This window comes from Bidens hawaiensis, unplaced genomic scaffold (genome assembly GCF_021521415.1).
Source record: "Bidens hawaiensis isolate Kalapana, Puna unplaced genomic scaffold, B.hawaiensis_p1.1 tig00012186_1, whole genome shotgun sequence".
Taxonomy (NCBI): domain Eukaryota; kingdom Viridiplantae; phylum Streptophyta; class Magnoliopsida; order Asterales; family Asteraceae; genus Bidens; species Bidens hawaiensis.
The window spans coordinates 510,038-581,043 of record NW_027491983.1 but is presented as its reverse complement, the minus strand read 5'-3'; the positions used below and the strand labels follow the sequence as shown (position 1 = coordinate 581,043).

The 71,006-nt window shown below is 37.5% G+C and overlaps 5 protein-coding genes, 1 non-coding gene and 3 pseudogenes across 9 annotated transcripts; 2 read left to right on the top strand and 7 right to left on the bottom strand.

Annotated features, from left to right (window-relative positions):
- Positions 1–3,118: 3,118 nt before the first annotated feature.
- LOC143540301 (aconitate hydratase 1-like) lies at positions 3,119–8,167 on the top strand. Its single transcript, XM_077033404.1, has 20 exons — positions 3,119–3,122; positions 3,210–3,314; positions 3,843–4,003; positions 4,150–4,242; positions 4,394–4,579; positions 4,792–4,953; positions 5,041–5,185; positions 5,273–5,415; positions 5,481–5,537; positions 5,638–5,717; positions 5,752–5,857; positions 5,919–6,108; positions 6,178–6,244; positions 6,316–6,434; positions 6,519–6,637; positions 6,769–6,867; positions 6,967–7,443; positions 7,566–7,664; positions 7,731–7,973; positions 8,057–8,167. The coding sequence occupies exons 1-20, from the start codon at positions 3,119–3,121 to the stop codon at positions 8,165–8,167; spliced, it is 2,766 nt and encodes a 921-aa protein (XP_076889519.1).
- Positions 8,168–8,948: 781 nt separating this feature from the next.
- LOC143540280 (putative prolyl 4-hydroxylase 10) lies at positions 8,949–10,971 on the bottom strand (annotated as a pseudogene). Its single transcript, XR_013136570.1, has 6 exons — positions 10,603–10,971; positions 10,138–10,235; positions 9,807–9,904; positions 9,602–9,731; positions 9,346–9,533; positions 8,949–9,230 (listed from the first exon to the last, which is right to left on the bottom strand). The product of XR_013136570.1 is annotated as a putative prolyl 4-hydroxylase 10 (transcript).
- A 2,196-nt stretch (positions 10,972–13,167) lies between these two features.
- On the bottom strand, positions 13,168–13,532 carry LOC143540278 (uncharacterized protein At4g08330, chloroplastic-like; annotated as a pseudogene).
- A 3,119-nt stretch (positions 13,533–16,651) lies between these two features.
- Positions 16,652–19,941, bottom strand: LOC143540277 (uncharacterized). Of its 2 annotated transcripts, XM_077033386.1 has the most exons (6): positions 19,910–19,941; positions 18,173–18,331; positions 17,943–18,045; positions 17,664–17,813; positions 17,035–17,104; positions 16,652–16,948 (listed from the first exon to the last, which is right to left on the bottom strand). In XM_077033386.1, the coding sequence occupies exons 1-6, from the start codon at positions 19,933–19,935 to the stop codon at positions 16,668–16,670; spliced, it is 789 nt and encodes a 262-aa protein (XP_076889501.1). In that variant the 5' UTR covers positions 19,936–19,941; the 3' UTR covers positions 16,652–16,667. The 2 variants fall into 2 exon arrangements, with proteins under 2 accessions (XP_076889501.1, XP_076889500.1); XM_077033385.1 differs by lacking the exon at positions 19,910–19,941 and having other exon boundaries at positions 18,173–18,685.
- An 8,558-nt stretch (positions 19,942–28,499) lies between these two features.
- Positions 28,500–30,252, bottom strand: LOC143540300 (uncharacterized). Its single transcript, XM_077033403.1, has 3 exons — positions 29,784–30,252; positions 29,548–29,683; positions 28,500–29,466 (listed from the first exon to the last, which is right to left on the bottom strand). The coding sequence occupies exons 1-3, from the start codon at positions 30,250–30,252 to the stop codon at positions 28,500–28,502; spliced, it is 1,572 nt and encodes a 523-aa protein (XP_076889518.1).
- A 10,977-nt stretch (positions 30,253–41,229) lies between these two features.
- LOC143540299 (thiol-disulfide oxidoreductase LTO1-like) lies at positions 41,230–44,029 on the top strand. The gene is made up of 6 exons (XM_077033401.1): positions 41,230–41,364; positions 41,446–41,686; positions 41,996–42,252; positions 42,333–42,448; positions 42,585–42,732; positions 43,691–44,029. The coding sequence occupies exons 1-6, from the start codon at positions 41,230–41,232 to the stop codon at positions 43,952–43,954; spliced, it is 1,161 nt and encodes a 386-aa protein (XP_076889516.1). The 3' UTR covers positions 43,955–44,029.
- Positions 44,030–44,397: 368 nt separating this feature from the next.
- LOC143540312 (U4 spliceosomal RNA) lies at positions 44,398–44,550 on the bottom strand. Its single transcript, XR_013136577.1, has one exon. It is a non-coding gene; the product is annotated as a U4 spliceosomal RNA (small nuclear RNA).
- A 570-nt stretch (positions 44,551–45,120) lies between these two features.
- Positions 45,121–49,355, bottom strand: LOC143540276 (cation/H(+) antiporter 1-like; annotated as a pseudogene). The gene is made up of 4 exons (XR_013136569.1): positions 49,200–49,355; positions 46,766–47,763; positions 45,455–46,374; positions 45,121–45,376 (listed from the first exon to the last, which is right to left on the bottom strand). The product of XR_013136569.1 is annotated as a cation/H(+) antiporter 1-like (transcript).
- A 5,302-nt stretch (positions 49,356–54,657) lies between these two features.
- On the bottom strand, positions 54,658–58,579 carry LOC143540298 (uncharacterized). The gene is made up of 5 exons (XM_077033400.1): positions 58,036–58,579; positions 57,392–57,503; positions 56,977–57,302; positions 55,407–56,305; positions 54,658–55,290 (listed from the first exon to the last, which is right to left on the bottom strand). Exons 1-5 carry the CDS (start codon positions 58,577–58,579, stop codon positions 54,658–54,660), a joined length of 2,514 nt encoding a protein of 837 aa, XP_076889515.1.
- Positions 58,580–71,006: the final 12,427 nt, after the last annotated feature.

Here is a 71,006-nt window from a genome sequence, read left to right as displayed (position 1 = left end):
ATTAACGACTCATGAACACAAGTACAAACACACAAGTCCAAGGCTTAGGCCTAAAACAAGTTTTCTCAAAAGCAATTTCAGGCAATTTTCAAATTCGGCGTTCCGATAGTTCATATCCTTCGTTACAAGTATTACATCATTCATGATTCATTCATAATATAATATTATTTAATTAGGATTCTTGTCAGTAATTCTCGAAGAGCATGATTTCCGCTTTCTTGTCATAATCATTCCCATTTGGCTTATTCGATCAGGTGAGTTTATCATTCCCCTATTTTACTCAAATTTCAAACGTTTTGGGGACATATGCGTACGTATTCGTATTTTATACTACATATATATTCAAACAAATGCATACGTGTTATTGTGAGTGATTTAATCAATCATACGTGCTACTTGCTTACCTGTGTTACCATTCAATCATTCGTATGTTGGAATTACTATTCAATCAATCAATCAATGCCCGATTCGCTTGGCAACGGTCCACATACTTGTTTACGGTTTGATTTCATTATTCGCACTTATCACGTTATGCTTATTTTATTGTTGTGTCAAACTAGTGATATTCTCACTCAACTTTATGTTGACAAAAACTCCATTTTATACGCATATGCAGGTTACTTGTATGGAAGATTGAAGCTTGGACACGTAGACAAGACTTTAGGATGAAATCAAGTTAAACTTTATTTGAATTCATATTTGTTTATTTAAATTGGTTACTGTATTTGTAAACGTGTGTGTATATTGGAATTAAAATAATTAATTAGATATTATCACTTTTATACTATGATAGTATCTTCGAGCTGTGAGCAATCGGATCACACCTCGGTCATTTTCGCCTTAGGTTGGGGTGCGACAAAAGTGGTGTTTGGTTGCTCAAGGGAATGGAATCATCCATTACACATGGAATCCCATTCCATCAAAACCATTCCATTCCTCCTTCGCCCTACTTTCTTAACAACACCACCACCGCCACCGCCGCCATCACCTTACCACCAGCATTACCACCGTCAAAGTCACTGCCAACAACGTCGTCGTAACCATCGCAACCATTGTCACTGCCGCTGCCTGACATCACCACCACCACCAATGTCGTTGCCTGACCCCCACCATACCATACTACCATTGCCATTACTACCAATTCTACCACCGCCATCCCTTCCGCCTGACCACCACCACCACCGTGTTCGTTGCCGGAGCTACCACCATCGCCAGTGTAGGGTTTTTTTTATTTTTATTTTTATTTTTTTTTGTAAAAAGTATTTTTAGATAAAAGTGTTTTTATTATTTCTATTTCATTCCTACAAAAAAAAATTTATACCAAACAACATAAAGTAATAATTCATTTCATTCTCATAGGTTAACCAAACAAGACAAAGGAATAGTAATGATCCATTTCATTTCATAGTTCATTCCATTTCTTCTCCCATTCCATTCCCCCCTTCATTTCATTACCTCCAACCAAACATACCCTAAGGGTAAAATAGACATTTTTTAAGTTAATTTTAATGAATGGGAAAATATGTAATATATGTGGTTTAATGAAAGAAAATATGTAATTGATTTTTAAGGGTTGAATTAATATGTAATAATGGAACTTAGGAAGAGGATATATGTAATACCCCTAGAAACTAAACCCTTACCCTCAAATCCAAACTTTGCAACCAAACTCCCCCCCCCCCCCCCCTCCCTTTTTTTCAATTTTTTAAAATAATTAAGGCCATAAGAATCCCATAACTCTGTAAGTATATTTGGGCCTTCTTTGGAGGCCGCTACCGTAACCATAAGTAGTGTGAAAGGACTTATATATCATAAGTTGTAAGAACATAATGTTCGTAACTATAAGCGGTGTGAAAGGCTTTTATAAGTCATAAGTTATAAGAACATAATGCTTACGAAATTTTAATGACCGAGGGCGTGATAGTGTATAGATTGTATTAATTGGTATATTTATAAGAGTAAGGTGATATTAGTCTATTACACAGTATCAACGTCAAACTCAAAACGTTACTAATATATAAAGGCCGAAGCCCATTAACTATTGATTCAAATTGAGATTTCATATTGGGCCACAGACGCCCACAGTTATTGAAACTTTCTCAGTTTTTCATAAATCTACTTTAACTTAATTATAAAAGAAGAAACAGGCAATGTTAACTTAGAAGAATTGTCAAAGCTTACAATGAGCACAAACATAAAAGTTTTATTGAAAATGAAAAGAGAAAAATAATTCTAACATGGATTGAATGAATTAGGCTAGGTGGTATATTCAAATAATGGGAGAGAATGATTCTCTGTGGCATGCGAATGGTGAAAAAGAGTAACGCCCCTTTATTCCATTCCACGCATCACCAATATCTTCCATAAGATAGGTGTCATATTTCTATTGATTTAAGTTATTTTATTTTTTAGGTATTGCAAATATAATTAAAAAAATGTGAATGACATAGGGTGAGTGATAGGATAATGGTGAGGCCACGAGTGGAGAATGCCGTGTACTCATGTATAAGACGAGACATGTGTAACCATCCTGCTTTATCGACCGAAGCAGTGACGGATTTAGAATTTTTTTTTATCTGGTTCGCTATTTTAAGATGCTCTAAATATATAAGAACGCGTATAAAAAAATTGGGTCGGGTTGACAATTCGGATTGGTTTAACGGTTCGGGTCAAGTAAATGCTCCACTACGGTTCGAAAAACACCTGGTTCGCTAAAAAAGTCGCTATTAAATGCTCCACTACGGTTCGAAAAACACCTGGTTCGCTTGACCCGGTACTCAATTAAATAAATCCGTCCCTGGACCGAAGGCACGAGAGATAGAGGCCTGCCTGACCACACTTTCTCGTTTGGACTGATAGGATTTTACTCGGAAATTTTATGATAACGAAATTTGATTTCCATTAACATTAAAAAAAAAAAAAATGAAGTTTGTGGATTTTGAAAAAGAGAGAAAAATATTTCAAATAAGGGCCACCGCTATGCTATGTTGGTAACATATAAAAAAAAAAGAGAGGTTCTGAAGTGGCGCCATATTCATGCGCCGGGTATCAAACACATATAACTCAACACACACACACACTAGCAAGCAGATGTAGTTGAGTTCTAAATTGGTGGTTGATGGGTACGTATGAGTCTCGTAATTGTTTCTTTGTTTCGTAACTGAAGATTATATATAATTGTGAATGTTTGATTGAGATTGAATTTGTAGCGAGTCGGAATCCATTTTCGAGAATATTGAAGACGCTAGAGAAGCCCAGCGGCGGTGAATTCGGCAAATATTACAGCTTACCTTCTCTTACCGATTCCAGAATCGGTAATTATAATATCATAATTAGCTGATTATATAGGTGCAAACGAGTTGTTTTTTCAACCTCAACCTCGGCTTATTTATTATTTATTAATTAATTTATAAATGTTTTTAATTATTTTTATATATTTTAAGAAAAATGAGCCTAAGTTCGGCTCGGGCTCGTGTAGTATCTTAAACGAGCGCAGGCTGGTCTCGAGCTTGACTATGTAGTGTGAAATTAATGCATTGAAGTCCAAAAGTGGTCAAACTCAAAAATACACAAGGCTCCAGCTGGTGTTCGATAACTAAACAAACTTTATTTGAGGCTCGGGCTTGGCTCATTTCGAGCTTTTTATCGAGCTCAAATAACTCGCCAGCGGCTTGCCTCGTTTGCACCCTACTTAGATGTACTCTTGTAGCATGAGTTTCTAATTCTGTTTCTTATGTTCAGTGAACCAAACACCCCTAATATTTAATGCAAACTTTTTTTTATTAAACTTGTATATGAAGTTGTTAATCATGTTTGTGTATGCACATATGTTGGTGTGGCAGATAGGCTGCCACTTTCGATTAGAATACTTTTGGAGTCGGCAATTCGTAACTGTGATGAGTTCCAAGTGACGAGTAAGGATGTTGAGAAAATTCTTGACTGGCAGAAGACTTCTCCTAAAAAGGTCGAGATTCCGTTTAAACCTGCTAGAGTGCTTCTTCAGGTATTTGTATGCAATTAGCATCTGATCTCTGTGCTATGTTTGAGTTCTGCAATTTTTGTTACATAAGTAGGTATGATCATGTACCATGTCATATGGACGTGCGAATTATCCGTTTGGTCCAATGTAACATGTTTCATGGGTTGCAGGATTTTACAGGTGTTCCTACAATTGTTGATCTCGCAGGCATGCGTAATGCTATGCACAAACTCGGTGGTGATCCTGGTAAAATTAATCCAATGGTAAGATTTTCAACACCATTACTTTGATCTTTGAGACACTATTTTCAGAGAAAGCGAGTTGTGTTCTTATCAATTTAGATTATGCTCTTGAGTACGCAAGACTACTTAACTAGTAATTACCAATCTCATCAATCAATTTTTACATATACAGGTTCCAGTGGACCTTGTAATTGATCACTCGGTCCAGGTTGATGTATCAAGATCAGAAAACGCTCTACAAGCCAATATGGAGCTCGAGTTGGAACGAAATAAAGAACGCTACTCTTTCTTGAAATGGGGAGCTAATGCTTTTGATAACATGCTTGTTGTTCCTCCTGGAGCTGGTATTGTTCACCAGGTACAATGTTACCTTAATATGACAATTTTCAGTTTCAACCCCTTGATTTGAGTAGGGGAAATATGTAAAATGGAAACCAGCTCAAAGTAAAACTAGTTGAGCGTGTCTAAAGTCGCTCAACTGTGTGTTCTATTCATAAAGTATTCTAAATTATTTTTTTTCAAAAAGTTAGATTATTACTATAATAATATAAGTTGTAACATTATTTCCAGGTGAACCTCGAGTACCTTGCGAGAGTCGTCTTTAACACGGACGGCATTCTCTACTCTGATACTGTTTTTGGAACGGATTCCCATACAGCCATGATAAACGGGTTAGGTGTTGCCGGGTGGGGAGTAGGTGGGATAGAAGCAGAAGCTGCAATGCTTGGTCAGGTGAGATACAACTTTCAACAATAGTTATAATGCACTCTGGCTAACTTAGTTCTGAATCCTGATCCAGAAACTGTTGTTTGAATACAGGCCATGAGCATGGTTCTTCCAGGTGTGGTTGGATTTGAGCTGTTTGGAAGCTTGAAAGATGGAGTCATGGCTACAGATTTGGTCTTGACAGTGGCTAAAATGCTTAGACAACATGGCGTTGTTGGCAATTTTGTTGAGTTCTATGGTATATAATCTCATGCTTGTAACATAAATACATAATCATCCATTTAAGTATGAATATGGTTTCCATTGATATGACATGATCTTGTAGGAAAAGGTATAAGTGAAATATCATTACCGGATCGTGCAACGATCGCAAACATGTCTCCGGAATATGGTGCAACCATGGGTTTCTTTCCTGTGGATCATGTTACTCTTCAGTATCTAAAGCTGACTGGAAGAAGTGATGATACGGTAAATAATTCATATGCTTAAAGTGCCCTTATAGTACACTGACAATGAGTTATAATAACATGTAGATATCCATGATAGAGTCATATCTCAGGGCAAACAAGTTGTTCATGGATTACAGTCAGGTATAGATCTGATTTAGCATAACAAGTATAGTAATATTATCAATGTTAATAACGGCTTGAACGAGTTACAAGCTTACTGACTTTGGTCTTCTTGTACCAGCCTGAGGGAGAGATGACTTTTAGTTCTCACTTAAAGTTGAATTTACAAGATGTCGACCCCTGTGTATCTGGACCAAAGCGGTAAGATATCATTGTAATAGACTACTGCTGCTAGTATTCTCATTTTGTTTTCTGGGGTTTGCAGGCCACATGATCAGGTTCTTTTGAAAGACATGAAAGCTGATTGGCATGCATGCTTGGACAATAAAGTTGGATTCAAGGTGGGATTAGTTACAAATTCTATTAAATATTTGTATGTATCATGAAAGGGCTTTAATGCAGGGATATGGTATACCAAAAGAGGACCAAAACAAGATTGTGAAGTTTGAATTTGCGGACATCCCAGCACGACTGAAACATGGAGATATAGTTATAGCAGCCATCACAAGCTGCACAAATACATCTAATCCTAGTGTCATGCTTCACTCTGGTCTGTTAGCAAAGAAAGCTTGTGATTTGGGGCTTCAGGTTAGTTACATATTCCAGATCCACTAATTTGCAGTAAAGAATCTAATCTTTCTAACTCAAGATTATGATTAAGTGAAACCATGGATTAAGACGAGCCTAGGCCCAGGTTCTAGAGTAGTGACCAAATATCTGGAGAAAAGGTAAGATAACTCTTCAGAAGTTACATGTTTTAGTTCACGAGGTACAAATGAGGCTGCTATTACATGCACAGTGGATTGCTGAGATATTTGCAGCAGTTGGGATTTCATATTGTTGGTTATGGATGCACCACTTGTATTGGGAACTCTGGTGATCTTGATGAACCAGTGGCATCTGCTATTGCTGATAACGGTATTATGGAGTTATAGTTAACAAATTCTCCACCCTCTTCATATTTCCTTTTAAACGAGTTTGGTTTCTTGCATGTATCTTCAGACATAGTGGCTGCAGCCGTGTTGTCTGAAAACCGCAACTTTGAAGGCCGTATACATCCGCTTACACGAGCCAATTATCTTGCTTCTCCCATTGTGGTTGCATATGCTCTTGCTGGCACAGTATGTATTGTCCACCTTCTTGATACGCCTTTATTCATGTCACATGTTTGACTAGAGGTCATTCCGGCCCATTTTACAAATGGGTCAACTGGTTTGAGCCCATATTTTGATAATTCTTCTTTGGCAATCAGGTTGATATTGACTTTGAGACCGAACCTATTGGACTAACTAAAAACGGGATGGAAATCTTTTTGAGGGACATTTGGCCATCTAGTGAAGAAGTAGCAGATGTAAGCTGCTCAGATCTTTCAATGGTTATATTCTAGACGTCTAATAATAAATGATTATAAATTTACATAACTTTTGTTGCTCTTTGAACTGTGATCCAGATTGTGCAATCTAACGTGTTACTTGACATGTTCAAATCTGCATACGAGACTATAACCGAAGGCCACCCAACATGGAACAATTTACATGTACCTTCAAGTAGATTATACGAGTGGGACCCAAAATCGACGTACATACACGAGCCACCAAACTTGAAAGATATAAGCATGTCTCCTCCAGGTCCACACACGGTCAAAGAGGCATATTATTTGGTCTTAGGAGACAGTATTACAACAGACCATATTTCACCAGGCGGAAATATCCATAAAGATAGCCCTGCTGCCAAATACCTAATGAAACTCGGGGTTGATAGGAGAGATTTTAATTCATACGGTAGTCGACGTGGTAACGATGAGGTCATGGTTAGAGGCACTTTTGCTAATATAAGACTGGTCAACAAGTTATTGGATGGAGAAGTTGGACCTAAAACTATTCATATTCCAAGTGGAGAAAAGATTTCTGTATTTGATGCTGCCATGGTATCACTCAACTCTTTTGACTTTTTTGGTCAATTTTAGAACTGAGAGAAGATGGTTTGACTTTATAAAGTCAAAGCTGTACCTATATGTGCATGTAAATAGGTTTTTCTTCGTGTAATTAGAGGTACAAGAGAGAGGGGCAAGACACTATAGTTTTGGCGGGTGCGGAGTATGGAACTGGAAGTGCAAGAGATTGGGCTGCAAAAGGTCCAAAATTGATGGTAAACTTGCTATTGACCTTGATTTTGACTTTGACATTTGGTTTGACCTTTTTTGTATTTGTTCAGGGTGTTAAGGCAGTAATAGCGAAGAGCTTTGAAAGGATTCATCGGAGTAATTTAGTGGGTATGGGTATCATTCCGCTTTGTTTCCAGCCCGGGGAGGATGCTGAGACTCTAGAGTTGACTGGACGTGAACGATACACAATCGACCTCCCAAATGATATTAGAGAGATAAAACCAGGGCAAGGTATAATGGTCAAAACAGACAACAGGAAGTCATTCAAATGTACATTAAGGTTTGACACAGAGGTAATAAGATCCACATTAACTTTTTTGCATATATGGTAGTGGAGAAACAAGTGATGCATGCTAATGATGAGTTTGAATTGCAGGTGGAATTGGCTTACTTTGATCATGGGGACATTTTGCAGTATGTTATTAGGAGCTTTATTGGTTCAAAACAGGGAAATGCGCCTGCGAGTCCGACTGAGGTTTCTGGTTAACAGGTATGAGTTTACTGGTTAACTAAAGGTGGTCGCCTTACTGGTTTAGTTCAATGTTATTGTATAGGGAGGTATGCTTGTAATAACTGATAGATGTTATGTAAGATGGAACCAAAGGCATTCAGCTTTTATAATATGAAAAATAAAAGATGTCAAATATAGAAACTAATAGAACTGGCATTTTTCACAGTTTGGCCTCAGTTTGATTTTACGGGCATGTTGAGCTTAACAATAAAAATGCATAAAGTATGGCAAAGGTAAAAATTCGATAATATTCGAGCAGATAACTTAAAAGACCAGCTTCAAGTATTGTTTGTCAAACAAAGCTTAAGTATCTTATAGTCCAACTTAAAACAATTTAAGAACCAAGTAAAATACAAAAGATACACAATCCAAGTAAAATATAAAAATCATAACTAAAAATGTTATGGCTTTGTTCAGTTTTTTCCAACCGGTTTCAAGTATTAATTGTAAACTAAACCGTTCAGTACGGCTTGAAGATTTCAAAATGACCAATCTAAAATTATCACGAAACGATCACGAGACCAAACCGATAAATTAAGAACCGGGCCATTTTCTTTAATTTCTCATATATTAAATGTGCCGCCCTTGAAGAATCTTTTGTCTTACCTATTAGGTGTTTTGTTAACTTACATAAATTAGCTTCAATAAATTAATACCATTGAAGGTTTTGACAGAATTTAACAAATTGTTTTTTATTCATTACACGACCATAGTTTAAAGTACCAGTTGCTTGTGATATTTAGAAATTACTCAATAAGGTTTCAGGGATTTTGAATGCATAAACAGGAACTCTTTTAATAACATATCTCAATATCCAAAAACTCAGTTAAATTAATCAATGCCTCGTAGACAAGCAAACAGTAGTATAAAGGGGTGATAAAAGGACATCAAAATTGGTGGATGTGAAGAAAAGATTATATGGTTGTAAATGATGAGTGTTAACAGATTTGAACCAAAATCAAGCCTTAATCCTTATACTCATTCACACGGATCCATTTTGTAGAAGACCACTTGTCCCCTTTAATAACCGGACACCCACCTACACAGTAACAAAAAAAAGTACATATTTATTGTCATACAATTGGTCTCTTCAAGCTTACAAAAGGATATTCAACATACGAACCATGCAAATACAGGAAATGCGTTATACTAACCGTGCAAACTTGAAGGATCTGGAGTTGCATCTGGTGTCAAGCTCCAAAAAAGCAACGCATCCCCCATTTTCGGTTTAACAGATAACCCTTTTTTACCGCATTCAGATAGTTCATCATACCAAGGTACTGCACTAATGTTACCCTTTGCAGACGGGAACACTGTCTCGCCCCCTTCTTCAACATCTGATCTGTAATAGTTACACATTATTAAATATATTAAAAAAATAACAAAAATGAAAGAAAATATACCACTTACAGATACATAAGAACTGTCGCCATTCGTTGACCACCGTGTCGGGTGTTATATTCATCAAGAAAGTAGTCGAAGTGAGGTTCATACTTCTGACCTACTTTATAGTGTAGAACTTGAAGCCCTTCACCATGTTCTAAAACAAAAGTTGAATTCAATTTAGTGTTTATGTACGATTGAAAATTTGTGTAAAATATCAAAAGGTGCATACCTATAGGCAAGAAAGTGAACTCTGAAATCCTTTTCTCAATAGCCCGGACTATTTCATCTTGTCCTCGTTGAAGAAATGTTCCGGAACTTGTTCGCACCCTGAATACAGGATGAGTTTTAGAATATATTAGTTAAAAGTCTATTGTAATTATCACTACCATAATTTGGAAATATATTTAATCAGGTTCCCTTTGTAATTATCCTTATTGTATCCATACATATAGTTGGTTGATAACGCATAATACCTCACGAGGCTTTTATTATTCTATATAGTAAATACTAAACGGTAACAACATTAACATGACCTAACAAAAGAAGAAATTAGTGCATACCTGCTATCTTTGCTTTGGCCAGTAACGCTATCAACAACGGTAGACTTTGCCATATGAGGTTTAGCAGTGTTAATTAGATGATCACACTCTTCTTGTGACTGCCATGAAAAAAGAAACATGAAGCAAGCTTATTGTTTTCTTTACTTGGATCATCCTAAAACTCCTATCAACCAAAATTCAACCACTTGATATTAGAAAGAATATATTAGTTTGAGCTTATTGTTATAATTTGATTAGTAATAACCTTATTGTAACCCTGTATATAGTTGATCAATAATCATAATACGTTACGATGTTTTCATTATTTTATACTTGATGCATGTCATTTTAAACACAAACACAATGGATGTTATGTCTAAAAAATCTACCAAAGATTTACGATATATATGTATACACGAATGCATTGGTTCGTTAATTACATGTATAATCACATCTACAATGACGTCATGTAATAATAATACTGACCAGGAAATTATGATAGATGACAGCTCTAGGCTCCCATGAGATGACCTCAACCCAATGATCTAAGTTTCCCTCGGTGTCGTGGCTTCTGCATTGGAAGAAGAAGCATTATTACGAGTGGATATATATAATAAAAGAAAATAAATCTGAAGGTGACCTGGCGGTGGTAACGTGTTGGACGTTAATGGAGTTGAGATCATGAGCTTTGGGAGAATGGATGGAATTGGAGGGGATGGAAAGGATGCCGAGAGCCAGAAGGATCAGGATGAAGAACAAACAGATGATCAGCATTGAGAAGATGAGCGTTGATGACGACGATGACGATGATTTGCGTTGAGGTCCACGAGGGTGTAATCTCGATTTAGGCCCCATATTCGTCAATGAAACCCTAGATTGGAATGGAATGAATTGTGATTGAGAGGTGAAATGTTTGTGTTTGTATTGTATTGTATTGTATTGTATTGTATTGGTTTTTGAAAAAGTATGGTTTGGTTTGGTTTGGTTTGGTTTGGTTTGGTTTATCAAGGAAGATGTGATAATGAACTGAGAATAGAAACGGAAAGTCGGGAACGATTCCATGTATGGGTATATTTGTCCGACAAAATATGTAGTTATTATAGTTATGGAACTCATTTTACCTCATGTTTAATGTTTTGATTTGATAATAGCACAATAACCTCAAATCTTCCCATGTCGCGTTCAAAGACCAACCAATTTGTTCTATTTATGAGGACTTAGTTTAGTCTTGCTTTGGACTTATTAGGCGAGCGATAACCGCTCGAGACCAGTGTTGCGTTCGTCTTGCAAGCACAACTAGGCATGTATGCGTCGATTATCTCGTTGAGGCCGTGCTCGATGAAGTTCGAGACGAGGCAACAAACCCAAGCATTCGAGCACACCAAGCAATTTGATTTTCAAATATTCGGTCCGTGACAAAATATTGTGATTCAGTTTCACATATTTATTGCAAAATCTAAACCTTATTTAGTCAATCCAACATACTATGATATGCGGCCATCCTATTTTCCTTATGTTTAATACGTAACAACTAAAAAATTGTGTATGTTTATTCTCGTCACTTAAACAATTATAAGTTAACATCTAGTGTTTAAGAACATGCTCACAAATGCAACCCTCAAGATACCAAAGGGCTTTTGGCCTAGTGGTTCCAATGTGCGTGTTAGATAAAATTTGGTCATCTCAAGTGATCAGAGTTAAGTCTTCTAGATGACAAAATAACGTGTAATTTAAGAGTTAGATGATGTATGTAGTCTTAACTCTTTTCTTCTAACAACTTAATAGAAAATAGCACTCTAAAATAACAATACATTTAGTTTATTCAATAAACATTTTCTAATTAAAAAAAAGTAAAAATAACCATTTTCAGTAAACAAATAACACACCTTAGGTAAAACTGCAAAAGATAAAATAAAAAAAAAAACAAAAAAAAATCCCAAAATAATTCATTTTATGAAAGAGATTCTTAATTTTGCCCAAAAATTTTAAAAAATCCCAAAAAGTCCTACTCAAAACTCACGGAGCCGTGGCATTTGGGTTCGTGCCATGGGTTTTCGCTAGCCACTAATATTATGCCACGTGTATGAAGTCTGACCCTGCCCTTGAGATTTCAAACCAAATCCGTCAAATCCGTGAGTTTTGATACAAAAATCGTCTCATTGAAAACAATATTCTCCATGATGTTTACCATGCTTTCGTCTTCTCCGTGAGTTTTTGAAAAAAACTTTAAATCCACCTCATTCCACCATTGATTCACCACCACCACCCTCTCCAATGAACCAGACACCAAAAAAAAACCCCAAGACCACCTCCTCCAATGGTTCAAATGAGGTTCTCCGGCGACCTAGAGGCCGTCCACCTGGTTTCTCTGCTATCTTCCAAACATCAACTCCGTCGTCTTCTTTGGTTTACGGCAAGTGATGGTGAATCAATGATGACATGAGGTGGATTCAATTTTTTTTTTAAAACTCACAGAGGAGACAAAAGTAAGGTAGAACATCATGAAAAGATTGTTTTCAATGACACGATTTTTGTATCAAAACTAACGGATCTGACGGATTTGATTTGAAATTTCTTGGGTCATGTCATCAGAGACGTGGCATAATCTTATTAGATGACGAAAACTCACGGCATGAACCCAAATGCCACAGCTTTGTAAGTTTTAAATAAGACTTTTTAGGATTTTTCAAAAATTTTGTGCCAAATATGAAACCTCTCTGTGCTATTTGTAGGAATAATAATAATAATAATAATAATAATAATAATAATAAATAAAAATCCCAAATCCCCAATCCCCCTAAGTTGACCATTAAGAAAAAGTTTATCTATCATTCGTCTATTTTGACCTTATTCAAAATGTGAACTTTTCCAAATCGTAATTCTCCAGAACTCCATTGACACAAAGCCTCAATCACATTGGTACCATTAACAATTACAATTCATACATGTAAAAATATCTACATAAACATCAACAACAATAAAACATACAATCACTAATTAACAACACAAACACAAAAAAAAAAAAAACAAATCCCCAAAACAGAACAGCCTCTAAGTTTCAGAAGTAATCCTCAAGGCCTTGGCCTTAAACCGATACCTGGGCGCCCTAGGAATGGCCTGACTGGGTCCAAACCCAAACTGCCCCGTACCCGTCATCATGGGCGGACCATCATCGTACACATACCCCACAAGCCGATCACAACTATTGCACATAAGCTTGGTCCGTTTCCTCTGAATCCCCCAGTAATTAATGGTCTCGAAGAAGGGCTTGATCTTGTCTTCCTGGAGGAGTCGATGGTGGCGAAGGAGAGAGTGCCTTTGTTGCCGGCCTCGAAGTAGTAGTCGGGTGGGAAGAGATGGATTGTGTGGAGGTTGAGGTTTGAGCCGCAGCCGATGCAGGTGTAGATTGAACTCATTGATTTGATGAATGAGGGTTAATTTGGATGTGTTGTAGTTATTTGAAGGGGTTGTTTGGGGAAGTCGTCGTCGTCGTGTTTTGTTTGACCTTTCGTCGGTTGTAACTTCTAATCAATTTCTTTGTTTCTAGAATATACGTTTCTATTCTTCTAGATAAACAAATCCAAAATCAATTTTGTTAATCTTTTTTTAATGATTTTACACGGGTGACACCCACACAGTAAGGGGTGTTCAAAACCGGATATCCGAACCTTTCGGATAGTGGATTTCACTGTCTGAATCCGAATCCGAAATTTCGGATATCCAAACTTCGGATACCTGAAATTTCGGATATCCAATCGGATAATGATTCGGATATCTGAAAGAAAATCTGAAATAAAAAAAAAAATGTGAGAAAGAAACCACACAATCTGTTTTGCTCTAACAACCTAACAAGAAAATAACATCAAGATATTCCAATCCAAGCAAATAACAAACAAGCAAATAACAAACAAGCAAATCCAATCCAAGCAAACAACATCTGGTTCGAAATTCAAACAAACAAGAGATTCTTAAACAATCCATTGTAGACGGAACAGGAAAAGCGGCAGACGGAGGTGTTAACCGGTGATGGAAGAGTGGAGATGGTGGCCGGATCCATGGAGATGGTGACCCCAGTCGTGGAGATGGTGACCGGAGCCGTGCAGATGGACGGGAAAGTTAGAGCAAAGATGGAGATGAGAGAGGAAGGAACTGATGAATGAAAGAGGGGTGTTTTGTTTTGAAATTAGGGTATTATGGTTAAAAACTACATCTAACAAGGTATATAATATATATATATATATATATATATATTAAATTTATATTTAAGATAGTTCGGATATCCGAATTATCCGAAAAATCCCAAAAGTTCTATCCGAATCCGAATCTGAATTTTCGGATATCCGGGGTTCGGATATCCGAAATTTCGGATAGTTCAGATACGGATAATCAGATAATTCGGATACGGATATTTTTGAACACCCCTACCAAATACCCCTTCTTATGCGTCCCGTATAGGATTATACGGGACGTATTAACGGGTGTTTTAGCAAAAATGGAGGTGTCCCTATAATTCCTCTTTTAAACTTAATTATACTTGTTTAACACAAGTAGTACTTCTATTTAATTTATTTTAAGTTCCTTATTTTTAGATTATTAGAGGGAAAGGGGCACTCATGGGTATTATCCATGCACCGGTCAATCACGTTCTGCCATCTCATTTTTACCCTCATGTACCTACAAACCACAAATTCACCGGCGGCACCTACCCACAAGTACCCTAGAACATTTTGTGTTTTTGTTTTTTATAATAATAATTAATTACTCATTTATTTTTCCTATTGTCATATATTCTTCATGGCAAAGGTTTGCCATGAATTGCAATTTGGCAATCTACCCACCCACATAGGTAGGGGTGGGTTTGCTTTGTGGCTTGAAACCCACAAAGCTTACCCTTGCATGTGCCCCTTCCCCTCTAATAGTTATAGCTCTATAGGAGCATTTATGAATCTTGACGTGATTAATAAAAAAGATACCCAACTGGTTTAATCACGTTGATGCATGACAGATTATAAGGAAGCATGACAAACGAGGCAAAGTCCCTTTGATGGGCGAAGTGACCAGTCACTCTGGCAAGAGATTAAAGTCATTGGAAGTCGGCAACTACTACTCAGGCACGCCCCATGACGCTTTCGCTAGTCATATGTGGACCTCAACGAAGATGGCGCGTCAACAAGACCAACTAAAAAAAAGATATAAACTGACTCGTCAAGGAAAAGTAGTTTGGATGATAAACTTTATAGGCACACTTCAATGAAAGAATTGATTGATACTTCGAGGTTGTTGGTGCCATCCCACTTTTCTCACACTTCTTGTATATTCGTTCTTTTCCACATTGTCACATCACTTTCCTCAATCTTTTCATTTTCCTTCCCTAATGCAGTGGTGTCGTCCCTAACTTCTCAAGTATCCCTAACATCGGCTTTGGAAAGCCACGGTTCCCATATTTAGCTTGTTCCCGATCATGGGACTGTGTTCCCCATGATGAAAATCACCACATTATCAGCCATTCGTTGATACTAATACCAGACTCAACTCTCTCAATAGAGTAAGATCTTAAGTCTTCGCTACCTGTTTAAAACTTAAAAGTTTAGACTGTTTTGTAAAACAATATCAAATATAAGAAGAGTTTATGAAAATGAGTGTTAGTAGTTGCCTTTCTTTTAAAGTGATTTAGGTATTCAAGAATATAACACTTAAAACCTTCACGGCTCGTGCTGGGGAAACAAAAATAAAAAATATATATATAACAAAAATTCCTAGTTAGTTTCCTGTTTAATGTACATTATTTATGATGCATGTTTGTGTCGTATAAGCAAAGGGTACTTTTAAGTGCCATTAGAAACGAAATTATGTGGCAACACAAAGTATGATGGGAGAAAATGTAAGGAACAAGGAACAGTCCGTGTGATTGTTAATGCAAGAAGGTAAAAGTGTGGTATTGAAGTGATCATGGTTATGCTGAGAGGTACAAAAAGCAAGTAGACATGGCAGTTTTGTGTTTAGTAAATCTGATTAGCGCTTAGGTGCATGTGCATGTCAAAACTAATTGTGGGGGGCACACAGAATTCTAAACCTTAACTATAAGAAAGCCACTGACCAAGTGTTTAAATGGGCTTATGTTGAACAGCGAAGCTGGTGCAACCTTAATAGTGTCCTGGCAAGATGATGCATTGTTAAAAGAACTTACATGGATTGTTAAACCTGAATATCCTATTCCACCACAAGCAGATCACACAGTGGTTCCTGCATGTGTCTAGTGAAGATGATCCTAATTTAATTTGCACTATGCGGATTCTCCAATGTACAGATTCTGGATCTTTGAGATGTTCCCCACAAATGTAGATGTTGCGGGGTACATAGAAAAACTAAAGAAAAACCATGTAAGTTTGATAAAAACAATGACAGTTTAAACACCAGCAATATATCCTTAACAAACCATAAACTAGATGTCTGCAACAACACTTCAACATCAAATCTGTCAATTCACCATTCTAGACAACATAAGCATTCAACATAAAAAACAAACCGGATATTCTGGAATCAGCATTAAACTAGCGACGACCATAGTGCCTTTCAGGACTCCTATACGGAGGTGACCTTGTTCGGTCCCTCCTTGATCTGCCACCATAATAAGGTGAGCGCCTAGGTGGCGAGTAATCACGCCCACCACCACCCCTATATGGCGGTGGGGACCTCGGCGGAGGAGAGTAATCACGACGACCGCCACCACCTCTATATGGTGGCGGGGACCTCCTTGGAGGAGACCTACGGTAGCCATAGTCCTCTCGCCCACGATATCTGCCTCTATCTCTATCACCACCGTAATACATCCCTAAATATGACACCAAACTCCATTAGCGTCACACCAAATTTACAGCCAGTAAAAATTAACAAATAATATATATATGAAAAGGTTACCAGTGTCCCTAGCGTTTTTCAGCCCTAGGTAATGACCAGGTGTAGGTGTCCTGGGGCGCTTCCTTCGTGACTGAAGCAATCAAGCAAACAGCCTCAAGTTAAAGTTCTTTTAACAAGCATTTAGCTAGCTTAACATATAACTACATAATAAGCAGATCAACAAGCATATTTGAGTGATAAAATTGAAGCAAAGTCGTAATAATTAGGGATCTAATTCCAAAGAAAAACAAAAGGTGAGAAACTTGACCAGATCTCCATAGGAAAACAATTAAAAAGAATGCATGTGACTAGTACCCATCAACCATTAACTTTGCGTGGCTATAATGAGCGTCAATTAGTTGATAGTTGAATAAATTTGCAGTTGATAATGACCGTTGAATTAGTTGATAGTTGAATGTAAGCTGATGTATGTATGTTTAGTTGATCAGATGATGCATGTGAAATGATTGGTGCTGTTTTAGCTGGCCATTGATATCAAGCTGTTTAAGAGTTTGCATTGATGAACTCATCAACGTTGATTGCTGCCAACATAACTGATCCAATATATAGCAAGTAAAGTAAACCTTGAAATTAAAAAAGAAAAAGAAAGTATAAAACATCCTAACTACACTAAAGTTAATGTAACTAACCCTCTCAACAGTTATTTGGCGATTTTCCAGAACCGACTGATTAAGATGCTTGATGCAGCGATTGGCATCTTCAACAGTTTCCATTGTAATGAAAGCAAACCCACGAGAGATGCGTGAACGAGGCTCCACGACCAGAAAACAGTTAGCAACCTGGATGATGTTATGGCCATTAGTCACTGAATATATGCATAAAAGATTTTTAGCAAAAGACTGAAGAAAACCTTGATGCTTAAACCAGTACTACTACTAGAAAAATTATATGCGCAAAAATAATCTAACCTTTCCTTCTTTTGAAAAATATTCTTCAAGCTGCTCTTGGGTGACACGTGTAGACAGGCCAGTTACATAAAGGGTATTTCCAGGGTTTCCGGCCTCTTCTTCCCTGATAAGAATAAAAGAAAAAAGACAACAGCAATATTAACAAACATCCATCATCATAATGAAGCCAAATTATTAATAATCAGAAGATTAATAATCTTGAGAAAAAACTAAAAGACTAAGAACCATACCTTCCACGGCTTCTGGACCGTGATCTAGATGCAGGCCTACCTCTTGGCCTTGACCAGGATCTTGACCTTGATCGAGACCTAGACCTGGACCTGGACCTGGACCTGGACCTGGATGGTGGTGCTTCATGGGGAGGAGAGCGTGGAGGAGAATGTGAGTACCTGAACGCATTGATATAATGTAAGAAAATATTAGTAATTTGCATTTTAATAACACTCAATGTGCCAATATACTTACATGGCGTCTCAAAGTATTATTCATATATTTTAGAACCATTTCCACATTAGGCTATGAACTATAGGGCAAGATATGTACATATATTTTAGCATTAATGTTCCACTGGCCTACTTGTTTCATCACATGTTGAGAGAATATTTGGAAATATAGAAGGGAAAGTTCCTTGTTTACTTTTCCCTTGTTCATAAATGTTTGTACCAATGAATTAAACATACTAAAAAATATAACTGTAGATGCATGAAATTTAACTAAACGGTCAGAATCAAACCATATACACTACAGGCACACAATAAAACATAAAACCATGGCATTCCAAACTATGTGAAATAGATGTTTCTTTCAAACCCCTGTTAATTTGTAAGAGCCTAAAAGGGGCTTTAAAAATGATTAACATAATTACATTCCTAGTATTCATTTTTTAATTTGTGAACCAAATCAAGAATCATTATACGAAAAGTTGTAAACTCTACACTAACGTTTTCAAATTAATTATTATAATGAAATTTATATAACAAGTACAGACATAAAAGCATCAACAATGTGCTTCCATCCAGAAAAAAAAAAGTTACCCCTATACTACTATCCTATAGCTGATACAATAATGTTTAAAAGTTACGACAGAAATTTGATTCAACAAAAGGATCTGAAATGGTGCTGCAACAACCACTTCACAAATCACTTCAGAGAATGGTTCTAAGCCAATTAACTGAAAACACTTTTGACAAATGAGCCTCGTTATAAACATGCCAAAGTTCAACAAACAGAAACCAACTATAGCAAATATGACTGTAAACTATTAGGTTCAATAAAAAATACTAGAAAATTCATTACTCTGCAAATGCAAAATCAGATGACTCTGTCAGATTACCAACACAATATACAGCATCAACCACGAAATGTATATGTCGGACTTTGTTATGCCCCAATGACTAAACAACACAAGGCATCCAATCCAATCCAATCCAATCTAAAATTCAAATTCAAGGCACGCAAAAAAACCAAAAAATAAAAAAAAAACAAGCTTGAGCAGTGAGCACCATATCCTGGTCTCATAGACCATGGTTATAGATAAACATGAAAACCTACATTAATTACAAAGCAGACAACTAGACATATCAAAGCATCAAATGCTCAGCTAGTTAGTTTAAAAAGCATCAATCCTCGAAATCACAGCACACGTTAAAGTAAGCATTCGCTTTAAAGTGAAAAGAAAAAACAGTAACAGACTAAAAACACTTAAAAAAAACGAAGCCAACTACAATAGCATGGTACTCGAAGCTCAATTTAAGTAAATAATCATCTTTCGATTAAACGAGAGCAAAAATATAGCATTTGTACACTCAATACGGTCAACAAAAAACAACAAATTGGCCTCACACACAAAATGTTAACCCAAATTCTAAATAATTAAACAATAATCGGGATCGAAACGGAGAAATCGAAAACCCTAGGTTTGGAAATAAATAATCAACAATCGGAGAGGTTTGGAAATTAGGGTTGACCTTCGTTGAGGGGAATCAGCCTGCATAATAAAAAGGAATTAACATGTAAGCATATGAATGTAGAGATACACAGATATGACGAGTTATGAAGATCGTAAATGAGAAGGAGGTAGCTCACCATTTGTGTGCGCTGCAGAGAAGAAGGAACCCTAGATTAGATCGCCAAGAAATTTGATTATTCAGGGTTTTGCAGGACTTTTGACGCTGGCTAGCTCGCTCAATTTACAATAGTGGCTACTACTTTTCGTTAAAACACCATATCACACCCCTTTCTTTATTGATGGATGGTAAAATGTATGTGGTAGTTGAATGTTATAGTTGTTCATGTTTACTAGGGTGGGAGTGGGAGTGGGACTCGGACGCGTCTTATTCGTGTTAGCACGTTAAGCTTTTGTGTAACTAACGGACGGTTCATGAACACTCTACCGAATGAAAATTCATGCATGTGTTCGTTCACTAAGTGAAGAAACACTAGATCAAACTGGGTAGTTCGATCGGGTATTTCCCCATATGTGAGTATTCTGAAAGGTTATGAGAACAGATCCAAGCTACTGCCTGCAAAACAGAACACCGTTGAGTCTCGTCACGGGAAGGACTGAGTGGGGGATCTTCCCGTAACCACCCTCCAGCGTGAGAATCAGTACTGTATCTTAATCGGAATTAATATTAGTACCAGTATATAGCGTAAGGCTTGAGAGTGTGAATGAATACCTCGAAGAAATTATCTTCGTATTTATAGCCGAAGGTGGAGGGAATGTGATTGGTGGATTTGTCACTATCAAGTTATTCCTTCTTTGCCTGAATGGACACGTGTCAGGCCTTTATTGGATGCGACAGCCTGGACCTGTTTATGGTGTAGCCATTATCTGTGCACGTCGTGGGATGGCCATTACGTGTCCAGATGTCTTCTTTCCATTGGCCGATGTCGCTATCAGGAGGTTTTGAGGGAATCTTTTAGAAGTAGTTTGTTACACCTACTCTTCCATATCACGTGGGGATCATACGTATGATAAGTCCTTTGAGTTATTTGTGGATTCCTTCCGCGGATGCTCGCGTGACCGTCCGCGGGTTATGACGGAGTTCCACGAAGTGGCTTGGATTGTGGATGGCTTTACCATTCCACTTGTTCCTTGCGCGGATGTCTTTTGGCGATCCACGGGTTGGTTGATGGATCCGTGGGTGGCGGATGTCTTTGACAATCCGCGGGTCGGATAAGGGATCCGTGGGTAGCTTTGCTACCCTCCCTATATAAGTCCCCCAGTCCATTGTTGCTTCCGTGAGTCGATGTCGTGAGTGGAATTATGGACTTTTGTCTTTTGTCGCGGGTCGCAACTACTAGTCCTTAAGATTCCTGTTGCTTTTGAACTAGGGTACTATTTAGGCGTCTACGAGTGATGTCTCCTGTCTGAGTCGTGTCAGGAGTGGTGCTCGAGGTTGGTGCACAAGATTTTAAGCGGCATGTTTAAAATCATTTTGTTTTGACAGTTCCCGCCTAACGTGTCACCGCTTGGTTGGTTGCCTGCTGGGGCTGAGCTGTTTCCCTCTCTCTTCGCATTAATTGCGATGTGTATATATAGGGGATGCTGTTTTACTTTTCGATTTACTTGCAAAAAAATTTCTCTGAGCCTATCCATCTTCTCTCTGTTCATCTTCTTCCTCCGACTTCTTTTTCCTTTATTATTCTGATCAACCATGTCTGGTGGCAAGAAGGGGGGTCGGGCTAAAGAAGCGAAGAAAGATTCTTCGAAGGGGCTGGTGGAGAACATATGCCTCAATTGGAAGGTTGCTGACTTCTAAGACATTGTCAACCTTTATGGGTTGGCACCTGAGTGGGGGCCGGAGCTTCCTTCTCCTGGTTCCACGGCCGATCAGCCGCCGGCCGGAAAGATTGCTTTGTACGGTGAGTCTTTCACCACAGGCAATTTTCGGTTGCCTATCACCAGGTTTTTTGGTGATTTCTTGGCTGCTACTGGGATTCATATTTCCTAGTTGCATCCGTTCGGAGTAATGAGGCTCCGACACTTCGAGTTCTGCTGCAGGGCTCTTGCGATGAAACCTACGGTGGATCGCTTTCTTGCGATCTACAAAATTCAGACCCGCAGCAGCTGGTTTAGTTTTACCGTCCAGGGGAAGGCGATCGAGACTGAGCCTCTGAGGAGTGCTCATGAATGGAAGAACAAATTTTTGTGGGTTAATGCGGACGTGATTCCGCTAACCATGACCCGCCGCTCGCTGACCACCAAATTTTCCCTCCCTGCTGCCGACACGGAGGGTCAGGAGTGGTTCTAGGATTTGACACGGACTCCTACTCCGACGGGTCTGATCCCTGAGTCCGCGTTGGTCCAGGTGGGGATGGGCCGCCTTTGGCCATATCCTGCGGAGCAGCCATACTTCTCCCGGGACGACGGACGTAAGTTTTTCTTCTACTGTGCCTTTTAGTGTATTTTATGCTTTCCTTACGTTTGCTCTCCTTTTTTTTACAGGGGAGTGTTTGTTGTTTGAAGTTCTTATCCCCACCGTCATGGGAGATATGTTCAGGATGCCCCTGGAGATGTATCAAGAGCCTATTCTTGATCACTTCAAGGGTAATTTCCTTTTTCCCACCCGCGGCCGCACAGAGCCGGTAGTCACCGAGTCTGCGGTGGCTCAAGGTGTGTACATTCTTAACCCTAAACCTCTTAGCGTTATGCATCCGGATGGGACGATAGTCCTTTCTTCTAGTGATGAATCTTCCAGTGAAGATTCAACTAGTGAGGGTTCCCCGCCCGGTACTCCGGAGAGTTTTCATGCTGGCGTGTTGCGTGCTATTGCAGATATGATCCGTTGCAGGAAGAGGGCGGATATCGCTGGTGTATCCGGCCTAAGTAAGGATTCTGATGCCGATGAACCTGCTGGTGGGGAGGCTGCTGAGGATGTTCATGTTTCTGTTGATAGGCAGACTTCCAAGACTGCCGATGATCCTGCTGGTGGGGAGGCATCTAGAGGTGTTGATGATCCCGCTGGTGGGGAGGCACCCAGGAACGCCGATGATCACGCCGGTGGGGAGGCTTCCAAAGTTGAGGGTGAGGGACCACCACTTAAGAAAATCAAGCTGACCCGGCTTCAAGATCGGGTCAAGAGCCGGACTACCGTATGGCAACCCGCAGGTAATTGTATGCTTATGTCCCTGGACTTTTGCTGTAAATAACTTAACTTTTGTTTCTGGATCAACAGCTGTTGTTGTGTCGCATCCATCTTCTCCGCCTCCGGAGGTTTTGCAAAAGGTTGGCGAGGATGTGCCTCCCAAGGACGTTGATATGCCGCCGCCTGACGTAGTGGTGGAAACGGAGGTTGTGCCTCCAAAGGATACGTCTATAACCCCTCCAATTTCCACAGGTGAAGGGGCGGAGTCCTCTAATCAAGGGGACTCCTTCTTTCACCCCTCATGGAACCTTGGTTCTGACGCGCTCTTTACCGATCCGCGTGTGTGCCAAGAGTTCTTTGAGCATTGCCTCCCACCTCTGAGTGTGACAGGATACACTCCCAGACTCAGGCTAGTCTGGCGCAACCACTTAGCTACCATTTGGCTAATGTGATGTCGACTAGTCGTGAGGTATTCAAGGGTTGGGTGGTTGGTCAAACCGACCTTGAGCGCGCCGTTCAACGCATGGTCGAAGCTGAAGCGGCGAGGGATGCTGCCCAGGCTGAGGCTAAGAAGAATGAAACTGCCCACTTGGCTGTTCAGGTGGAGAATAAGCGTTTGAAGGAGCGGATAGCTGCTCAGGTCGAGTTTATCACCTCCCAGGATGAGGAGGTTCGGAGGCTCGCGTCCGAGGTTCAGGAGAAGGATGCACGCCTTGCTTTTGTTACCGAAGAGAAGGTGAGGCTGGATAAGGCTTTCACTGATGCCTCGGATGAACGGCATTGGCTTATGAAATTTGGCATCCCCAAGGTAAATACTTTGATTACGTTTGTCTTATGAGAATGTTATGCTGATCTTTCTTTGGACCAGATTGTCAGGCTCATCAAGGAAAGCCCCGAGCTTGGGGATTGCTTGACTGACTTGTTGGTCAGCTCGTCGCGGGTGGGTCGCCAAGCTGGCTTCCAGGAGGGGTACACCATGGCTCACGAGGGACGTCCGCCTACGGAATTTGAGCTTCAAGGCCAGGATTGTCAAAAGGAGTATGATGCACGGATGGAATCCTTTGATAATCTTTCCTTTGACATCCTGAAGTATATAGAGGAGAACCGTCGCAAGCCCATCGCTGTTGGTGAGCTGCGCCTTCATGTAAATAAGCTGCTCACAGAGGCTGAGGATAAGGAGGCCCCCTGTGACGAATAGAATGATAGTGTAGATTTATCGATGTACTTTTTCCTGTTTTGTAAATTTTATGTATATATGAAATGGAATGGACTTGTATTTTTCACTTGTATTGAACTTTTTGTATCTGTAGTCCTCTTTGTTCATGACCCATCCACTTACAATTGAGACTTGTCTTTTTCATGTTCTTTTTTGTAACTTGTATTTTGATAATGTCTGACGTGTCAGTCAAAGCATTCAGTTTGTCTGGTTACTGTAGAACTAGTAGTTCGCCGCTTATATCTGAGATTTGATAGATGTGACAGGTCTGCCACGCGTAGGAAAAGTTCTGACTGCTGGCTCGCGCCGTACCTTGGGATATTAAATTTCCGACTTTTGGTTTTCCCGCCTGACGTGTCACGATCTGATTGGTAGATTGGTTCGTTGCAGTACACCACGCATTAAATGCTGCCATTACATATATCTGTCGATTTCATCTTCATCTTCTTCACTTTTGTGTTGAAGATTTTAATTAAGCGTCGCCGAAATTCTTGGAAGTAATTCTCTTATTCTTTATGCTTCTTTTATCTGATTACTCAGTAGCCATAGTTTGTTGCAATCAATATTTGGTCGATTATATGGCGTCGACGAGACCTGGTTATCAAACCATCAATTCTGTAACCATTTATTGGGACGTCAAAGGTTTTCAAGACGTCGTCAATGCTTACGGTATAGCTCCAGAATGGGAGCTGGAATTTCCGGCTCCTGGTTCGACGGCGAGCCGATCTCCGGTGGGGAAGATGGCTATGTTCGCTGAATACTTTAGCTCCAGTAATCTCCGATTTCCGGTTACCCGGTTTCTGGGTAAGCTGATAACTGGGAATATGATTCATATTTCCCAGCTTCATGCTTCGGCGATGATGCGCATGCGTCATTTTGAGTTTTGTTGTCGGGCGCATGGCATTGTGCCTACTATTGATAAGTTTGGCGTGTTCTGCCGCTTGCATGGTAGGGGTGGCCGCTACGTTTGCCTTCTAACTGATCAGAAAGCTATTGCTGTGGACACACCTCTCCTGGACCCCCATTGGGCCAGGAAATTCTTTTGGATACGGGAGGACGTGATCCTGTCGCCCATGTACTGGCATTCGGCGGATCAGCCATTGCTTGCCTTGCCATTCGTTGATCGTCCGGAAAGGCATGGGTGGTATCAACAATTGACCTATACCCCCACTCCTATGTGCCATCCCTGAATCTACTCTCGTGAGGGCTGGGATGAGTCGCCTGTGGCCTTATCCGGACGATGTGCCCTATTCCCGGAAGCCGGATGGATGTAAGTAGACTTATCATACTTTTCGAGTTTTTCCTGGTTTCTAATTTTGGTTTACTATGCAGCTGAATGTCTTCTGCTGTCTGTTCTTGTGGTGGGTGTGCCTGGGGTTATGCACATTGCTGCCCGCGATAAGAAGGAGCTCCCTATCCTTGACAAGACCAAGGATAGTTTTTTGTTTCCTTAACAAACCCGTCCGGAGCCTATAGTCTCTGAGAGCTTGTTCGCGACGGGTAATTTATCTTTGATACGACCAAGGGTAATTTTCTGCGTACTCTCGCCGGTTACTGAATTTGTTTTATGATACAGCCTTTGGTCGCAAGAGGAAAGAAACATCGTCCAGCCACGTTCCGTTGGAGGTGGCTGGTGAAAAGCAGGGAATGGATCTTTCTCCCACCTTCATCCGAAAGCGAAGAGGGTTCGCCTTTGTGACCACGTTGCGGTCAGTACTAAAGGTATCGCATATGCTTTTCTTATGGACTTGTGTTTATTTTAAGTTGCTTATTTGGCGGTTTATTTTTGTGCAGCCCCCGTTAATCTCTTGGACTCTCCTCCCACTAAGAGTGACCTTAGCCAGCGGTTCTCTGCTGGTAAGGGGAAGTCCAAGGAGGATTCAACTTCCTCTGGTGCCCGGAGGTTGGAGTCGCCGCCTTCGCCTCCTGCTCATGAAGCTGAGCCTTCCGAGCGGGTGACGGTACCTCCCCCACCTCCTCATGAGTCTGAGAGGGGGGAGGGGGCCGTGTTATGCAGAGCAGTATTGTTCGACACGTCCCTGAATGGAATTTGACTCCTTCCTCGCGATTTTCTGACGGGGAGGTGTGTTTTGATTTCCTTCATGAGGGCGTGCCCCCTACGGAACGCGCGTACCAGCAGAACCGGTCCCAGGTATCTATTGGCAATGCATATATATATCATCTGGCCAACCTGATTTCCACAACCCAAGAGATATAACCGGGCTGGAACTTCATGGGGCGGAACTAGGGTTCTCAAGAGAACCTGTTGGAAGAGCTCCGGGCAGAAAGAGAAAAATATCGTCTCGCGGCTAACACCGAAAGGTGGAAGTTGAGAGATTTTAAACGAGCCCTTGAGCAAGAGAGGGAGCGGCAAGCTGCTGCTGCTAAGGAATGGGATGAGGCATGTCGGCGACAGAATCTTGCACTTGAAGCCGCGCGCTCTCTAACCCGTGTCTGCGAGGCTGAGCTTGTGAAGGCAGAAGAAGCCAATAGTGATGTTGAAGCTCGCCTTGCAGCTCAGGAAGAAGCTATCAGTACCCTTCCCTTTGCTGCTGTTGAAAAGGATTAATTAATTGAAGACCTGATCAAGGAGAACACCAAGTACATTGGTGAGCAAGGCGTTTTGAAGTTAAGTGCTGAGGAAGCTTCCTCTGACCATGCCTGGTTGATGCGGGAAGGTATTCCTAAGGTATGGGTTCCTTCGTCTTTATCATGACTTATGAATTCGTTTTGCTGATTCTTGAATTCTTTTCGTAGGTTATCTCCCGTATTCACAAAGAAGATGAGTTAGGAAACAGCCTTGCTTACCTTCTATGTGCCTCAAGTGACTCAGGGCGTAAGGCAGGCTTCCAGGAGGGGATAACCTTTTCTCGTGAGGGGCGTCCTTTGGAGGAGTTTGACCTTCAAGGAGTGGATGTGGATGGGAGATATGATGCGCAAATAGATGCCTTTGACCAACTGCATTTTCCCATCCAAAACGCTATTTGAGGTTTTGCTGAGGCGGCGGATGGCGTTCACCAGCTCCGCGACTACCTTCGTGAAGAATAATTTTGTTGTATATATTATTTTTCTTTTGTTCCTGTAATCCCTTTTTTGAATGTATATATGGCATGGATTTTACATTTTGTCTTGTATGAGTACAATATAAATGTGTGAGAGCTAAATCCGTCATGTATCCAAAATATAGGATTAGGATGAGTATTGGCATGCAGGCCTATCCGTACAGGAACTAACATTCTAGGAACTTTTTAAACAGTAGGATAATTGTGCGTTAAACATATTCATATTAATGTTAAGGTAAATTAAATCTGGCACGCAGACCATAACATTAGGCACGTAGGCCAAAAAAGGCCACGCAGGCCAAAAAGGAAATTATACGACTTAAATATAGCACTTCCGCAGTTGCGCAACGTTCCAAGTCCTGGGAATAGGAGTGTCATCCATTCTTTTCAGTTTGTATGCACCCTTTCCCAGTACTTCGTCAATTTGATAGGGGCCTTCCCAGGTTGGTGCTAACTTTCCTGGTGATTCGGCGTTTGATGCTTTGTTGCTTCGGAATACGTCATCGCCTTGGTTGTATTTGGATAATTTGACTCGTGTGTCATAGTATTTTTGGAGTTGGCGTTTGTATTTGCTTTCGCGTATGGCGGCCAACTCTCTTCTTTCTTCTAAGAGATCCAGGTTTAATATGAGCTCTTTTTCGTTATCGGCAATCAAAAAGCATTCGCGCGGATGGGACACCAATTTCAGGTGGAATTATTGCTTCAGTGCAATAAGTTAAGCTGAATGGTGTCTCTGAGTTGCTCGTCTTTTTACTGGTGAGGTGTGCCCACAGCACACGTGGCAATTCTTCAACCCACCCAGTTCGTTTGGTTCCCAGTCTGGCCTTGATGCCTTCTTTGATGCTTCGATTGGCTCGTTTGACTTGTCCACTGGCTTGCGGGTGGGTAACTGATGTGAACACTTGCTTTATTTGCAACTCAGATAACCATTCCTGGAGGCTGCTATCCATGAACTGAGTTCCATTATCGCTGACTAGCGTCTGAGGGAGACCAAAACGACAGATAATATATTCCCATAAGAATTTCTTCACATTTGTTGCCGTTATATGGGCTAGAGGTTTGGCCTCTACCCACTTTGTGAAGTAGTCGATGGCGACTAACAAGAACTTCACACGTCCAGGGGCCTCGGGGAACGGTCCCATGATGTCTATGGCCCATTTTTGGAAAGGCCATGATGCAGTGACTGGAACTAGGTCATTCTGAGGTCGCAACGTCCGGGTGCGTGTCGCTGACAAGCATCGCATTTTCGGATTTCTTTGAGGGCATCCATGTGCATGCCCGGCCAATAGTATCCTGCATTCATTATTTTTGCTACCATCATTCTTGGTCCTGCATGTAGCCCGCAGATGCCATCATGTATTGCTCGGACTATGTAGTTGGCATCGTCTGCGTCTACACATCTAAGCAGTGGGCCAAGGAATGACTTTCTGAACAGAACCTCATCATGCATTTGATACCACAACGCCTTATGGCGGATCTTTCGAGCCTCTGCCTTATCTTCCGGGAGGATGCCAGAGGATAAGTAAGCCCTGATTGGTTCCATCCAGGACGTTGCTCCGGTCTGAATGACCCGGACTTGGTGTTGAGGAACGGACGGAGCGTCCAGAACCTCGATCCTAACGTTTCTGCCCATGTGTTCGAAGCTGGTGGATGCCAGTTTGCTCAAGGCATCCGCGGGTCGATTCTCAATTCTTTTGATGTGCACTACTTTGCATGAAGTGAATTGTTGCATAAGGTCTTTAGCTTGGGACAGATATGAGACCTGTCCTGTAATAAGCATAGAATCGACCCAGGCCTCTAAAAATTTCACACCGAGCTTCTTCGCAATCCGCAGTCCGGCCAAGAATGCTTCGTACTCAGCTTCAATATTTGTACTTTTGAAGTTCAACTTGATGGAATAGGTGAACTCTTGGCCGTCTGGGTTAATCAATTTCAGACCCGCGCCTGGTCCCTCCCCACTTGATGCTCCATCCATAAACAGAGTCCATTGTTGGCTTTCATCGGAGGGGATCGGGGGTTGTTGTTCAGACAGGCATTCCTGGACTTTGCCTGTGGGTACCTCTGTGACAAAGTCCGCCAAGACCTGGCCTTTTATTACGGGTCTAGGTTTGTACTCAATGGAGTGTTCACCTAGTTCGATTGCCCATTTGGCTAATCTCCCGGATAATTCAGGTTTGGCCAACACGTTTTTCAGCTTGTAGTTTGTCAAAACTTATATTGGGTGACCTTGGAAGTACCTCTTTAACCTTCGTGCCGCATAAACTAGCGCCAGCACAAGTTTTTCAAGCATCGAGTACCGGGTTTCGACATCCGCAAGCGTTCTGCTGACGTAGTATATCGGCGTTTGGATGGTTTTACGATCCGTTAGGAGAACTGCCCCAATTTCAATATCCAAAGCGGATAGGTACAATATGAGAGGTTCTCTTTCTCGGGGTGCGGTCAATGTTGGAAGCTCCATGAGGCATTTTTTTACTTCTAGCAACGCCGTTTCTGCTTCCGATGTCCATTTGAAATGTGCCATTTTCACGCAATTTCGTAATGTTGATGGGTAAGGATTTAGCCGCATGATTTGCCAGAAATCTGTTTAGCGCCACTAATCTTCCATTCAACGTTTGGACCTCTTTTAGTGAAGACGGGGAGAGCATCCGAGCGATGGCCTGTACCTTCTCCGGGTTTGCTTTGAATCCCTCCCCGGTGACAATTACTCCCAGAAACTTCCCTTCTTCCATGCCGAAAGAGCATTTTGAAGGGTTAAGTTTCATGTTTATTTTCCTGAGCGTGGAGAAAACATCTTCGATGTCTCGAAGCATTTGGTCTTCCTCCACACTCTTGATGACCAGATCATCCATGTATACTTCAAGGTTCTTCCCAATTTGATCATGGAATGGGTTATCCATCAGACGCTGATACGTGGCGCCCGCATTCTTTAGACCGAATGTCATCATTTTGTAACAAAACGTGCCTTGGTCGGTACGGAAAGCAGTTCTTGTAACGCCCGTTAAATTTTCGGTGAAGGATTCGAAGCTTGTAAAGTATGTATATTTCTTGGGATTTAACCAACATTTCTCGGAGACATTCTCGTCATCCCGGTACGTTAGAACATTTAACTTCTCAACCAAGATGTTAATTCTCTAAAATTTGAAGGGCTAGATGTGAAAAATTTTTATATCATAAACCTAACCCTAATCCCATTCCTCTTGTTCCAATCGGCAGCTTCCAGCCCCCCCCCCCCCTTGCGATTTTTCTTCTTTCCAACCAAGGTGTGAGCGTATGAAGGTTAGTTCTACGATTCTCCAAGTCTTTTACGCCTTAATTGATCTTTATATTACGCATATTGATCGATAAACGACATGTTTTAGGTTAACCAGGTGGCTGTCCAATTGAGCGGTTTCGGGACTGTTTTGGTTGAGGTTTTTGCACCAAAATCTTCCTAGGTATGTCTAGTATAACATACTTAAAAATCATGTTCATTGGTGTTCGTTAGATTGGTCAACTAGTTGTAGTTTGATTTTTAGTGTTCGGTTGACTAAAATTGTAGTTTGATGCGTTTAACGCGAGGGTTGAAGTGATTAACGACCAATTTAGCTCGGGGAACTTGGTTTGATGTACGGGCTGCTGAAAAATCATTTTTATAAGTTATGGGGCTGAATTGGTTGTCGGTTACTCAAACGGGTCGGTACAACGCGCAATTGCGTTTATTGAATAGTAAAAGACCGTTCATGTGAAAGATTAATCTAGGAACTAAGTGAATGATGTCTTATGAGTTTATGTGAGTAGTAGTTTAATACACGGGTTGCAAATTGGTCTATGCATATTGATAACGTAAATTGTCTTTTACCATTAATAAAAACTCATTGTTACACTAAATCTGGTTTGTTAGGTTTATGCGTGTCACTTAATATATAAGGGGGCATAACCTATAACACATGAGTTCCTTCCATGCCCTCTTCTCTCGAGTCTTGAGCAACACCTTTACGATTTTATCAAGATCAAATTTACTTGAAATGCTTTTAGCACGCATCAACTTTGTATGAGACTATGCACACGTACTTTTACCAATGTTGCAAAAATGGGTCAACTCAGCAAGTCAGCATTGGAGTCAGCTAAGCACTCGGATCTCAAGGGGTTCTGAATCCCTTTTCTACAACGCGGTCAACAATACTTGGATTCGGTCAACTCAGTCAATGGCCAGGTTTGACTTACATATAAAACCTAATACTTCTGATCACAAGTATGGTTTTTTTATTACTTTATTTTATTATTATTATTTTAATCTCCTGTTCGTGTTTATATTGTCTAGTTTCGACTGTGAGGGTTCATTTGATGATTAAAATCCACTTAATTCGAATTCTAGGGTTTATGAAACATTGATTGCCAATTTTATGCATAGTTGGAATTGGAATTGGAATTGGAATTGGAATTGTAAGGTTTTTATATTTGTTAACAAGTTATGTAATCTATATATATCTATTAAAAAAATTCATTTTGCCTCATTCTTATTGGTTAATTTTGTAATATTCTAAAAAAAAGTAATCATAGAATTTCTTATTAATAAAATAATTCAAAAATAAAATCAAAATTTACAATTCAATTAGATGCGTTTCCATCTTTGACTCAAATCAATTCTGGAACCATATCCGTTTTTCACAACCCTAATTTACATCCCCTTCTCTCCCCCTCATTGTTTGCGAATCACACAAATCCAGTTGTTAAACCTAATTTCCATTTGGCGGCTCAAAATTCGATTGTTGTTCGCTGTCAATCGTTTATGGTATTGTTGGCTCTTTGATTTGGAGACTTGTAGCAGATTAAATATCACTGCCACTGAAGTTCTGTGCTTGGCGTGGCAAAATTGCAGGATGTCAAGTACCCTATGCTAACTCTATTATAGCCATCATAGGTTGATTACTTTGAACAGATATGAGCCTCTTTATTGTGATTGATAGTTTTTATTTTGGTTTCTTTATGTGGTGATGCAATGTTTGTGATTGGATGTTTGAGAGGTGTTGGGATGTTTGTTGACCAGGTACAAATCGGGAAAAAAGAAGACACCAGTAATCAGAAAAAAAAAGCAAACCGGATAAAACCTTTTTGTAAGTCTCATTTTAATATCAACACTAATAGCTTTGTATTCGTAATATTGTAAGTAAGTAAGAGATTCTAAATTTGGAAGTAAATTTTTTGTGTGCTGCATCAGTGGAAATCTCATTTTAATATCCACACTAATAGCTTTGTATTCGTAATATTGTAAGTAATGAAGAGATTCTAAATTTGGAAGTAAATTTTTTGTGTGCTGCATCAGTGGAAATCTCATTTTAATATCCACACTAATAGCTTTGTATTCGTAATATTGTAAGTAATGAAGAGATTCTAAATTTGAAAGTAAATTTCTTGTGTGCTGCATCAGTGGAAATCTCATTTTAAGGAGAATAACATGTCCTTATTAAACATACAAATCACATAGGTAACTTTTTCTTGACGTGGTACTTTTCTCTACAAACCAAATGAATCCAGCTTGCAAAGGAGTATGATTAGAAACTATGTATCTTTTGTTTTTGTAGATAATGCTAGAGTTATTGTGAATCCTAAGGGAAAAATGAACAGTAATTTTAATAACTGTTACTACCCTTGCATCGTATTTGGGTTATGTGTAATCTCCTATTTATCAAACGAATCAAATTTAAAAGGATCAATTTTTTTTAATTGAGCCCCGCTTTACAAATATCATAGTACTAGTTTTATAGCCAGTGTCACACATGGGATAATTCAAATTATAAAATTATAAGTAAAACAAATAATTACATAGCGCATATGAAAAAAATGTATTACATCTATACTTATATCTATATGTGTACATAAATTGATTTTATTTATATCACAAAATGATTTTTTTTAAATGAACTTAATAAAAAAAATATCTGTGCAAAATCGTACCCGAGAATGCTTCTTTCTATTGAAAAATTCATTCACAGTGTCATATATGTATAATTGAAAGAATTTTGGTTATGAACCAATTTCGAAAATAAGACTTCTCATACGATTGTAATTCTAACTACTCAGCCTAAATACAAAAGAGACGTTATCTTTATTGATATATTTATCAATTTACCACCCATCAAAGGAGAGTAGGATATTAAATTGTAGCAATGGATGTTATTCAAGAACTATGTTTTTCTGAGCCACATCATAAAAATGATTTTGATAAGTTTTAGAGGGCTTCTTGACAACATAAAAAATAACATGTTAACTAATTCAATTTTATGAATATTTTGTTTCATTTGAGCATAATTTTGCATAACATGCTTCCCATACAACATTTTGATCACGATTGAAGAAAAAATTAATGTTGACATAAATATTTCAAATTTGATAAAAGTTAGAAGCATTGATAGGCATGGGGGGTGGCATGTCGAAAGTGTTAGCAATCTTTTTTTAAATTTTAATAGTTGAGGGAAAAATAGTCAATTTGCCAGATCCTGAACCTTTTGATTATTTCAAAAAAATGCCCTTAAAAATAAACTTGAAACCCGAATCATGTTTAAAATTCTAACTTTCATATTTTTAACATTTTAAAGTCAACATTTTGAACTCATAAATAAATTTAACGATAAATTTATTTTGCATTCTCAAACTTTTAAAAATACTCAAAATTTTCATTTTTGACCCGTAACAAATTTTGACCCAAATGTAGTTAACTTGTACCAAGCTTGTATTACCAACTTTTGACCCATAAAATCAAATTTAACTTCCACAAAAAACCCGAAACAATTTTCATTTGAGAAACATGATTTGTTGTTTTGAAATATGTAGTAAAATAATATGTTAATATTTATATTTATAAAAATATATAAATATTATATAAATATTGTGTAAAAGGAAAGTGAATAATTATTGATTTACTGACATATATTAAGGTATATTAGTTTTGAAGGGAAAAAAATTGTAAGAATTAACCAAAACATAACAAGTGTCACATTTATTTTACTTTATTAGAATATAGGTAGATTTGCATTTTATAAATTATATTACATAATGTGTGAATTTTTTTAATCTCTAAATAAGTAAATAACATAACTAAACTAGTAAACCCTAAAAGTCTAAAAAAGAAACTTGCGCCGCTTTGCTTATGCTCTCTGCGACTCTGCCTCTCCATCTCCAACTTTCTCCACAACTCACAAGCCACAACTCACAAGTTCATATCTATCATCGCCGATTCCATGATTTCCGGCTCTGTTCTTTCGCCAATCGCCATCATCTCCATGTATCTCAACTGATTCTCCAGATCCGGCTCCGCTCTCACACATTCGATTCTCCAGATCCAACGCTGTAAAGTAAGTTTTTGACATTTATCTCACAATCTAGATGAGAGTATTCTTCCTAATGCGAACACAAACATGCTCACTGTATAAATCTAGATAGTTTCAAAGATGTTAATATTGTATCTTAGGTTGAAATCTGAAATAATACTAAGCCAAGTAGGTTTGTCGTTCAACTGAAATAATTCTAAGCCAAGTAGTTTAAATAGTTATGTTAAAAAACTAAGCTTATTTGAATCATAATATGACTTTGTAAGTTTTTTTTTGTTTAGGCTAACAATTAAGACTTGAGTGATGTCTAGACTTGGTTCAAATGATACATAATTTCAAGAACGAAGATGGTAGATACACTTGTTTGTGGAGCTGATTGGTATCGTCATTATTATGGATTACATAAAAAGAAAACCAAGGTGATTTGCGTATTCTTTCAATTATAATCTCATTACTATTTCTATTCAACAACTAACATATTTTTTCATTGCTAACTGTAGGAAAATGACGATATTGCATACATCATGCTTGAATGAAAAACACGGTGAAGTATTTATTGTGTTGTTGGTTTCGTAAATATAGTATGTACATTAGGACCACTAATAGCATATAGGGGTGTTCACGGTTTGGTTTAAAACCGTGAAACTGCCAAAACCGGTCGTTGGTTTGGTTTCACGCTCGGGTTTTTTAATTAACTTTTGGTTGGTCGGTTTCAAACTTTTCAAACCGTAACAAACATTTTGGTTTACGGTTTCAAAATTTTCAAACCGTAAAAATCGGACCGAACCGTGAGATTTTAATATAATTATTTTTTAAGTTAACTTATACTATAAGTATTTGATTGTTTATATTTTTGTTTTAAGTTCACTATAAAAATAAAACTAGGTCCGGTTTTTCAACCTCTTTGTCAGCTGCTGTGGCTTCAGCTGCTTTAACGGCTTCTTCGGCTTTAGCTGTTTATATTTTTGTTTTAAGTTCACTAAAATGGATGGGTCGGGTAACGGGTCAGAATATATAAATTTTATACAGATTGGAATGGGCCAAGTGTACAAAATATTATTTTAAATAACATTATTTAGAATATACATTTTGATTAAACAGGGCGTGACTTTCGCTCAATAGATCGCTCAACTGGCTCGTTTAAATCCAGATATTTATGAGCTGAGCTCGAGCTCAAATTTTCAGCTTGTTATAATAAACGAGCCGAGCCAAGCCTGCCCACTTAAGTTCGAGCTCAAGTCTGAGCCCAGCCTGGCACCAAACCGTTACTAATGGTTTGGTTGGGTTTGGTTTCATAAGTTAAAGGTTCAATTACAGTTTGACTTAAAAGCCGTCAAAGACTCAAAACCGGACAGTGGACACCGCTAATAGCATATATCTCTTTTTATTATAGGTTAGCATGGAAGAGTAGAAGACTTTGGATAGCACATTTTGGATGAAACAAGGATTAACGGTTGATTTTTTTGTGGAATCATGATGAACTTTTTGATAGAATCTTGATGGATTCTTTTCATGTGCTCATAAACAACAATTTGGATGTAATTTTTGGATGAATGATGTTGTTAATGACTGTAATTTTGGGATGAATGATGCTGTTAATGACTATTCTTTTGTGTTCATTTAGTGTTCGTTTGTGTTCATTTAAATGTTCGTATAACTGCTCGTTTATGTTCGTTTAACTGTTCGTTCGTTCGTTTACGTTCAAAAACTGTTCGTTGAGGTCTTAAATGAACGAACACGAACAGGCCCACATTTTAAACAAACAAACATGAACATATATTTTATGTTCGTTTAAGTGATCGAGTTCGGTTCGAGTTCGTCTAAAGTTAAACGAAGGAACACGAACATGCCCATGTTCGTGTTCGATCGGATCGTTTACAGGCCTAACTTCTTTCGCGGCTCTTTGCAAGTGACCGACCAGCTGATCGAGAGTTATCTTCCAACTCTAGATCTTGAGCGCGTCGGAGTACTGGTGGCGGAGACAGAGATGGCGAGTCGCACGTCAGCGTTCTGGCTTGGACTTGATCTCGCCTCACTCTCCGCTCATACTCCTCTTTTAGCCGATGTTTCTCTTGTTGGTACCACTCTTCTGGGGTGAGAATGCTTTTGCCAGATCTGGTTTGGTAAGTTCTCGTTTCGTCCCCTTCGTATCTGGGAAATTCTCCGGCTCCGTCTTCTAGAGCCGGAGTTTGAGTGGTCCGATGGGTCTCGGTGAATTTGTGCCTTGGGAACTCTCCGGCCCGGTCTTCCCGGACCGGGGTTTTGGTGTTCCTGCGGGGTGCAAAGTCTTCAAACCTTGGAACTTTTCCGGTCCTGTTTTCGAAGACCGGAGTTCTGGTGCCCCGGCGAGGTTCCTCCGACACCTGTCCTTCATGGACTGATTCGTCCAGAATTTTAATACGACGGGGTCTTTCCGGAGCAGCAGATGGCTGTTGGTTCTGACTCATCTTCAGATCACAGTGAATCGAAAAAACCGTGTATCTAGCTAAAACCGGATGGCGCCAATGAAGAAACACTATATCAAACTGGGTAGTCCGATCGGGTATTTCCCCAGATGTGAGTATTTTGAAGGGTTATGAGAACAGATCCAAGCTATTGTGTGACATTTTAGCCAAAACAAGGTACACCTCAGTACGTATTTACCGATTAAGCAAATAAACGCCTGTTGCGTAACAAACGAACGATTAACCGAACGGGTCGGGTTATGACCCAGATATCTCGGGGGGCCATTTATAAGTGATATACGATCTATACAAGCTAAAATATTAGAAATATGGCCTTAGTTTGATAGCAAACAAGTTAAACGAAAACATGCTCGTTTAACCACCCGCCATAGAATTAAACGCGAAAGATAGTTACAAACCAAGCATTGTATCATCCGTTAAGCCGAAAAAGACTTACCAAACACTTACTTGAAATGTTTTAAGCGATCCGTGAAAATATTTTTTGATTTTTACAAACATATAGTATGTTTTTATAATTTTACACAAAACTAGCCGAAAAACACTCGTTTTCGCGTTGTTTAACGCACCCGATAAGTTTTTCGCGCCAAAAACCGAACCCGAACTAAATTTGGACCGGGCTTTTTGTATTTGGGCTTGAGAAATCAGAAACTTGGGCCAAAATGGGCCCAAAGTGGGCCCATGATGGTCCGATCGCAGCCGCCACCCCACCTTGTTTTTATTTCACATTTAAACTAGGTTCAAGCCATTTTTAACATCATTTCTTGGAAAACTCTGGACACCACTTCTGTTTCAGCCAGAAAACTTCCAAAACCCTAAGGTAAGAGCTTAAATAAGTAGCTTTTTTACTTGTTTGAACTTGTTTAATACCATAAAAACATGTCTTGGTTACTAAAAATCATTCCTAACCGTGTAAAAATCCTAAAAATGGTCCATAAACATGTTTTGATCATACACATGGTAAGGAACCTGTTTTGATAATTTTTTTGGCCATAAACACGGATTAAAGGGTTGAAACGACGTTTTTACGGTTCAAAAGTTCGTTTTTGTGCACTAGCCGAAACCCTAACTTAAGGGCTGTTATGTTGATGAAATATTGCTTAGTTTGTGATATAGGACTTGTACCTAGCTTTCTTAGAAGCACAAGAACCTGAAAACTTGATTAAAAGGTCGGAAACGAGCCAAACCCGCTGAGGTAATGCCGAAACACTCGCTTACGGGCTATTTAGGTTAAGGTTGTGATGTGCATATTTTTAGGACTTGAAATTTTTCAGGGACATCAGGGACCATGTCAATGAGTCCTTGTTTAAATTTGGTAATTTTTCGACCATCCGAGAATATTTGGCGAATTTATTACCGAATTGGAACGTTTATTTGGGAAAAATAGCTAAAATACTTCAAAAATTATGAAATTTTTTTGGGAACTCATATTTGAAGTATTTTGATCACATATGAATTTTGGAATCATTTGGAGAAGTTTAAAGGTGTTTTGTTTATTTGTGTTCGTGTGAATTTTTATAGCCGAATTTGGGCCAAAAAGAATATCGCACGAGCTTTTTACCTTCTGGAATTGATACAGATTGTTTTGGGACATGATTTGAGTATTCAGGAATTTTTGGTAAATTTTTGGAAATTGTTTGGGGTAAACGGACGATTTTCAGACGAAACATAGCTGATAAAATGAATTTTTATAAATTAATAAATCAGTAAATAAATTCCAGAAATATTTTTATAAAAATCTGCATATTTTAATTGATAAGTGGTTAAATTTTCATAATTTAATGATTAACGGTTAATTAATTATGCTAATCTGAATATTAAACAAATTCAGTTTTTATAACAACCGGCAAGTTCACGACTAGTGAACCTGCGGGAAAATCAAAACACCAAGAGTGATCAAAAATCATATGTTTGGACTAATTAAGTGAAAATGAACTTTTCTATGAAAAACCTGGACAATCCGGATGGATTGTGCGCGTTTCTTCTTACATCAAACTGTATAAACGGAAACGGGCCCCGTGGCTAATCCGGGACCCCAGTATGTGATCCTTCTTTATAATTTAATCATTTTATTAACCAATACATTTACTCAAGCTTATTTTCCCATAAGTGTTTTCTGAACGCGTAAACGAGCAACTTGGCCCTGCTGGGAAAACGGGAGTCTGAGCCAAGTTCAGTTTTAAGTATTAGACATTGAACAACATCACAACCTAAGCCTATTGCCACTTTCTGGGCGTTCCAGCTACACCCAGATTAGTTATACAGCCCAGTTTAGTATTGAGATTATAATAATATTAAAATATTAATATTATTTTAATATTAATTATAGGAACTACTGATAGCGGACTGAACAAACCACGAGTTGATACAGTACGGAATATCTACAAAACCGTGAGTTTCATGACCCCACTTTTAAACTGTTTTACGAACTTTTGGGGTGAAAAGCATGTTTGCTTATATCTATATACTTATCTGAAACATGTACTGATGTGAATTATCTAAGTGCTAACACACGAAAGTCCCCACGATCACAGTGATTAACTTCGAGCCGGTGGCTTGCGAATAGTACTATTGGTTTGACAAACACAAACGGAATCGGCCTGGTTGCCGTGTCACATAGCGCCGTTTGCACATGACCATATTTATACAAACAGGCTATGTAGTGTTAGACATAGCTACCCGGGGCATGTTGTGGGCGGAAAGGGGCCACAGTGGTTGATTGAGCGTGGGAAATGGAGGCACGCAGCACGAATAGTCCAGGCTTCACTGTAGCTTAGCATGATTACATCACATACATCATTTACATACGTACATACTTATTTCATGATTACAAGTGTTGACTTGTGAACACTCATTACTGTTTTCTTGAAACTCGTGAAACTCACCAACTCTAGTAGTTGATCCGTTTTAAACTGCTTTTCAGGTGTACCTAAATCGGAGTAATTTAATGATCTGTTACTTACCTGAAGTGTGTGGTTGATGCTATGTGAATAGAGGCAAGGATGTTAGTAGTAAGAATGTATAATTAACGAACTAGTTTTGTTTGTATCGCCTAGACTGTTAAACAATGATAGAACGAAGAAATGTAATATATTGTAAATTAGTTTGTAATGTTTCTTTATAAACAATGTGTTGATATCAGAGGTGTCTGTTACATTCCCGTTTTACGCTTCCGCATTGTGCTAGTCGAGGTGTGACATATTGCCTGCAAAACAGAACACCGTTGAGTCTCGTCACGGGAATGACATAGTGGGGGTCTTCCCGTAACCACCCTCCGGCGTGAGAATCAGTACTGTATCTTAATCGAAATTAATACGAGTACCAGTATATAGCGTAAGGTTTGAGAGTGTGAATGAATACCTCGAATAGATGATCTTCGTATTTATAGCCAAAGGTGGAGGGAAGGTGATTGGTGGAGTTGTCACTATCAAGTTATTCCTTTTCTGCATGTATGGACACGTGTCAGGCCTTTATTGGATGTGACAGCCTGGACCTGTTTATGGTGTAGCCATTACCTGTGCACGTCGTGGGATGGCCATTACGTGTCCAGGTGTCTTCTTTCCATTGGCCGATGTCGCTATCAGGATGTTTTGAGGGAATCTTCTAGAACACACAAACACTAACGAACATTGTTTGACAAAAGAACACATGGACATTAATAGAAAAATGAACACACTGACACTAATGGAGGGCAAACGAACATAAGTGACTGCATATATATTCAAGAATACTAATCTTAAATCCATACAAATTCACCCACAAATCCGGCATATGCATATGATACTTGAATGAATGGATTTAGTGTTTTTTTAAAACTGATTTATATATAAACAAATAAAAATATATTAATTATAAAATATTAATGCATGGACCCTATCGGACGTTCGTAAAAGAACCTAACCGGACGAATGTGAACAGGTACACCGACGCTCACAAACACTATCGAACAAACGCGGCCTCTGTTTGTGTTCATTCGTTAAGCTTACCAAACGAAATTTTTTGTTCACGTTCTGTCGGTTTATTTATTAAACAAAACAGCATAAACAAATTTTCTGCCGAGTGGATTATTTCAGCTGACCCGGATAGAAAAAATCTGGAGAAGTGGAAATCCGGTAGCCGGCAGCGGTAACGGTCAACTGCAAGAGCAGTCATGGGCATGGCAGCCTTCACCAGCCTCTTATCTTCTCCTGCTTCATATTCTCTAATATCATCCTCCTCCCATGGAAAGCATCATCTCCATCACCATCCTCTTGCTTTTTCCCATTTCTTTCCAACCCAACTCAAGGTACTGATTACTAATGTCTCTACATATCGTTGAGTATCATCATCTCATCTGATGATTACTGTATCTGATTTGTGTTTAAAGAGTGACCGGAGACAAGTGTTGCTTCGAGTTAGGTGCTTAAACGAGCCAGGTAGAAATGATTCTGGGTCTTCTATTGCTACTGGCATTTCATCATACAGCTGGTGTGCAGGCCTTGGAGGGTTAGGGTTTCTTGAAACCGGCTACTTGACTTACTCAAAGCTCACTGGTTCGGATACATTTTGCCCTGTTGCTGGTGGGTCTTGTGGTGATATCCTCAACAGCAGTTATGCTGCGGTTTTCGGTACTTTGTTGATCTATTTGCTCACACTGTTAACAGTATTTATGATCATGTTCTTGATATGGATCCAGTTCACATTTTTAATCAAAGTTTTACTGAAATTTTATCTCAATTTGGAAGATTATAATTTGGTGTTACATGAAAATCAGTGTAATAGGCTGCATCTAGTTTACCCTTTTTTAAGACCGTGCACGCAAGCATAGAAAAAAATATAGACAGCCAGACATGTAAAGTTGTTATATTGGGCTTGTAATCCAAGAAGATCAACATAAATTGAAGCATATAATGAATATTCTTCTTCTGGTTTGGTAGGTATTCCTCTTCCTCTTATTGGAATGGTTGCATACGGGGCTGCAGCGTTCGTTTCACTGAAGCTGGCTTCAAAGAACTTGCCTTTTGGGATTAATGAAAGTAATGGTGGATTGATCTTACTTGGAACAACCACCTCAACGGCTACTGCGAGTGCATACTTTTTATACATTTTAAACACACAATTTCCAGAAGCTTCATGTTCTTTCTGTTTAGCATCAGCCCTCTTGTCATTCTCATTGTTCTTCACAACCGCAAAGGTACATGTAAATCAGTATGCTGCTACTTTTTTTCTTTTGATAAAGATGCTGATGAAATATCTGTATTATAACTTTAACAGAGTTTGGGATGGCAAAAGATCCGAGAAGAAGTGGGCTTGCAGTTTTGCATAGCCGGTCTTGTTTTTGCTGTTTTAAGCAACTCGTATAGCGCTTCAGCCCTTCCTCCGCCAACACGGTAACTTCATTTTTTAGGTTTCAAATACCAAGAGTAGCCTGCAGTTGTTATTACATTTGTGATTTTGTTTTCTGTGAAGACTTTATGCATTCAGGTTATTTTTCTTAAATAATCTTTAAGCTGTAATTATATACAGCTTTGGGGAGAAATTTATGCCATACGCTCCAACTGAAATCAAGGCACCATCGAGTCCTTTAGCTCTTAAACTTGCAGCACACTTGCGTTCTGTTGGAGCTAAAATGTATGGAGCTTTCTGGTGTTCACACTGTTTAGAACAGAAAGAGGTACTTCTCAGACACTTGGTGCCGTGTTAGTTGCACTTAAAAGTTGGGCGGTTCGGTCGGGTTCAGTCGTTTAAGGGATGCATAATGGGCGGGTTGGATTAGAGGTGCTGACAAATCGACGGAACCGACCGAACTGCCCAAACTGAAGGCCGGTCATTTGTAATATATACGGTCTGGTTTTAATGGGTTGATGGCTTGGAACTTGGAAGTGGCTGTGAAGACCGTACTGGCCATTTAACATTTGTTATATATTTTTTTATTTTGGGAATGTAATGTATATTTATTATATTTATGAACAATCCTTATAATTTTAAAGTTTAATACAAAATTATGCTTTTGAAAAAAATATTTTTTGGTCTAAAACCGCTAAACTGCCAAAACCAAACCGTAAAACCATGAAAACTGACCAGTTCGGTTTGTCATTTTCCAAAACCGTAGTTAGCAGTTCCGCTCAAAATTTTGGTCAAAACCGTTCGAACCGGACCATGAACTTCCTAGCTTAGTATCGGTCTAAAGGGGTATGTGGATCAAAAAATAGTGTGGGTCGAATTGGGCGGATCCACAAACATTTGTTGTTTTATTTGATAATTTTATATATTTATGTGCTAAATAATTACAAAAACTAGATCAGTACAATAAGTCCAAAATGACTAATAATTTGGTTAAAATAACGGGATTTAGGAGGTTTATGCATTTTAATGGCATTTGACAATTCTTTACGAGCTTAATCTCTTTAGGTTAACCGATTTTTCGCGTTAGATGTAGGACATAAGTACATGACCCAAATCTACCTGTATGTAGGATTGTAGGTGAACAGATCGAAATTGTCAAATCTAGGTCCAGTCAACAAGGATTTACGGAACATTTATTTTCAATACATGCGAGCTTTCTTGATCCTAGGTATTTACTTGCGTTGATTAATTAAACACAGTATCCGTTTTCTGGTACTGTTGTGTAGATGTTTGGGCAAGAAGCGGTAAAGTTGTTGGATTATGCTGAATGTTATCCAGATGGATTCAAAATTGGAACTCCTTTAAGTCAAGAGTGTAAAAAAGTCAAAATAGAAGGGTTTCCAATGTGGGTGGTCAACGGTAAGGTATTAGAAGGGATACAAGACTTTCCGGAACTTGCAAAAGCATCTGGATTTGAAGCGGGCGAGCTTGGTGGAGAGCTAGCGGAGCTTGCTAGACTATCTGCTCAGGCCAACATGCAACCATCATGAATGTATTCATAAAATCCATGTTGTCTCCCATTCCATGTGAAACAGATACACTCATGCTGACATGGCACTTCTGTGGGTTTTGTTGGAGAGTATTATAGAAACAAACAAGAAATTTGAAATTTTCAGTCTTCTGTTGTACTGTATTATTTAAATAATGTCACTCATTAGTTTTTTGCTTCTATTTATAACTCAGAAAGATTGAAAAAAAAAGAAAAAATTTGTGTAGCCGAATTACAAAGAAACATTCAGACATGTTAGATAAGTAACACGCGTTTATTACATGCAGATTCTGTTACAAAAAATGAAGCGTGATTTTCAAAAAGCTTCAGCTTTGTTTTTCTGGTTGTTGATATATCTTGGTTATTATCTAACAATATAAGTTTTGTCAAAACAAATTGAAGATTATATAAGATGAAAGCTTTTAATTTTTAACTAGATTGTAGGACTTTACCCTGAAAAGGGAGTCCTTCTAGAAATTCTCGATGGCTAAGGGAGACCCAAAGCCAAAGAGGGGGTTTGGAAATAGTTTTCAACCAGCAATTGACGTGCCTCGGTTATTACCTCATTAGCTAAGTCATTGCCCCAAGCGCAAAGATGCCTTAACCAATTACCATGACACATCTTTTATACACCCAGGCTTCACTTCCTCTCATATCCCCACCGATGTGGGATCAAACCCAAACTCCAGTTTATAAGAAAAAGGGTTGAAGTTTTATTTTTCATTTATTTCTTTTATCAAAGTGAAATTACCGAAACATCCCATTTCATCACTGTATTGTGTTCACCCATAAGTTTGTTTGTAAAACTGGTGAATTCATACATCAATTAAGTGAATAGGGATTTGCTTACATCCATTTGTTAACAACAATACAAATATACTGTCACGTCTATTTTGTACATTAAAAGTTTAAAACCGACTCTGCTTCCTATATAATTTCCCTTGCTTCACTTAGCAGGCTAAAAACAATGAAAACCTATAGATAAACATAAATATACCACCATTTTTAATGACCAATATACCCTTTCCCGATAAACCGACTCTGCTCTCTATGGTTGGACCGCGTCGTGTGCTGCATGCAATGCTCTATACCCTTTCCAACTTGAAAGATTCAAGCTGCTCGTTTTGAAGAAACTATTTATAGCGCGCAGCCATCTTATAACAAAGGTCATCTGTGTTGTTGAACAACCAAAACCGAACCGCTAATATCAAACTCACTAGAAGCCAGGAAATCACCTACTACACCGAGCTCCGGGCATTCTTCCCAGTCACTGATTCCAGTTGTTAAAAGGCACTCACCTCTACCACCTTTACCTACTATAAACATTGAGTAGGTTTCCATCATGTCTCTTAATACCATTCCTGTTTCCGCCCCGTTATCCACATACTTTTCAACAAATCTCACTTTCCCTGATGTCACATACCTGAAAATACAATTAAAATTATTTTGACATAGGTATAAAACATAAAACAATAAAAAATAAAATTTATTATATCCTTACCTGTGATAAAAATTTGCTAAGGCAGAACTATCTGCCTCATCAACTTCTGTTTCCCGGTTCTGTATCGACACTACAACATCATCCTCCATTCGGGAAACATTAATCCTTTCATTAGCATCTTTTGCTGACGTCGGTAAAAACCTAAATATAGTAACACTAGAATGATGATGTGTACTAAGCCGTTTACTAAACCCCAGCGCCTCACGTTCATCAGGCCCACCAAAAAACAAAATTGCAATCTGCTGCAACGACTCAGAACCCGCAGCCTGCGTACCTGTTGTAATATGACCGCGGTCAACAAGAATCGCCACTGTACATTGAGCGCTTCTCAACACTTTTTGATTAGTAGTTCTAATACCATCTTTATCATTCTCAAATTTCCCATCAATTCTTTGATGTTTATGAAACGGAAGAACAATAAACGAGGCCCGAACATTACTAGCAAAAGCACAAACATCTTGATACATGGTTGTAAAAGGTGCAACTGTTTTAACTTGATGAACCATCATTTTTGTTTCTTCAATGTACATATCAACCGCTTCGATTATTTCCACTGCATCATTACTATCTTCATCTGATTCATCACTAAACTTGTCTTCTTCTTGATCGTAAAAAGATGAATTTCTTTTTGTTTTATCAGGAAGCTCGACTAAATGCATTAAATATGGAGAAATGGGAACGCTATCCGATCCCCTTAGAGATACAATGAGTTTGACCATACAGTTGACCAGATGGCGACTATGCACGCACGTGAGTAGCTTTAATTCTTTATCGGGACTGTGATATTCCATGGGAATGTGTTTGACACCAATTGTGTTACTTTCTCGTCTTACCAAGAAACTAATTAGTGAAGCTGAGATTAGGGAGTTAATTACTACAGCTGAAACCATTAAATTGTAAAATATTGAACTGTTTAACACCTGCATTAGAAAAAATATTAACTGACAAGTATTAATCATCTATTTTTATATGTAATGAAATGAGTTGTTTGAGATGGTGTTGGTGTAAACTAATTATTTAGCATCAAAAGCAGAATATGCTTATCTAAACACTGAACACTAATTATTGCAAACTTGAATCCACACATAAAAATCAGATATTTGGTTTCTAAACAAAAATTTAAGTATATGAACTTTAAAACTTGTAAGTATATTTGTTACAAAGTTTGTTGACTGCCTGCTGGCTTATTATGCAAAAAGATGCAATCTTTGTCCCACTAAAGTAAACTTCATTAAGATATGTTGATAATGACACTAAAAATGCAGCAACACAAACATAAAATCCACTAAATCAAGTTTAAAAAAAACTTACTTTATTCTGCATAGCTGTGGTCAAGGTCAAAATATCCACATGTCCCTTCATGTTCATCAAAAAAGCAAGAAGAACACCTTCGTTTAACGGTGTCTTTAAATACCAACACGCAGCAGCGGTCCCAACAATCTTACCACCAATACTCAACACAATAATCATCAAAACAATTGCAACTCGTTTTAACTCGTTTAAATAACTTGCATCCGCTTTAAACCCCGTGTATCCAAAATAAATCGGGAAAATGAAATTCCGAACCGTATATGTAAGAATGGCTAGCAACGTTCGAGCCGATTTCCCACCACGTGGGAATGTGGACCCCATTAGAAAACAAGCTATTATGCTGCTAAATCCCATAGTTTCTAATGTCATTGCAGCAACAAGAATAACTGAACAAAGTAACATAACTTCAACAGCTTGAAGATTCTTTTCTTCTCGGTTTCATTTATTAAGCCAGTTAACTAAATGTGTGGTAAAAATAATAACTCCCACAAGAAGTAAAAGTGAACAAAAGGCCATGAGTGCCCAACCGTTAACCGTTCGTTTCTGTTTCTCACCGGATGTTATAACCAAAATAAACACGGCATACATGTCACCAATTAAAGATGAAGATACAGCTAATCTCCCAATATCTGACATGGCGAACTTCAAATCTGTAGCCATACGGAACACGATTGGAGATGCAGTGTTGGCCAACACCACTGTGATGACAAATGCTAACGCGACCGTGAACCACGTGATCCGGTTTCTTCGTATACGAATAAAGAAATGGCGGATGCAAATATTGTGCACATTAAACAACCACCGCACGCGATGATTATTACGGGGCGTAAGTTTCTCATTAAGTAAGAGATGTCCATTTCAAGGCCCAACAGAAACATGATGGTTATTCTGAAGTATAATGCCATACTTTCATAGAAATCAACAGCAAAATTTTGAAAGAAGAAGACATGCATTGATGGCAGTTTTGATAAACCCGATGGACCTAGCACAAACCCTGCCTGTGGTATAAAAAAGAACCCAATAAAGAACTAAAACAGTACAATAGTTGAACATTATGCAGTATTAAACTGTTAATCAACAAGAAATGCATAATATACAGATTTTTTTACCTTAGCTTGGTCTCGGCGTAATGATCATTTAGGGGAGCGAATATGTCATATCAAGGGGATTTATGGCTACCCTTTTCATGTCTTTGTGCTCTTTTATCTGTTACAACTTAGTACTTTAGTTTTCTCACCATTTTGTGTTATTGCTTTTACTTTTTGTACCATTTTGTTTTGCTGTTGTTTTGGATACTATACTTTACATGCCAAGATAAGGTTTTTAAAGTCGGAGGTCTCAGCGGGAAGAATACAATAGTTTAGCATTATGCAGAACGGATCACAACAGAATGTAACACGGTAATTCCCACATCAGCTGCGAGCAGGAGAGATATTGGGTTTATACGAAATGTACTACCTCAAATATCATCAACGCGTTTTGGATGCGTTGACAGTGGACCAGACTTGAGAGAAGAACACTACAGCTAATCATTTTTGGATTGGGGCAATCTCAGTCTGTTAAGTCTTTACATAATTTTAACGAGTAAAGTGTGCAAAACAGAAAATAACTATTTGTATGTGGGCCGGATGTTACAAGAAGTAATGAAATATAATCATGTAATTGGTGTCTAGGGATGTATTTGGTTTGGATCATAAGCCTGAGGTTCTTACTATAGTCACCTCACTCTTTAAACAAATTGTAATGCATGCTTATAATATTCACTCTGCAAATCACATAATTTCAAATTGAGACCGGATCTAGCCTAGCCGAGCCGTTTGCGAGCCAATCGAGACCGGGTTGATAAAAAGCTCGAAACAAGCCAGGCCTTTTTGAGCTCAAGCCTTATATAAAGCTCGTTTACTTATCGAGCCCGAGCTTTGTATGGGAAGTTGTTTAGGCTCTTCAAGCCTTAACTAGCCTCATGTATTTTTAAGTTTTATCTCTTTTGGACTTCTATTTGTTGATTTCACACTGCACAGCCGAGCTTAGGCTCACATTACTGTTTTTCTTCAAATATATAAAAACATATTTAAATTAATTAATAAATAACAAATGAGCCGAGCCTGAGTTTGAAAAAAGACTTACGAGCCGAGCTCGACCACTAAGTCAAAATGAGCCAAGCTCGTCGAGCTAGCTAGCCTCGTTTACATTACACACCTATCTATATATATGGCAAAATTATGTATATTAAATGAGGGCAAAATATATATATGTCATGAATTAAAGGTAAGGCATATTCGTATATTGAAAACAACATGTGTGAATTTATGTTTTTATTTTGGAGCAATTCAATGTAATACAACAGAACAGAACATATAATTTTGAATAATAAAGAGAAAGCATGCATGCATGCATGCAATTGAAAGATCGAATGGTGACGTGACGTACTTACGAGGATCTGAGCAAGGGGTGCAGGCTGGCCCAGTTTCTTGAGGAAGATCTGGAAAACATGAGAGAGAACCAAGATGGCGGAGACCTGGGTGGTCATCGTCAATGCCGGGTTCATCATGTCATTATCCGGGCATGATAACTCCGTCGTTTCATCCATGCCTGCAGCTTGCTGATCCACTTTATTTTATCCAAGAAACAATGATTGATTTGCTGTTTTGTTCAAGATGAATGAATTACAAAGGAAGGTGAGGGAGAGATCATCCCGCATATTTCCCTACTTTTCGTCAATCATTCGCGTCTATTTTTCTGAACAACTTTTTTTTTCCTTTTTTTTAAAACACATTTTAATTATGCAATAAAAAACATAAAATAAAATAAATTATAGTGCACATGTGACAGCATGTCAACTCAACTCGGCCGGGTTGACTCAGCCCCACCCTTGTAATCTGTGATGGTAAAGGTGTTGATATTACATAGCAAGGACTTGGGTTCAAGCCTTACAAGTGATAAAAAATAAGAGGGAAGAATAAAAATTGGTTGTTTGAAAAAAAAAGTATTAATTAATCATATCATAACCATAATCAAGCTTCTATCATGGAAGATTTCTTAACAATAATCATAACCAAATGGTCGGTTTCTTAGGGATTCGGGTATTGCAACACACACACAAACAATCCTGCAAGAGAAATAATAAACGAAGATGAACACGCGAGATTTACGTTTTCGGTCGGCTGACCTATGTCCAAGGGCTGCAACTAGGACACCTTTTCTTATTGCTTTTTGCCTCAATCGTGATGATGAATTACAAGTACAATGAATATATATAGAGAACATACTAGGTTTACAAATTAGAAACTAATAAGGGCTTTAATTAAATAATATGGGCAGACCTCCTACTAGTTTTCATTTAATTAATCTACCACAAAGAGTTCTTCTAACCCAGGCCTAATTAATCCTCCATAAACCTAACAATCTCCCACTTGGAGGCTTGATAATCTTCAAACTGCCTTCGCTATGATCACCTGTACCTCTTATAATCTTCCTCGTCTTCCTGGTTGCATCTACCTTCTCATCAATTAATTTGAAGGTCTGTTGAAGCTCCCCCGAGCTCCAACACATCAATCATGGCTCTTACAACTACCATTGACTCGTTCTCTGTTCCTACCGGCTCCCACTTACACAAACTGCCGAATCCTGAAATTCTCTAAGAACAAACAACACGCTCCATATTTAGCGGTAATCTTTTAAAGAGACTTTAACAGCTGAAATACTGGTTCTCTTAACCCACTGTCTGGTAACTCTGGCTAAAGCTTTAATTGACTTACTGCCAGTGTTCCCACTGCAACGAAAACCCCTGACTGGTTTCTCTGAACCTCTTCTATCACGTTCTACCTGAATCTGACCTATGGCTCTGAGTTTATCTCCTGCAAAACAAACCTTCTTCTGCCTACTAAACTTTGTGAACCGGACTTTGGTCTTCTTTATAACTGTGTCAATCACTCCCTTAGACGATAAACTAACCATATACAATGAACCTCTCTTTCTTCCTCGAGCGATAACAAGATTTCCCTTAATAACTTTCCACTGCTCGTTCCCAAATTTAACCTCATGACCCTGTTCATCCAACTGACCAACAGAAATCAACTTTTCCTTTAAGCTAGGAATCACTCTGACATCCTTCAAGGTCCATGAACCGGCTGAAGTAACTAAATTCAAGTCACACATGCCCGTAACATCAAAAACATCATTGTTCGCCAGTTTAACCTTACCAAAGTCACATTCCTTTAAATTCTGCAATGCTTCACTGAAGTGGGTAGCATGAAATGAAGCACCAGAATCCATGACCCAGGAATCAACATTATCTTCAACACTAAGAACCAAAGCCTCATCCTCTGCGTATTCTTCTGCAGTGTTGACTTCTTTCTTTTCATTATTTTCATTCAGACACTGATTTCTAAAGTGTCCCGCCTCGTTACAGTTCCAACATATCACATCCTTCCGAGTCATAGACTGACTCCTTTTCCTATTCCCGCTCCAACTACCTCTGTTATTTTTCTTTCCTCTGCCAACATGCATTAAATCACTCGACGATTCACCTGAATTTCTTCGTCTGACGTCTTCGCCTAGAATAAGATCCAAAATCCCATCAAAAGTGAACTCGCTGGTAGAACTAGTAATTGCTGTAACAGTTCCTGACCAGCTATCTAGTAAGGATGATAACAATAGTAGAGCCTGAACCTCATCCTCGAATTTGATACTCACTGACCCAAGTCTTGACAAAATCGAGTTTAATTTGTTGAAGTGTAATGTAACTGAACTTCCTTCTTTCATCTCCGTATTTACCAATTCACGTATCAGGAAAACCTTATTAGCTGCTGAAGGCTTCTTGTACATATTAAACAATGCATTCATTATCCCACGCTATGTGGTTTCCTTCAAGATGCTGAACGTAACATCCTTCAATAACGACAATATAATAAATGCCTTGGATTTTTTATCCAAAGTTTCCCGTTCATCTTGTTGTATCATCTCCGGTCTTTCACCCATTACCATGTCCAAATCTTTGTGAACCAGCAAATCCTCCATCTGCATTTTCCACCAACCAAAGTCTTATCATCAAACTTCTCAATCTGAAGTTTCTCGCTCTCAGCCATTTTCTCAGATTGAGAATTTCCAACTTTGGATATAGGTAACACAGTCAGAAAAAGTAAATAAAAAAGTTAAATTTAATAATATACATATTAACATATCTTATGGATTCATAAGATATAAATAAGAGTTAAGTGTCATTTTAGTACCCGTGATTTGTTCAATTACGCAACTTTAGTACTGATTTTGAATTTATTGCAAATGACTACCACACTTTTCTAAAACTTGTCATTTTAGTACATTTTTCTAACTCCGTCTAACTATGCCCACTAAGTCAAGGGTATTTTCGTAACTTCATTATTTTATTTATTTATTTTTACCTTTTCTTTTAAAGGTATTTCCCCTTTTAATTCTTTCAAAACCTTAAAACCCTAACTCCCTTTTGATCATCTACTTTTTTCTATTCCCTGTATTCAAATCTTTTATGCTATATTTTTACTTTTAAATTTATAGATAATTTTTATTTTTAAAATATAAAAATAATAGAAAAGAACATGCTATCTTCAACCCTCTTCATCACTACCAAGAACCGCCGGCCATCTTCACCATACTCTCCGACGATATAATCCAATCTCGCTAGCCACATCCACATCAGTCTCCGGCGAGAAGGAATGATTACAAGTTTACAACCATCTTTCTCTTTGTTTGCCACCACCACCATCACAGTTGTAAGTTTTCCAACGAGAAAACAACTACAACAGTTGTCGATTCCGACACCTTATCTCGTTTCCGGAACTAGATTAGAGTTTTTAATGAGCATACGTTGTTGTCAGCTAGATTTGGTGGGCAGAGAGGGAGAGAGAGAGAGATCACGGTGGCGGCCGGAGATGGTGGCTACCGACGATGATAGAGGGCAGAGATGGTGGCTACAAGCGATGATGGAGGTTAGAGATGGTGGTTACCGGCATTGTTGTTTAGCTATGGTGGATACTAGTAGCTGATGGTGGCATCATAGCATGAGCTTCAATGGTGGTTTAAGCTCAATCTATATAAAAAAATGGGACTTAGGGTTTTGAAAGAATTAAAAGGGTGAATACATTTAAAAGAAAAGGTAAAAAATAAATAAAATAACGAAGTTACCAAACTACCCTTGACTTAACGGACAAAGTTAGGCGGGGTTAGAAAAAAGTATTAAAATAACAATTTTTAGAAAAGTGAGGTAGCCATTTATAATAAATACAAAAATCAGTACTAAAGTTGCGTAATTAGACAAACCACATGTACTAAAATAACACTTAACTCTATAAATAATTTCCTAAAATACATAGATATTTGCATTTTAAAAGTAACAAAATGGAAGGTTGTAAATGTATACCAATTAAGAAAAAGACTAATATCAATTCATCCTAGTTGAGTTGGTAAGCCATAAATATCTTAAAAGTAACGTAGTGAGTTCAATTCCCACCAACAATATATTTTTCATTTTATCATTCATAAAGGGAAAATTGTAAAAATGAAAACTTGTACACTTGAAGCCTATGTGAAATATATTTTTCATTTTATCATTCATGAAGGAAAAATTGTAAAAATGAAACTTGTACACTTGAAGCCTATGTGAAGCGTCTAAGAATGACATGTGAAAAAATTGTATTGCTTTAATAGTATAGGTAGATTTATTTTAAGTTAGTTTTTTACATTTAAACTTCTGTTTTTTATATATATTTATTAAATATTTTATAGGGAATAATAAAACGAGCCTTTCTTGAACACATGTTTGGGACAATTTTTACGGTGGCATGGGTCTAGGGGAGTACCGTTATAACTAGAATATATCGTCAAAGTGGGGGAACAGTTGTTTTCACACCAATAGGTTTAACGACATATATACATCAGGGCTGACTCAATGATTTTGGAGGTCTAAATCAAATGAGATTTTGTGACCCTTTCATGACAATTGTGAATAAAAACAAAAAGAAACCTCTTAAAACTGGTCTTGAACTCATGACTTACAGTCAACCAACAAATAGGTTTAACTTTTATTTATTTTTTGAATTTGAAGAACTTAAGCCTTCGTTTGGTTTTTCTAGCCCTCTGATATACATGCAACTTTACAACAACCAAGAGGTGGTCAAAGGGAACAATGTGTTTTGTTAAAGCGTGTGAGGTTTATATAGGAATTGGTACGCCGTTTACGGAGGTAAAAGTGTGGACACAGAGTTCAAAATGGCATTTTGTTCCGTTATTCCAGATGATAAAAAAGGGGTAGCGGCACCCACTTGCCTTCTGTTTCGATGTAATAAAAAACTTCCAATTATCTTTCAATTTGGCAAATCTTCTCAATTGCCCCGAATGTCCATAGTGAAATTGCCCACACCACATGGGATAGACTAACAGGTATTTTTGTTAATTGTTATAGGCCATTTCATTGCTCAATGCTCCATGTCTCTGTGAAATCGCTTCATCAAAATTCCCGGCTCAAGTCAAGATCCTAGTCCTAGGTTTTCGAATTCCAAAAACAAAATCGAGTTCCATTAATTGCAGGTGAGAACGCTTAGGTTTTTGGTAAATTGATTTTCGACTTTGTTAGTTTGTTAGAAATATATTGTTGTGAATAATGCATATTTTATAATATGTTTTGATAGTTTTGTCATGGGTCAAAAATGAAGGTGCAAGGTTTGGTTTTGTGAGTTTTCTGACAATGATGCAATTACATTAAAAAAAAAAGGTCACAATATCTATGGCTTATAAGCATTAACATTCAAATATGCTAACAAAACATATTTGAAAAATACATAATCAATACACAATTACAACTATTTTACAAAATAATATCTTCGCAAAAACTCATTACAACAAGGAAGCGACAGTTTTTAGACCCTAGGGTTTTTATAGTAAAGAACATGTTTCCCGGGCTTAAAGAGATACCTAGAAAGATACGTTGAGCGAATTACATCGAAAAACAAACCGTATTGGAGCCATATATATAAGATGACTGGCGACACAGCAAGCGCGCAGATGAGTATTGACATCCACAACAAACCTTTATGGTAAAGTACGAAAAAGCTAACACCAAAAGCGACCATCATGGTTGCAATAGATAGGAAGAGAGTTAGTAGACCTAAAATTAGCTTTCTTGGTAACGATTCCAAAAAATCACTTTCGGCATAACGAGATGTGAGGATGGATAAAAATATAAGAATTGAAGCAGAAGATAAGAATAGAGAAATTGCATCTGCTACAACAAATATCATAAAAGTTGCTTTTGAATGGAAGTAAGGGATACCGTTGCCTTGGCTGTATCCACCAGGAACCGTATAAGCTGCGGCAAATACTATGGTTGCAATAAGCGCTGCAACAACCATACATCGATTAGCCGTTCCTTTCATCCACTTCTCGCCTTTTGTAACTAATTCTTTGTGTTCAATTCTGAATAGCTCATATGGTGTTAAACCATCTTTGTTCTTTCGTTCTCTATAAGAAGGAGGAATCATATTCTTTACTTCCTGCAACACAAACAAACTAAAATATATAAAAAAAAAATAAAAATTTCTTTAGGCTATGCAAACTAGTTCGTGAAAGAAAAAAGGAATCCTAGAAGCTTGGAGAGGTGTATTTGTACCTGAAACCATAATAATTCTCTTTGCATTTGTAAAGCAACTCCCGAAACATCTTCAAGTCGCTTTTGCTTGACAATCTTCCCAACTAAGTGCAACATATTATTGTTTTCCTTTGAATCTGAAATACAAGTTATCAAATCTTTCATTGCACCTATCTCATACAATAGGTTGTAGATACCTTGGTGACGATGTTTGACAGCAATGTGAAATATACTTAGCCTGTGGTCATTGACTTTCCATATGAGATCAGGGTATTGACGGATAAGCTCAACTAAAAAATTAGTATTGCCCATTTCCGCGGCTATGAAAAGCACTCGTGAAGAGTATGTATTCTTTTCAGCCCGCAACTTTCTAAGGATTTTATTTGTTTCTTCATGCATTTTGTCAATATATTTAACTATGACTACTCGCAGTTCAGAAGCTAATTGATCTTCCAATGAAATATTTCTCTTGATTTTATTTTGGGTTTCGTCATGCATTTCTGCAATATGTTTGAAAATAAGGTTTTGTAGTTCAAGAGCCTGATCTTCCTTGCTAGAAACTGGCTGGTTGTCTTGCTTGATCAAATTAGGGGGGGCTTTGATTATCTTCTGTGTTTCAGCATGCATTTCCACAAGATGTTGAGAAATTAGGTGTTGTAGTTCCACGTGATTTTCAGTTGTGGTTCCAACTTTCATCTTGTCAACATGCTCGAAAATGAGTGTTTGAAGTTGCATAGCTTGAATGGCCCATCCAGAATCTGTTTTGTTATCTGGCCTAATCGAATCTGCTGTTCCTCTGAGTATTTCATCAATTTCATTCTTAGGCTTTTTCGCAATTTCATCCCAAATGAATCTCAGTAGCGGCAATGCATTACTCTCCTTTTGAGGAGCGCCCACCTTTAAACCAATGCATGCAAAAACTGAAAGCAACAAATGGAAGAGAAGCCAAATTGAGGATACCAATTACCAAATATGGACGAGTAAACATTGCGACGCATATGAAGTTGAATCTAACATTAATTAACTTTTGATGTTTTCAAGTTCCCTCACTTTTTATAAACGTTTTTAACTTTTGTTATACGGCATTACTCTTTTAATTTTTAAATTACACAATAATATTGACCATTTTTATCTTTAATTCTAGTACTGTCTTGCAATTTGAAAAATGAAAATTAAAAAAAAAAGCAAAACGAAAAATGTAATTTTGTGTTGTATAGCTGTGCATTATTTTTTGTTGTATTATTGTGTTGTATATTTTGTGCTGTATTTTAGAGAAAACAAAATTGGTTGAGACTTGAGAGTATGCTTTTGCGTTTTAGGATCAAAATGGCCTTTAATCCTTATTTTGAGGAGAGCAACATGCCACCTCTATAATTCTTCTTAGACTACACAGATAAAACACACTCCTTATTTGATCCAGTGCCTTTATATTTGCGTGCGTGTGTGTTTTTTAATGAGAATAATTTTAGTTGAAAACCAAAAGAACTATTTAATTACATATGATAAAAATGTAATATGTACTTATATATTGTGAGATGAATGTGTAAGTAGAAATCTTTACCCGGCTTGATGGTTCTCCATATGATATTACATTTTGTTTCAGAAGATGCTTCTGGTGCATTCCCATTACCAGCTTCCGGATGGTTCTCTTCATGTGCACTCCCGTTACTAGCTTCCGGATGCTTCTCTACAGGTGCTTCCGGATGCAACTCTTCTGGTGCGCTCCCATCACCAGATTCTGAATGCTTCTCTTCTGGTGCGCTCTCGTCACCAGCTTCAAAATGCTTCTCTTCAGGTGCACCCCCACCACCAGATTCTGGATGCCTATCTTCAGGTGCACTCCCGTCATCTGCTTCTGGATGCTTCACTTCAGGTACACTCCCATCACCTGCTTCTTGATGCGTATCATCAAGTACACTCCCATCACGAGGCTCTTGATGTTTATTTTCAGATTGTTTTTTTGTGATGAACATCAAGGAGTAGAGATCTTTGCTCAATTTGATGGCTTTCTCAATGTTGTTAGATCGTTTTTTATTAAATGCTTCTGGCTTCCGAGCCAAAAGAGTACTCTGCCAACTTTAAGTTTTGGATGCTTTTTCAGTATCTCTAGTGCAATATCTGAAAAAGATTTCACAATTGCTTAGTGGGGAAAAATGCTACAACAAAAGCGAAAATGAGAAAACAAGAATGTGAATATATATAAGCATTCTTACAAAACAAGGAATAGAGAAAAGTAATATATGCATTCTTACAGATGATGATCAACAGAGACCAAGAATGTTACAACAAAACCAGCAAAGAATGTAAGAACGTGATTAGGCATAAAGGCTTTTTCTTTACATTTCTGAGTAGTGTACACAACCTTATTTTTTATTTGGTTTTAAAATTTTATTTTTTGATGATTACACTTGATTAATAATTTAAGTCTATCTAGTTCACGCCTACCAAAACTCATGACCGGTGCAGCTGTTTTAACCCTTTTTTTACAATGAAAAGAAACATGAGCTTATATGTAGGATATAAGTGGATTGGAGTTTAATTATTAATTACAGGTAGATCTCATTTATTAGGGTGCGTGTAACCTGCATTCATCAAATATATAGAGAAAATAAAATACGTGGGTGCAATCACTAGATACTGAAATTCTTACCAAACATGTCATTCTCGACACATCTTTCAAGAAGCCAGCCACGTTTTTCATCTGTCCAACCATGACCATTAAGCAACTCTTTTGATTCTTCATAAAGATACTTTGCAACATCATAATTTCCAAACAGTACAGCGGCATACAGTGGATGCATTACTCCTTTAGCACCTTGGATTGTCAATAAGACCCTGTTCTTATCCACCATAATCTTAACTATTTCAAGATTTCCAGCTGCAGCGGCTAGATAGAGAGCAGTGTTGCAATTTTCATTTTGAAGTTCCAAGCCATTTTCCCCCACCAATTCCACCAGATTTGTCCCGAACTCTTTCATATCTTTAGGATCAGCTTTTGCAGATGCAGCTACATGAAGTGCTGTTTCCCAGTTTTCGGTGATCCCGCAACGTTCCAACCCTGGTTCTGTATCAAGAACGGCTTTAGCAGCTTTCCAGTCACACCTAATTGATGCTTCGTATAGAGGGACTGAGGTAAGTTTCTCTAGATCCTTCAAGGTAATTCCAATTATATATGCAAATAGTAAGCGCTTCATTCAGTGTTCTTTTCACTCAGTTTTATTGTGTATGGCCAGTTTGAATCCTTTCATTTGGTTTTGCATGCTAACTTCAAGCATGCTATAAATCTGGTTTTAGGGAGACCGAAACTAAAGTGATGTAGTGAACGTTACCAAGAAAGGTTAACAAAAGTCCCAAATTTGATTCTCTCTTATCAATAAGAACAACAAAGTTGGAATTTTTACAAATTAATTAAAAAAATGTTTTGTTTAAATTCAACTTTAAATTGCTATATATACGTGAGACTGGTAACTAGTAGCGTCTCTAAGTAGGTTTTCAAAAGATGCAATAATGCATAGATCCCCTTGTGGAATTCTAAATGCGTTAAGATGAGTATTTTTCAAGTGTCTCTCAACCAGTTACAAATTTGGAGCCCTGGTGCATAATACTTTCTTTGGGTGTATAAATGGAGTGGAAAATAGCAGTAAATGAGTTAAAATTGATAGAAGATATACCATTAATTAGACGAAGGTCCGGTTTTGTGTTATCTTGTGAAGCTACTTGAGTGTTGTTGTTTTCCTCCTGTGCTCGGTGTGGCTGCTGCTGGCTTAAGAGTTCTTCCTCAACGATCTCACTGCCTATATTCGGCAGTTGACTCTTAAATTTGTGAAGATAAGAAATTTACTCCTAATTTTTCTAGAAAATAAACTAAGAGAAATTTTATTTGACAGTTTTTGCTTAAATATTGTGTTGACTATTTAAAATGGCTTGTGATAAATGTGGTGTAAAGTAACCGTGAACTATACCTCCAGGGAGAGATGGTCTGGTTAAGTTCGGTTGATCTATTTGTCCTGAAGTTTCCGCATCGTAATTGATCTCTTGCTGTTGCTGTGGCTGGTCGTTATCCACTGATGCTAACGGAACATTTATTTGGGCCATCTGCACAGTTACACCATTAATTAGTATTAATGCAGTTACACCATTAATTAATAATGATTAAAATCTAAATGCAATTGCATGATATGGGAACTATTTTTGATACCTCGAGAAGAGAATGAGAACGAATAATATGTTTGTTTGAGTGAATGAATGAAAATTGAAAGGCTTGAGCTGTGTGGTCGTTTGGAACATCCAATCCATGATTTATATAAAACTTAACTTAAGTCAACGTCAATGGCCAATAGTCAATGTCAAGTAAGGGACCTACTAGCTTGTCTGCATTTATCAAGGCTTTTCAAATTATTTGTGGTACCTTTTTTGTCTTACATTTGCCAACTCCGTTTTTAAATACTCTAAACCAAGTGGGAAGGGCCAGAACATTTGATTGAAGAAAGTAATGGCCGGGGTCGGCTTTGGCATCGGCTAAGCTAGAGTGGCGTAATGGGGGATTGAAAAGTGGCATCTGGAAGAGAAACTCGGCGTATTGGCTGGGGTCTTGGCATCAACAGCGCGCGTCGGAGATGCCAAAGAAATCGTGTATTGCTCCCAATAAACAAAATAAAATCCAAACATATCTGGAATCTTTACAAAAAATCACAAAAAGTAAAACACCAAGACAGAATCAACACAAAAATCAAAATTAAAATGAATAAAAAAAGCTAAAACTAAAAATATATCATACACAAATTCAATACGAGTGGTTTGTTCCCCACTTCATGTTACCTAGGTCGCGATTAACGTGCTTCATTTATCAGTGATGCCACTACAAATCTCACCCATTCCTTCTTCATCCCGCTAACCTATGGTTGTTAACCACTTGCTTGACATTATCGTTTACATCCACGATCTAGACACACCATAATTCTCAACGTCTGTGGTGACAAATTGGCACCCACCCATTTGCTTTTAAGCTTTACGGGAAATAACTTCAACATCAAGTTTTAAAGCCATGCCTTTTGCCCTACTTTAAACATTTTCTTACGAAGCTTTGCATTGTGTACTTTCTTCATCTTGTATTTATAAGTGGAGGACACTCAACTGCTTCATTTCTAAATTCTTCCAACTAACACAAATTAAACTATCCCTCCTTACCTGCATCATTATAACTCATCTTAACTTCCTTAATAGCCCATAATACGTGGTAAACTAACTCAACCGGTAAGTGACACATTTTTTCTTGTACAAGCCAATAAGGGATAGTGCCAATAGGTGTTTTGTAAGCTGTTCGATATGCCTGTAAAGCATTGGTCAACTTAGTTGACAAATCTTTGCAATCCACCCATACAGTTTTTGTAAAATCTCTTTGATCTGCCTATTAGACACGTGTACCTGTCTACTCGTTTGAGGATGATAGGGAGTGGCAATTTGGTGGTCAACACCATACCGTTTGATTAATTTGTCAAATAAAAAATTTTTGAAATAAGATCTCCAATCACTTATGATGATATGGGGAAGGCCAAACCAAGAAAAGATGTTTGTTTGGACAGAGTTACACACCACGATATGATCATTTGTCTAGGTGGCTATCGTCTCAACCCATTTTGATGCATAGTCAACAACCACTAAGATTTACAAATTACCAAACGAATTTAGGAATAGATTTCACAAACATCAAAGATGTTGATAACTAAAATTGGATTCACAGGCATCTCATTCCTTTTTTGACACACTTCCTAATTGTTGGCATGTGATATAGCGCTTTACAACTCAAAAGTACCTTTAAACAACATTGAAAAAACTGCATGAAAGAAGTTTTAAGTCTTGTATTTTGGCTACTAAAATGGCCACCACATTCATGTGAATGCACATGCGCTGAGATTTGGGATCTTGTCATCCAGTACACATCTTCGAATCATTTGATCTGTTCCCACTTTGAACATATCGGGTTCATCTCAAATGTATTGCTTTACTTGTGACACGAAATGGATTTTCTTCTTTTGTCTCCAATGCTCAGGTGTGGTACATACATGTGGCCAAACAGTTCACATTATTAGCGGACCAAAGTAAACATGAAATTGACAAAATGTTCTCATCGGTGAAGAATTCATTCAATCGGTTCGGTGTGTGCATATATTCATATTTTACACCGATCTTAAGAATTCATTAGAACTTTGATACTTCAAGTTTGCTTTTGTGTTTCATGTTAATGAGCGTTAAACATATTGTAGAAAACTGGGGGGAGTTGAACAGTTTTTCTTAACTCTTTTCTTAACTTATAAAATCAAACACAAATAAGTAAAGAGTTAAGAGTTAGAGATGACACAACTGGATTTATAGAGGCTCAAGAAAATGTTAACTAATTCACTCTATATCTCTCCCCTATAGTGAGTTTTCTTCACTAGTCGTCTCCCTAAAATCGTAGGGATCACCAGTACAATCGTCCCACTCTTCATAGAAAATGATCAACTTCTACACCAAGCACACCAAGTACTTAGTTCTACAATTTCTTCTAATCTCAATATATCAAGATAGTGAGTATTCACCTAACAGCTAATTAACTCTATATCAAAATAGAGCTCTCAACCCAATACAAAATAACACTATGCCGTGTTCCCCACTCAAATCATCAACTCATGATGAATCCTCACTTATCAAAACACTAGAATAACCTCTAGTGTTGGCCCCTCAATACAAGTAATATGGTTGGATGATGGCTTATAAAAGCTCTATTTTTTGCTCTACACTTTTTAATCTCCTCTCTAAAGCTTGATTGGACTAGAATGATGGAAAAGATTAACCTTGAAGTGCGTATGTAATTATTATAGAGCAAGGGGTGAAGACTAAGTTTGAATTAGTCTTCTTTTTATAGCTAAGTATGTGAGAGACAAGACTAAGGGACTGCTGACCCGACAGTCACTTCCTCGGTTGCTTCTAGTGACCGTGGACGCCCAGCGCACTTCACATTGAACTTGCTGATATAAACATTGTGTGCGGTCATATCTTCAAAATTTAGCCTTCAGTGTTGACTAACACATGTAGAAAGACATCTCTTTCACTTCCGCTTCTTCATACAACACAACCCAACTATTTCACATATTTGGTTAAACATATTTTATCATCTTCTTTCAAAGCTTCAACCATTACTTTCTTTGAGTTTGACTTGCCCAATTGGTGAGTTTGGTTATTCAATGCATGGGTTCAATGGAAGACTTACCACAAGTGGAATAAGTCTTTAAATATTTGAGTTCAAATATTTTGTGTATTTAAATATATAATTTTTTAAAACTTATCCTAAGTTTATAAAACTAGCAACCTGTCTTAACTAAGTTGTTAATTTGTCTCCAATGGATTAATCTTATAATTTCTACATCTTCATTTTGGTGTAGAATTCTTTATTTAACCCTTTTTAGACATAAACTTAATAATCTTGATCTTGCTTGTGTTTAGTTTTGATTAAGTCTTTTGATATAATTGTAATTAATGATGGTCAATCAAGTGTTAAGGGACATGTGTGTGGCATATAGTTATCAATGATGAACTAAAATTATTTGATGTCACATTGTATTAATTAAGTAATCATCAAAACATTTAGGTTGATTAAAGTTTAAACCATTGTTTTTCCCAACAAATACTTAGTGAAGAAATTTATGAGCGTGCTTTGGAGTCTCGGGATGTGTTAGAAGGACTTGAGAAGAGTTTGGATAAGAAATCCTATGTCTATGCTAAAATTGAATAAGATGGGTTGATGGAAAAGCGTCTAGAAGTAAAATGAGCATATCTTGGTCTATAAAATGAGTTACAAGACTATAGCATATGATTTTGGGTTCCTCAATGAGACAAATCCAAAAATGTGGTTTACTTCCTTCACGACACGCGAGTTGATAAGGCCTTCACGACACGCGCGAGTCCTTAAAAAGGTGAAAAAACCTAGTTGATATAATCTTTGTTTCAGGTCCTCCATTTGACCAAAACTCACACTTCAGCCGTCTTAGGGACGATATGGGGCGGTTTCGGGAGCCCCATATCACCTCTAATCACCACCAGGGCCGTAGTCCATCATTCTAATTAATCAAAAACCATGAGCAGTTATTTCATCTCGAGTCATTCCCGGCGCAGAGTATTGTATGATTTCAATTTCTTTCATCATCCCAATTATACGATCATATATAGGGTGTGCGAGTTTTGAGAGGGTGTACAAATATCATATCCCTTCCTCTCCTCATCCATCTTGTGGGACTTGGTTGTCACATCGCCCACCCATACGACCCCGACACACTCAACATCTGCCAACCCCTCAGTACCTCATGCCGACCCCACTGCCACTTGTATTCCCTCACAAGACAAGCAACCTCTAGCAGCTTGACCAATTCTCCACCAGCAGCAAACCCTCTTAATTTTATGACGTATTTTAAAAAGAACAACGTTTTATAAAAAAGTATAAACAACAATCATCATACGCAGTCAAAGTGCACCGACAAGGCATAAAAAGTTATGTACATATTAAAAAATGTAGGTGAGTTTAGGGGAAAAAAATCACCAACTGATCGAGTTTATTCCAATTATGCATATAAGAAAAATAGAAAGTTGAGATGTTTATGTCACGACACCTATAATTATGTATACGACATGACGACTAACAAATAACAATAGCAAGTAGTTGTTTATAGTGATCAGAATCATTTTTATATACTTAGTGATCATTTTTTTTTATATAGCAATATTCTAATTAAATTAAAGATAAAACACTAGATTTTATGGTCTACTTTATAATAAACTAGATTTTATCCTCCGTATTACAGGGGTTGTTTTACATTATTCGTTTTTAATATTTATATATGTATATTTGGATTTTAATTTTATTTATTGTAAGAATAGTTAATAATTAATATACATGAGGTTTGATGATGAAATGGTTTCACAAATAAATGATATGTTATAATCCAATATTTGATGAGATTATTTTTTTAATATAATGATATGTTATAACCCGTTTAAGAGCTATCTGGGTTTGGTGAGACATTTTCCCGTGAATTCGTTTAAAAGCTATCTGGATTTTGTGACCCATGACCCTCTTATGTTTTTTATCATAATGGGTTTGGTGAGACATTTTCCCGTGAATTCGTTTAAAAGCTATCTGGATTTTGTGACCCATGACCCTCTTATGTTTTTTATCATAAAATTGTTTATCTATCTATAATATATATAAACGAAAACCCAAAAATCCTATGTGTCGTGATGTGGATGCTCCCTCTTTTTATGGAAACCACCAGATTTCTTGATTTTTAAATAGAGGTCTCTCATAGATTTAACCCAAATTCATGGGTATGAGTCTTACCAAAACCAGATAGCTCTTAAACGGGTTATAACTAAATTAAAAATTAATCTTACCAATTATTTGATATGAAAATCCTATAAAATAGGGATATACTAAAATTTAATGTCCAATTTAAAAAGAAAAAGATATTATTTATAATTAATAAACAATTTTATAGTAAAAAACATAAGTGGGTCATGGATCACCAAATCCAGATAGCTTTTAAACTGGTTATAACATATCATTTATTTATGAAACCCTTTCATCATCAAACCCTAAGTATATTATTAACTTTCTTACAATAAAGAAAATTAAAATCCAAAAAATAAATATTACAAAACAAAAAATGTAAAACAACCATTCTCTCAAGCCATCAGATTACTTTATTTGTAAATGAAGGCTTATCACGCATTTGACCCGAATTCACCCAAATAGCTATTAAACGGGTTATAGCATCTCATTATATTAAAAAGTAATCTCATCAAATATTTGTATGAAAATCCTATAAAATAGGAATATACCAAAAATTAATATCCTATTTTATTTTAAAAAAATATATTATTTATAATTAAGAAACAATTTTATAATAAAGAAAATAAACGGGTAATGGGTATCACTAAACCCAGATAACTTTTAAACCGGATTATAATATATCATTTATTTGTGAAACCATTTCATCATCAAACCTCAAGTATATTAATTATTAACTTTCTTACAATAAATAAAATTAAATCCAAATAAATATATAAATATTAAAAACGAATAATGTAAAACAACCCCCGTAATACGGGGGATAAAATCTAGTTAATTATAAATAATATCTTTTTCTTTTTTAAATTAAATATTAAATTTTAGTATATCCCTATTTTATAGGATTTTCATATCTAATAATTGGTAAGATTAATTTTTAATTTAATGAGATGTTATAACCCGTTTAAGAGCTATTTGGTTTTGGTAAGACCCATACCCATGAATTTGGGTTAAATCAATGAGAGACCACCATTTAAAAATCAAGAAATCTGGTGGCTTCCATAGAAAGGGGGAGCGACCACATCGCGACACATAGGATTTTAGGGTTTTCGTTTATATATATTATAGATAGTATTACAAATATGTTTTTTTAAAATAGCGAATTTGAAAAATTCACCAAAAGTTGTTATTCCAAAGAAATATAAATATAAATAAAAATATTTCACCCATTATTTTTTCCTACACCAACAAATAATTGAAAAAAATTGAAGGGTGGATATTGGTTTTGTGGTATGGTATTTAGAGCTTTCCAAATCACTCGTCGCTTTAACTCATTCGTTGGTCATTCGGAAAATGCTCACTCATTTTTTTGCTAGATTGTAAACATGTCGCTCCGCTCAGTTCAGTTTGTAAACGAGTCACGCAATGAGCAAAGGCCCGCCCGGTTATGTTCGGCGAAATTATTTTTAATTTATTATACACACACACACACACACATATATATATATGGTAAGGTTAAAATGAAAACCCATTTTAGTTGTGAAAACCCGCGAAAATCCTATGTAACATCGTTTTTTTTTTGTAACATGTAATATATGTTGTAACATTTAATACAAAACATCGAAACATAAAAAAAATATATATTTTGCTATTTTTTAACAATTTTTTACTAATTTTTATATATGTTTTCAGGAGAGAGAAAAAGTTATATTTATATTTACATTTTTATTCACTTTAATTGTGGACCACAAAATTTAAACATTAATTAAAAACATGTGGTTGAGAATGAGTTTCTAGAGTTTTCACAACTCAAGTGGGTTTTCATCTTATACTTAGCCTATGTATATATATATATATATATATATATATGTGTGTGTGTGTGTGTGTGATTTTTTTTTGTAATTATCTTGAATACTGAAATATTGAATATTAAGGATATATATTTTTTAATTATTAAATACCTTCAAGTACTATAAATAACTAGTATTTACACCCCCACGTTGCGGGGGCGTTGGGGAAGAGGGTGTAAAATCGTTTATTTACAAATCAATTTCACTTGAAAATATGGAGTCTCCACCATCATCACCTTTTGTGAACCATTAAGGAAAACAAATGAAAAGTAGATGTAATGACGTTGAACCATGCACGATGGTTCATGTTGATGAAATGCATCAATAAAACAATAAGTACAACACGACATTCTTTACCGACAACAAAATAAAATAGAAAATTCGAAAATAACATGAAGGAAAACAAAATAAATTTATTAAAGTTTATAGACTCTAGTTTAACTCTTGTAAAGTTCAAGGACAACAACGTAAATTAGATTAAAACTAACGTGTGTTTATTTGAAAAATTATGTTATAAATTAAAAAGAATAAAAGTAATCTAACAAATAACTATTGCAACAATTGAACCCGAGTGGTTTTTTTTAACAACCCAACAACCTTACCATCCAAAGTTCCAAAAGTCGCTAGGCGCTCTCATGGCGGTCAACTATAGAGTTGCGAGTACTTAGTCTAGGCGAGGTGTACTCGTGGAGTACTCGGACATGATATTTATAAAGAAATTCATTTTCGAATATTATATAAATGTCAAATATCAAAAGTTTACTAAATATTCTACAAAATATAACAAAAAAACAATCAATAGCACGTACATATTAGTTCAAGAACATGTCTCAGTTGATGATATACGTACCTCAATTGAACTTAAATAAGAGGTTTGCGAATTTAGAATCAGATGAATACAATGGTAGTTGCGAGTTTAGAACTGAAATTAGGTTGCGTCTTAGCGTGAAAAGGAAAAAAAGCAGTTGTGGGCTCTTGAACAAATTGAGTTTTTTTAGTAAAACTCAAAATTTTGTTAAGACCGAGTTGAACCGCCTATGCCGAATAGATCCGCCTAGGTCCGAGTTGGACCACCTAGGACTGAGTTGGACTGCCTAGGGCTGATTCCGACTTTTATGACCTTGGAGAAAAAAAGCGGTGCAATGATGTGCCGAGGAGCGCCTAGGTGCTGAATACTCGGCCGCCTTGGCCAAGTTTTACAACACTGTTACCACCACACCAACTACATTTTTAGTTAATAGATTCAGTGTGTGTGTGTATTGAATAACTGTGTTGAAGAACAAAAAAAAAAATTTAATGGATGACATGTGGTTTAAACATCTAAATTTTCAAATGTATAATACTTAATGTAGGTTGTACAACCCTCCAAAGCCCAGCATCTCTCGAAATTGTATATATATAAACTAATAACTAAAATTAATTATATTTAGTACTCAATATTCAAAATAAGTAGAAAAACAAATCATATAATTGTGTGTATATAATTAGGGTTAGCTTATAATCGGAAGTAAGGTTTTTGTAGGAATGATCGCAATTAATTTTGTCCGTTGATTTTGAACATAGATGGTTGAGATGAGTTATAGGTGAAATCAAGTGTTAAATAAGGGGAATTACATAATAGGAATAGCAGATTTTCTGACTTTTCTTCCTCACATGTAAGACACATTTCAATTCTCTCATCAATTTAAAACGTCCATAACTTTTTATATGAAATTTAAAAAAAAACAAAATCAAACTTTTATTTGAACCCATCCATAGGGAGAAGTTTGGGTTGGATTGAGTTGAGTTCAAATAAGAAGATTGATTTTTCTATTAGGCTAGGAAGAAGGCGTTTTGATCCAATACTTTAATCTCAAAACACCACTTGCATCTTCACTCATCTCCTACAACCACCACCACTTCGCCAGAAAAGTTGCGGGAAATTTTTTTCGGGGAAGACGAAGGAAATTTTTGCTGGAGAGTCATCGGGAATTTTTGCCGAAAAGTCTCCAGAAAATAGTCGTCAAAAAAGATCGCCAGAAAAAGCACAATAAAAAAACATTATTATAAAATAAAATGAAAAACATAATTGTATAACACAATTACTGGCAAAACACAATTTAAAAAAACACACTAAGTTTATTTTTTTATAGCAATATAGCACTCATATAAAACATAAAAAAACGCTCGTTATTATAAAAATAACGATTTTGTTTTTTTTTACTGTCGTATAAAAAGTTATGGACGTTTTAAAATGATGGAGGAATTGGCATGCGCCTTGCATGTGGGGAGAGAAAGCCAACAAATGTGTTATCCCTATTATTCTCTTTCCCTTATTTGACACTTGATTTCACTTATAAACCAATCTCATCAATCCATGTCCAAAATCAATTGACTAGATTAATTCTTATCTTTCCTACAAAAACCATATTTCCTATTATAACATAACCCCTTATTAATTATCTAAATATTTTTTTATTAATTGTTTTATATACATTATATCCACCGTTAAAGTTCAATTTTATTAAAATTTGTAAGCTATTACTATTTTTTCTAAAGCTACTAATGTATTTTCATGTACATTTATTCAATTTCAAACATGTTTCTTATAAAAAATAAGGAAAAAAACGAAAATAGTAATGCTCAAAAACTCGCTCGATACCGCTTGAAAAATGTTCGAAAAATGCTTGGTTTGATTTTGGCTTGGTTTGATTTTGAGCCGATCGGATCGGTTCGATTTGTAATGAGCCAAGAAACAAACAAGTCCTCGCTCGGATTGGCTTAACTCTGGTATTTATCATCTATAAGGTGGTTATGAGTTTTGATACTTATTTAGGTGTTAAAAGAAATTACCATTAATAGAAAATTTAGGTTATGATGAAAGAAAATACGATTGGTAATGTTAGGATTGACCTTCTAACAGAATATTTCAAGATGGATATCTTTATTTTTAATCATGTAATCTTGAAAATAGTATAGCTACAAGTTGGAATAGAGTGGGCATTGGGTTCTTCAAATTTAAAAAATATGATAGCCTAAATATAAATAAGAACGGAAGATTAAAGGCGATAAAACCCGTGGTCTTCTTCCTTGGATGATAAGAACGCCACCGTATGATTCAAAGCCTCCAAAACCTCCAAAATTTCTCCTCTTGAGCTCCCAAATTTGTCCAAGCCGGTTAGGGTATTCAGGTTATGTTTAAGGTTGAGTTTAGAAGTGTTTAAATAGGTTTCCAAGGCCCAAAATAAATATAAGTCGAAGATTCTGGATAAAAATGGCCCACCACGCCGCGCGGCGGGCCTGGTCCCTCCCTGTCAAATGGGAGGGGGACCGGTCTGGTCTAGTCCGGTTCATTTTCTGATACGGTTCGGTTCAATTCTGATGCTTCGGTTCTCTGTTTTAGCTTATTTTTCGCTCGTTTTAACCACGATAAACCTCCGGAACCTACATTATTCAAATATGTTAGTAATATACAAATTCTAAAAAAAACCGAATAAAAACTAATAAAATATTATATAAAATATACAAGGGAATTATATATATTTAGCATTATATCAGTTTGTATCTCGAAAAGTAGCTGGGCTAACTGACCTACTTGGTTTTCGATGTTTGCAAAGAAGCCTTCTGGTTCTTTAGCTCCACTTTGTTCTTCAGGAATCGGTCTTCGGTCAATTTGTTTGAAGCGTCAGTAATTGCTATGAGTTGTGTCAGAAGAGTATCCACTGTAGATCCACCATTCGGTTGTTGGCTGATACTTGCAGTTTGATTATGGTATAGAGGTTTAGACTGGGAGGGTTGGTTTTGATTGAAAGGTCGTTTATCAAAGCCAGGTGGAGCTTGATTGTTGGCTCCATCCCTCCAACTGAAGTTCAGATGGTTTCTCCAACCAGGGTTGTAAGTGTTTCCATACATGTTATTATGTCGGCTTACCAAATCACATTCTTTGATAGTCATATTTTGGAAGTATCTGACCTTGTGATCACCCCACACCTGTCACACTTTACGTTTTCGTTGACCAACTCAGAATAGGGCTGTCACACCCTAACTTAGGGCCTAGGTGCGACACCCGTTAGCTGGTATCTGTTTTGAAAATATATCAAAGTTGTGGGTTTGTTTTAGCGGAAGTCTTTTAAATAATATAATATTCATTTATAAAATGTCGGGTTTAGAATACCCGTTTTGATATTTCAAATACCTGTCATTTCAAAATATGATTCTTTACAATATTTAAATAAAATATCTGAGCCATCAGATCACCTCTAATGACTATGTCTCCAATCTTCTATCAGTCTTGCCTGTCATTTCTATTCTTTTCAGTTTCCCTGAAATGTGGGGGAAAAATACGTCAGCACACTGCCGGTGAATGACGGTGACTCAAATACCATTGTGAATATCAATAATAATACCTCTGTGACAATACTCATTAGGCACCCAACTCAATTGGGTTAAAATTACCCTAAGTACATGAAATTA

Coding starts and splice junctions, on each gene's coding strand:
- LOC143540301 (XM_077033404.1), top strand. Junction 6,245..6,315: donor ACCAAATATCTGGAGAAAAG/GTAAGATAACTC, acceptor TTACATGCACAG/TGGATTGCTGAGATATTTGC. Junction 6,435..6,518: donor ATCTGCTATTGCTGATAACG/GTATTATGGAGT, acceptor ATGTATCTTCAG/ACATAGTGGCTGCAGCCGTG.
- LOC143540277 (XM_077033385.1), bottom strand. CDS start 18,375: ATGCAAATTACTAATATTTTCTTACATTATATCAATGCGTTCAGGTAC. Junction 17,105..17,663: donor GCCAAATAACTGTTGAGAGG/GTTAGTTACATT, acceptor TGATTGCTTCAG/TCACGAAGGAAGCGCCCCAG. Junction 16,949..17,034: donor GAAAAACGCTAGGGACACTG/GTAACCTTTTCA, acceptor TGTCATATTTAG/GGATGTATTACGGTGGTGAT.
- LOC143540300 (XM_077033403.1), bottom strand. CDS start 30,252: ATGACATTCGGTCTAAAGAATGCGGGCGCCACGTATCAGCGTCTGATG. Junction 29,684..29,783: donor CAGAAACGGCGTTGCTAGAA/GTAAAAAAATGC, acceptor AAATTGGGGCAG/TTCTCCTAACGGATCGTAAA. Junction 29,467..29,547: donor GCGGCACGAAGGTTAAAGAG/GTACTTCCAAGG, acceptor ATTATCCGGGAG/ATTAGCCAAATGGGCAATCG.
- LOC143540299 (XM_077033401.1), top strand. CDS start 41,230: ATGGGCATGGCAGCCTTCACCAGCCTCTTATCTTCTCCTGCTTCATAT. Junction 41,365..41,445: donor TCTTTCCAACCCAACTCAAG/GTACTGATTACT, acceptor TTGTGTTTAAAG/AGTGACCGGAGACAAGTGTT. Junction 41,687..41,995: donor CAGTTATGCTGCGGTTTTCG/GTACTTTGTTGA, acceptor CTGGTTTGGTAG/GTATTCCTCTTCCTCTTATT.
- LOC143540298 (XM_077033400.1), bottom strand. CDS start 58,579: ATGAAGCGCTTACTATTTGCATATATAATTGGAATTACCTTGAAGGAT. Junction 57,504..58,035: donor TGTCGAGAATGACATGTTTG/GTAAGAATTTCA, acceptor AATCTTTTTCAG/ATATTGCACTAGAGATACTG. Junction 56,306..56,976: donor AGCATCTTCTGAAACAAAAT/GTAATATCATAT, acceptor TGTTGCTTTCAG/TTTTTGCATGCATTGGTTTA.